Here is a 70489-nt window from a genome sequence, read left to right as displayed (position 1 = left end):
TTCAAACTAAAATCAGAAGAGATCGAGATGGACACTTTATTCTCATAACAGGAACAATTCATCAGGATGAAGTCTCAATCCTGAATATCTACGCCCCTAATATAAAAGCACCCACTTATGTAAAAGAAATATTACTAAAACTCAAGGCAGACATCAAACCACACAAACTAGTAGCAGGAGACTTCAACACACCTCTTCACCAATGGACAGGTCAATCAGATAGAAACCTAATAGATAATTAAGAGAATTGTTGGAGGTAATGAAGCAAATGGACCTAACAGACATCTATAGAACACTCCACCCAAATAGGAAAGAATATACCTTCTTCTCTGCAGCTCATGGAACCTTCTCAAAAATTGACCACACACTCGGAAACAAAGGAAACCTCCACAGATACAAAAAAATATCAGTGTCCACCTGTGTCTTTTCAGATAACCACAGATTAACGTTAGAAGGCAACAACAATGCTACCCCCAGAAAGCTGACAAACTCATGGAAACTGAACAGTCAACTACTGAACCACACCTGGGTCAAGGAAGAAATTAAGAAAGAAATTAAAGTCTTCCTTGAATTTAATGAAAATAAAGAGACAACATACTCAAACCTATGGGACACGTTGAAAGCAGTGCTCAGAGGAAAGTTCATAGCACTAAGTGCCCACTTAAAGAAAACGGAGAAAGCATACATTGGGGACTTAACAGCACACCTGAATGCTCTAGAAAAAAAAAGAAGCAGACACATCCAGGAGGAGTAGAAGACTGGAAATAATCAAACTGAGGGCAGAAATCAACAAAATAGAAACACAGAAAACAGTCCAAAGAATCAATGAAACAAAAAGTTGGTTCTTGGAGAAAATCAACAAGATCGACAAACCCCTATCCAAACTAATTAAACAACAGAGAGAGAACACGCAAATAAATAAGATCAGAAATGAAAAGGGGGACATAACCACAGACACAGAGGAAATTCAGAGAATCATTAGATCTTACTACAAAAGCCTGTATGCCACAAAACTGGAAAAATGCAAAAGAAATGGACATTTTTTTAGATAAGTACCATATACCAAAGCTAAACCAAGACCAGGTGAACGATATAAATAGACCTGTTAGTCGCAAAGAACTAGAAACTGTTATCAAAAATCTCCCTTCCAAAAAAAGCCCAGGACCAGATGGTTTCAATGCAGAATTCTACCAGAACTTCCAAGAAGAGCTAATACCTATACTCCTTAATGTACTTCACAATATAGAAACAGAAGAGTCATTGCCAATTTCCTTTTATCAAGCTACAGTTACCCTGATACCAAAACCACACAAAGACCCAACCAAGAAAGAGAATTACAGGCCTATCTCACTCATGAATATCGACGCAAAAATTCTCAAGAAAATACTGGCAAATCGAATCCAAGAACACATTAGAAAAATTATCCATTATGATCAAGTAGGCTTCATCCCAGAGATGCAGGGCTGGTTCAACATATGCAAATCTATCAATGTAATCCACCATATAAATAAACTGAAAGAAAAAAATATGATCATTTCATTAGATGCTGAAAAAGCATTTGACAAAATTCAATACCCCTTTATGATAAAGGTCTTGGAGAGATTAGGGGTACAAGGGTCATACCTAAATATAATAAAAGCTATTTACAGCAAGCCGACAGCTAACATTAAATTAAATGGAGAAAAACTCAAAGCCATCCCACTAAAATCAGGAACACGACAAGGATGTCCACTCTCTCCATACCTCTTCAATATAGTGCTTGAAGTTCTAGCAATAGCAATAAGACAACATAAGGGGATCAAGGGGATTTGTATTGGAAAGGAAGAAGTTAAGCTTTCATTATTTGCAGATGATATGATAGTATACATAAGTGACCCCAAAAACTCTACCAAAGAACTCCTACAGCTGATAAACACCTTTAGTAATGTGGCAGGATACAAGATCAACTCCAAAAAATCAGTTGCCTTCCTATACACTAAGGATAAGGAAGCAGAGAGGGAAATCAGAGAAGCATCACCTTTCATGATAGCCACAAATAGCATAAAATATCTTGGGGTAACTCTGACCAAGGAAGTGAAAGATCTATTTGACAAGAACTTTAAGTCTTTGAAGAAAGAAATTGAAGAGGACACCAGAAAATGGAAGGATCTCCCTTGCTCTTGGATTGGGAGGATCAACATAGTAAAAATGGCAATTCTACCAAAAGCAATCTATAGATTCAATGCAATCCCCATCAAAATCCCATCAAAATTCTTCACAGATCTGGAAAAGAAAATAATCAACTTTATGTGGAAAAACAAAAAACCCAGGATAGCCAAAACAATCTTATACAATAAAGGAACTTCTGGAGGCATTACCATCCTTGACTTCAAACTCTATTACAGAGCTACAATATTGAAAACAGCTTGGTATTGGTATAAAAACAGAGAAGTCGACCAATGGAATCGAATAGAAGACCCTGACTTTAACCCACAAACCAATGAACTCTTGATTTTTGATAAAGGAGCTAAAAGTATACAATGGAAAAAAGAGAGCATCTTCAACAAATGATGCTGGCAAAACTGGATGTCAATCTGTAGAAGAATGAAAATAGATCCATATCTATAACCATACACAAAACTCAAGTCCAAATGGATTAAAGACCTCAATATTAGTCCGAACACACTGAACCTGATAGAAGAGAAAGTGGGAAGTACTCTATAACACATGGGCACAGGAGACCACTTCCTACATATAACCACAGCAGCACAGACATTAAGGGCATCATTGAATAAATGGGACCTCCTGAGACTGAGAAGCTTCTGTAAAGCAAAGGACACTGTCACTAAGACAAAAAGGCAACCCACTGACTGGGAGAAGATCTTTACCAACCCCGCAACTGACAAAGGTCTGATACCCAAAATATATAAAGAACTCAAGAAACTAGACCATAAAAGGCTAATTAACCCAATTATAAAACGGGGCACTGAGCTGAACAGAGAATTCTCAACAGAAGAAGTTCAAATGGCCAAAAGACACTTAAGATCATGCTAAACTTCCTTAGCGATCAGGGAAATGCAAATCAAGACAACTTTAAGATACCATCTTACACCTGTCAGAATGGCTAAAATTAAAAACACCAATGATAGCCTTTGCTGGAGAGGTTGTGGAGAAAGGGGTACACTCATCCATTGCTGGTGGGAATGCAAACTTGTGCAACTACTCTGGAAATCAGTGTGGCGGTTTCTCAGGAAATTCGGGATCAACCTACCCCTGGACCCAGCAATACCACTCTTGGGAATATACCCAAGAGATGCCTTATCATACAACAAAAGTATATGCTCAACTATGTTCATAGCAGCATTGTTTGTAATAGCCAGAACCTGGAAACAACCTAGATGCCCTTCAATGGAAGAATGGATGAAGAAAGTATGGAATATATACGTATTAGAGTACTACTCAGCGGTAAAAAACAAGGACTTCTTGAATTTTGCATGCAAATGGACGGAAATAGAAAACACTATCCTGAGTGAGGTATGCCAGACCCAAAAAGAGGAACATGGGATGTACTCACTCATATTTGGTTTCTAGTCATAAATAAAGGACATTGAGCCTATAATTTGTGATCCTAGAGAAGCTAAATAAGAAGGTGAACCCAAAGAAAAACATATAGGCATCCTCCTGAATATTAACCTTCATCAGGCAATGAAAGGAGACAGAGACAGAGACCTACATTGGAGCACTGGACTGAAATCTCAAGGTCCAAATCAAGAGCAGAAGGAGAGAGAGCACGAGCAAGGAACTCAGGACCGCGAGGGGTGCACCCACACACTGAGACAATGGGGATGTTCTATTGGGAACTCACCAAGGCCAGCTGGCCTGGGTCTGAAAAAGCCTGGGATAAAACCGGACTCGCTGAACATAGTGGACAATGAGGACTACTGAGAACTCAAGAACAATGGCAATGGGATTTTGATCCTACTGCATGTACTGGCTTTGTGGGAGCCTAGGCAGTTTGGATGCTCACCTTACTAGACCTGGATGGAGGTGGGTGGTCCTTGGACTTCCCACAGGGCAGGGAACCCTGATTGCTCTTTGGGCTGATGAGGGAGGGGGACTTGATCAGGGGAGGGGGAGGGAAATGGGAGGCGGTGGCGGGAAGGAGGCAGAAATCTTTAATAAATAAATAAATATAAAAGAAAAAAAAGAAATCAGATCATCTAATAAAGAAGTGTCCCATTCTTCAAAAAAAAAAAAAGCCTTGGTCCCATCTGCTTGCCCCTTTTTTTTCCCGAAAAAAAGGGGGAAATTGAATGGAATTATAGGTAGTATAATTATAGATAATAAGTATAGTTTACTCCACTAACAATGATAATAGTGAGCAATAGAGTGAAAACTTGTGACCTATTATTTATAGATAATTTACATTGGCATAGATTCTTGTATATTGATACAAATTCAAATTATATTTGTTATATTGAATATGCTATTTCTGTTTACAATATTTGTATACCTATGCAGTTATTTTGTCAGATTGTATGCATGCATGTTTCTACCTCTGTTTAAGAGATTTTGTATATTGATGCTATTTTAGGATATATTTATCATATTGCATTATACATTTTTACCTCTGATTAAGATACTTATACATTGTTTACATTTGAAGGTCATTGTTCTCCTTTAATGCAGTTGTTTAAAGATTGTTTAATATTCTGATATGAAGTCTTAATCTTTAAGTTATATAGGTATTAAGTATTATAGGTCAGTAGTCATTCATGTTTGTTATATTGTTAGTCAGACTAATTAGGTTCTTTAGAGACATAGAAATTGTATTTCGCATAGATAGGTAATCTTCAACCACTTCAAGATACGTAGAATATGGTATTTAAATAACTTAGGGTTTTGTTGACTATGTTGATGTGAGACACGATTGCTCCTGGCAGCACCTATCTATTCCTGAGAGAAGGTTGAGCACCAAAGACACTCCACTTGGAGCTTGTTTTCCTCTTGGCACATCTGGCCTTTGGGCAAGGAACTGCCCTTGCCTTGACCACTGACAAAATGCATGGTGTCTGGACTGGACAAGTAGGATACAAACAAACAAAGAAACGACTGCCAAACCTTGCCAAGACATGGTAAGATGGTTTTTTAAAAATTTCCCTGCCTCTAAAAATGGTCTGTCAGTTACTCTAGGCCTTAGCTAAAATTGGTTACTTCAACATTGCAAATGAGACTTAGGGTGATTGCTTGGGTAGCCAGTTTTCTCTGTTATCTACTACGTATTTTAGAAGCTGCTTGGTCGCACTTTCTGCCTACTCAAGTAATATTATCTCCCATCTCAGGCCTTTGACAGGGCTGAAGATTAGATAGTCATAGTTACTTTCCTCTTAAGGTTTAGCCAAGCCATTTCTAATACAAGACCTAGACTCCTTAAGATAAAATAATTATTAAAACATTTAGCATATGCTCCTTGCTTAATATTGTTTATGCTGGTTGTAATTCTAATTTTTATACTTGATTTCTGTTCTTATTGTATATAGCTTTGTATTGGTTTAAAACTCTCTTATTTAGACAAAAGGGGAGATGATGGGGAACATCCTTGAACCAATGCCCTTTGAGAGGCTGCACCAGGTGGGGCATGGCTTTGGATACTAAAAAGCTGCTGTCCTGCCTGTTTGCCCCTCTTCTTCCTGCACACCACACCTGGATGTTAGACCCCATTCCTATTTCCTCATTGTTATCTGTAGTTTCCCTTTTAATAAAGAAAAACCTTAGTATATCCTCTCCAGAGCTAGTGTGGGATTATTTGATTCACATTTCCCCCATTTGATGCATTCTGCTTCAAGAAATAGAAATTATCCATTGTATATAACACATATCTGATCCCATAAAAGTCTGACAGGCCCTCCAGCACAAGGCAATGAGGAAATTGATCAGTTATTAATAGGAAATATGCTAGAAGCCTCAGACTTTTATAAGAAATACAATGTTAATAGCAAAGGTTTGAAGAAAGATTTTCCCATCACTTGGCAACAAGCCAAGAAAATTATAAGGAAATGTCCTACTTGTTCGTTATATAACAAAATTCTATTACCTGCAGGAAGTAACCCAAATGGTACTCAAAGAAATGAAATTTGGCAAATCAATGTGTTTTATTTTGCAGAGTTTGGAAAAGTAAAGTATGTACACCATACTATAGAAACATATTCAGGAACTCAATGGGCAACTGCTTTAAATTCTGAAAGGTGGATTTTGTAATTACACATTTATTTATAGGGATACCTATACAAATTAAGATTGACAATGCTCTAGCATATATCTCTAGTAAAATGAAATAGTTTTTTCATATTACAACATAAAGCATATTACAGGCATACCACTGAATTCTACAGGACAAGCAGTCATAGAGAAATGTAATCATACTTTAAAAGAAATGCTTAATAAATAGAAAGGGCTAATAATAGATTATACAGTGGTTTATTAACTTTAAGTTTTTAAAATGTTAATGAAAGAGGAACAACAGTTGTGGAAAGACACTAGATAGCAGAAAAAACTGCTGAATTAAATCAGCCTATATACTTTAAGAATGTGTGGACCTCAGAATGGAAACCAGGATATGTGTTACAGGAGGAAGACGTTTGGCTTTTGTTTCCAGAGGAGAGAAAAGCTATGGATACCATCAAATTTGATAAAGATTAGATTCAAACAAGAGAAACTTCTTGAATAAGAGAGGTGATTGTTCATAAAACAGCTTGGTCATTCAGTCCAAACTAACTTATAATGACCAACAAATGTCTTTCATTTGATCAGGTATGAATGATAACTTACCTTACTGGCATGAAAGGAAAAAACGGTTTTCTTAAACCACATCTTAATTTCATATTAGAATGTTAGACTGCATATTGTCATGTGGCCCACACCATGTTGGAAATCACCTTTTAAGTTTCCATCCTAAATAAAAAAGATATTTTTGTTGCTTGTCATTAAACATGCAGTTAAGAGATTTAAAGTGTTTTAAGTAAATTCAAAGGGTTACTACTACAGTTGAAGCTGATTTTCTAAATATCTAAAAGGTAGAATGATTGGGAGCTGAGAAAAAATATTTGAGCAGGTTAATGTTAGCCCATACCTTTAATCACAGTAAAGATAGACAAATCTCTCTAATAAGTTGGTTGTTTTCTAAATTCTAGCATTACAGTAAAAAAGGTGGTGGTGGTGGTGCACATCATTAATCCCATCATCTAGAGACAAAGTTCAGATATAGCTCCTAATTGGTATGTTTTCATACTAGAGAAATCACATACCATATTTACAGACTATTATAAAACCCTCTCCGGGGTTACTAGAAAGATGTGCTATAATTCAGAATGAATTTCCTTTGTGATCTAAAAATAAATACACTTTAACCTTAACTATATATATATAGTTATATATATATTCATATATATATATATGAATTGAAAGGGGAATCATGGGTATATCTATACACACATACCAAGGTACATTTAATTTCAAGATTAAAAAATAAGCAAATAAAAATAAAACTTTTAATTAAAAGAAAATACTTTTTTTGTTGCCAAAATTTTTTCCTTAACAAAGATAGCCTGCCAAAAAGGGAACTCCCCAAAGTTAGGGTTGGGACAGGGCTTTTTGTCTTTCCAGGAGAATAAAAGCATCTAACTAAGGAATGTGAAGACTTCTGAAGAAGTACAAATCATCCAGAAAAAAATGTCACAAGAAAAAGAGTAAATTGGTCTAATGGTATAGCATACCTCCAACAGGGTAGAATTTCATAAATCTTCCCAAATGCTTGTTTTTGTTGCTTTCTACAAACATAAAGACAAATGGTCTTTTTGTGGTCCCAACTCAATTAGTAATCAAAGCTGGCTTTGGAGTTGGAGCATGGCTCTTTCTTTCTCTAAACTCATACATACTTGTTAAAGGAAAATCCAAAATCTCTGTTCCAGAGCCACCTGGTCTGGGACAGAAGAAAATTAAAATTAAGAGACTCTTCTATTGTCACTAATCTCATGACTCTTTAAAATTTTTCTTAAGGTACAAATATTCTCTCAAAATCTCTAAGATTATTATGTATATATAAATTTTCTGTCATGATATTAATGGTTATATAAAGTACTAATTCTAGAAATAAGCATCATCCAGCTTTCTGTATATGTTTTCAGGTTTGAGTCTGAAGCAGGCAACTAGAAACTAAGTTTGTATACCCCAGGTGTATTTAATAGATTGCGGATGTACCAATGCTGCAGAACCTTGGGTTATTGTCCAGCCAGCCAGCTGTCTCTTGTCATTCCTACACTTTTGGAAGTTGCTTTCTGTTTACTCAAGTAATATTTTATCATTCTCATGTCTCTGATAGGGTTGAAGACTAGATAGTTATAGTTTTACAGTTTTCTTTGCTACCAAATCCAAAAAAGAAACTTACAAAAGTATGTAAAGTTTATAAATGTTGTTTATCTAAGAAAATGTTTTAAGGTTTAAAAAGATATTTCTAGGTTGGTAATACAAATTATGATAGGAAGTGATTTAGGTACAAAACTTTGGATTCACCAAGATAGGACAAACAATAGAGTACTTTCTCCAAAGTTGCCAAATACAAATGGACTGGACACTATGAGTGTAATTTATGCTAATAATTGTTTTTATTGTACATAGTTTTGCTATGTAAGAGTTAAAAACCTTTCCTTTTTATTTAGACAAAAAGAGGGAAATGTTGCAGGATATTCAATCACACTGTGAACTCCGAGACTATGTTAATTAAATATAATCAGTCTTGGGTCAGGAAGTGGAGCCAGCAACCAGCTGACAGAGAGTAGTGATAGAGAGTTCGAGGGAGTCCTGAAGATGGAGAGAGAGGTGTGCAGAAGTAGTAGGGTGAGACTTTGAGTGTGGCGGTCTTTTCTGTTTGGGGCGGTGGAAGGCCACTCTTGCTGGGTCTCCAGCCACAGAGGAAGGTCAGCTGGTTGCCTCTCAGCCTCTCTGTCTCTCTGAGCTAGCAAGTTTTCACTCCAGCATCTGAATCCGGAGTCTTTATTGGTAAATAGAATGATAGGGATTTAGTTACAAACTGTCTTTGGCTGCAGTGGCAAGAGGTGGCTCCAGCTGATCCAAATCTTCTGTGGGGCTTCTGTCTGTGGGTGAGCTGTGGGGCAGTGATGGCGGAGCTGCAGTCAGTAGCTGAAACAGCAGCAGAGTCAGGTGCACCCCTCTTTTCATCTGTCCTCAGGGTCCAGAAAAGCCTCGGGTAGACTTAGGAACTTAGGCAGAAAAGATGACTGACAATACCCGGGGAGGCTTCTGATAAGGGGCTCCATATACCAAACCTCCTGATATCCACCACTTCCAGACAGGGGGAACTGACCTTTACTGTCCTATAAATTTCCAAGCCCCCTGCATTTAGTCTCTACTCCCTCAGAGAGACTGTGGCCCTTTTGTTCTCCTGACTAAAGAACAGCTCTGCTTCTGGAGAGGCCTGTCTTTTTTCTACTATTTCTGTCTCTTCAGTCAACCCCAACCTGACAGTTTTAGATAGGTGTGATGGAGCACACCTTTAATCCCAGCACTCAGGAGTCAGAGGCAGGTGGATTTCTATAAATTCCAACATTCAGAACTAGGGCTGAGGATGTAGTTCACTGTAGAGGGTGTGCTTGGAATGTATGAAGCTCCAGGTTTCACCCCTAACTCCATCAAACAAATATCACAATAAAATGCAGTGTTACTCAGGAATTCAAAGCCTAGGGTACAAAAACATCCACAAATAACATTATTTATAATATCCAAAAAGCAAAAACAGGGGTTAAAGAGATGGCTCAGTGGTTAAGAGCACTGGCTATCTTCCAGAGGACCTGCGTTCAATTTCCAGAATCTATATGGCAGCTCACAACCATCCTAACTGGTTTCAGAGGATCCAACTCCCCCTTTCTGGCCTCCTTGAGCACCAGGCATACACAAGATGAAGACATACATGTAGGCAAAACATCCATACACACAACATAAAAAAATAATAGTAAATTTTAAAACCCTGTATGGCCATACACAGATAAGCAACATGAAGTACAGGCTCCAACAGATTACTCAACCAGGAAAATAAAGGAAACATCCACTCGTGCAAGCCATACAGAAGAGGCCACATGTTTTATAATCCCATTTATATAAACACACAAGAATATAAACTTAGAACAGAAAGGGGGTGGGCGGGAAATGGAGGATATTGATGTCTAGAAACTGAGTGCTAATGAGAGCTGACTGCTATCCGAGACTCTAGGATGCTCTAGAGTCCAGTAGTGATGACAGTACAGTCTTGTGGATACAGAGCTACCGAAGCACGCATTTGAAAAGAATTTTACACCGGGTGGTGATGGCACACGCCTTTAATCCCAGAACTTGGGAGGCAGAGGCAGGCGGATCTCTTGAGATCGAGAGCTTAGTCTACAGAGTGAGTTCTAGGACAGCCAGAGTTACACAGAGAAACCCATGCTTGGGGAAGGGGGAATTTTATCATTGGCTTCTCAGTCAGCCCTCATTGTCAGCCACATTTAGAGAGTCTGGTCTGATCACAAGCTCGTTCAGTCCCAGTCCAGCTGGCCTTGTTGAGCTCCCATTAGATCAGTCCCACTGTCTCCGTGGGTGGACGCACCCCTCGCGGTCCTGAAGCCAATGATAATGGCACTGGGTTTTGATTCTACTGCATATACTGGCTTTTTGGGAGCCTAGTCTGTTTGGATGCACACTTTCCTAGACCCGGATGGAAGGGGGAGGGTCTTGGACTTCCCACAGGGCAGGGCACCCTGACTTCTCTTAGGACTGAAAAGGGAGGGGGGAAATGGGAGGAGGTGGAAATTTTTAATAAATAAATGAAATTAAAAAAAAGATTTTACAATACGTTTTTCGAGGTAGGGTTTCTCTGTGTAGCTTTGTAGCCTATCTTGGAACTTGCTCTGTAGATCTCGAACTCACAGAGATCCGCCTGCCTCTGCCTCGCATGTGCTGGGATTAAAGGCGTATGCTACTACCGCCCGCCTCTTCAATTATATCTCTAAGACAATTTTATAACTTCTCTTCAGTTCTACTCCTTCAAATGTTTCCTGTGTGATTTCAGTGCCTGGATCACAATCTGATCAAACGGCTCCGCTCAGAAACCTACGAATTCTAACCATCCAGTCATGACAAATCTATCACATAAACTGTCTCCATTCTCTTTACTGCTCATCTTTCTGACTCCCCGCTTAAGGTGCTGCCTCTTTCACCCCGTTCACAATTTTCAGCCACTAGCGAGGACCTCCACCTGCGGGTGAAGCTGAAACCCTTCACATGACTTCACCAGGGCTTCTCAAGACTGCGCTGCACCAGCAGGCACTCTGCCTGCACCTGGAGCTTCTCCACCTGCGCGTCCCATGAGGGGATGTCATTTTGTTTTTTCTTTTTTAAGGTCTATCTATTTACGTACTTTATGTGCATGAGTGTTTTGTCTGCATGTGCATTTGCATACCAGAAGAGGGTATTGGACCCCATGGGACCACAGTTACAGATGGTTGCGAGCCACCATGCGGATGCTGGGAATTGAACTCAAGACCTCGTAACCGTTGAGCCATCCCTCCAGAGCCCCGCCACCGCACTTTAAACACGACAGTCACTACCCTCAACCCAAGGCTCCAAGCACTTAGTAGAATTCACGCAGCGCGCGCTGCCACCGTGCAGCCAGCAAGACGCCACCTCCGGTTGGCCGCGCCTCACGCTGTCCGGAAACGCTCGCAGCCGCACAGGAACACCGGAAAAGGACCCTCGCTCGCTCTTCAAACTCCACACCACAAACACACATACATATATACTCTTGCGCACGCGCAGATTCTGCGCCTGCGCACTCGTCCTTCTCCGCTCACAAGCCTCAGCGCGCAGGCGCAGTCCGACGGCTCTCGGTTGAGAAGGTGCGGCCGCTGCGCGGGAGGTAGGAGGAGCCGGGCATCGGGCTGGTGACCCGGCGGGGGTGTGGGGCCTGTCAGTTCCCGCGGATTCCCCTCTCGTGCGAGCCCGGTCGGCGTCTGTCTCTTCCGTCGGCGCCCCCGGCCACGGAGTGGCAGGAGCTGTGCTCGGTAGACAGGGGCAGCGCCCCGGAGGGAGGTGGGGACAGTGCTGTGGCCACCGGACAGCCCAGCGCTCCGAACGGACTGTCTGGCTTTAGGACCTCCAGGGCGTTTTCCCAGGAAGTCCTTCACTTGTGTCTCCAGTAGAGGTACGCGGGGAGGCTCCGCCCCGCCCCCCATCCATTCATTCCCTCGTCACCTGCAGGGAGGCTGGCAGTCAGGTAGGGCGCCCAGGAGGCGGAGTGCTCTGCCCTCTGGAAGCTGGCAACCTGGTGGGGTCCGTTATGTCGTTTAGTAGATATTGGTGGAGCACCTACCGGAGAAGAGGGACGTCTTATTACTCGGTTGTCAGCGGAGATGCGGGGCCTCAACACTGATGAAGTATGAAGTATACATACCTAGCATGATAAAATTCAGTTTGCTTTTGCCTGATGTCCCGGGCCCTTGTGCCTAAGCTCTCTCTCCCAGCAGACCTTTCCCATTGCTCTTCACTCCCACTGTATCAAACATTTGTAGTTTGTGAATTCAACAGATAGTTGGGTACCTGACAAGCCACAGAGATTATAAAGTAAATAAAATCTGTATCTAACTGAGGGGTTGAACTTCATTAACAGATAATTCAGTGAATAAAAACGTAGGATCGTAGGACCTGAACCGCACTGCCTAGAATCCCTGCCCTGCCGCTTCAAGACTGTTCCTCACATTGCTTGTGCCTGATTCCTCGATCTAAAGAAAAGATGATGGTAGATTGTATTACATAAGATCGCTGTAAGGATTAAATGAGTTAAAGATTTAAACAGCACTTGGTGTAGTGTCTGGTACACAAGCAATCAAGACGTGTTATGCACGGCAAGTGATTATAAGCCTTGACAGATGTCGCTGTGACAACCTTGTGTGACAGTACAGAATGAGGAGGGGGACAGGGCCCATTGAAGGAATAAGGGAAACCCCTAAGATTATTGCATTACTAGATTTGGAATGAATAGGTTTCTGCCATTGGGTTATTTAGGGTGGTGTGTGTGTGTGTATGTATGTACACACTCAAGCATGCATGTATGCGGTCGCGTGTGCAGCCAAGGTCAGATGAGAATGTTGGGTTTACCACTCTATCACTGTCGGCCTTATCCCCTCAAGACAGGATCTCTCAGTGAAACCTGGAGCTTGGAATTTTCCAGTGGGCTGGCTAACCATCAAGTTTTGGCAATCCTGTCTCCATATCCGCTACTCTCTGCCCAGCACTGGCCTTTTGACATAGGTCCTGGATAGTTAAACTTGGGTCCTGTGCTTGTGCAGGAAGCACACTTACCCACTGAACCATCTCCCCAAATCCAGATTATTCAGTCTTGATTTCTGAACCCCAGTGCACTGTGTGCCCCAGGAAACACTCACGCCCACTGGTCCAACCTTTGCATGCAGGCGATGTAGCGAGCCCCTGTGGACTAAGGACAGAAAAGAGTGGCCTTTGTGCTCTCCTGGGTATACAAGGACACACCCTTTATCTCTTTATTCCAGTCATTTCGCAACATTTGGTGACAGCCTCATCATCTGAGAAAACAATAGCTGGGGTCTGAGGCCACTGTAGGGAGATGAGCTCCCTGTAATTGGGGGACATTTATTTAGTGGTAGCTGGCCTTTATGTTTTTCTCCAAATTTCAATAAAAAACATACTCTCAAGATACACATTTTTTTTCCTGCCTGAAGCTTTTGTATTGGCAGGATTCTAGGTGTGCATTCATGTGTGTGTGTGTGTGTGTGTGTGATGTACTCTGTGCTGGTCATACTGTGGGACTTCTATCCAGGCTGTGCCTTGGAGATTTTCCCCATACCCTACATGCTCTTGTACCTTCCTAGAAGAAATGACATAAAATAGCAATAGCTGTCTAATTATACTTAGATGCTTTTGGTTTTCCACAGATACGAAATTAAATGCACCCATACCCTTTATCACCATGGAGATCGTGGAGAATCAGTTCCCATGTGTTCTGTCTCAGAGGCAGCAGTTGGACAGCAGCGTACTCTCTCCCTTGTGAACATTAACAGGGAATTTTTAAAACATGTTTAACTATGGGTTCAAATTGAAGAGCGATATTTAAGTCATTATGGAGAGGAAAGCAGTTGTGCAAAGTCTCCAAGTAAATCAGAGAGAAGAGGAGCCCTAGTGTGGTAAGACCGAAGCAGGCTTATTCATGAGTGTCTCCTCTGTGGACATGTTTCCAGATCGCTCTTCACTCCCCTAAAGACAAACCTGAAAACCTCAGAGCGGGTGGAACGATGGATGAGTCAGATGATGATTTCAAAGAACTCTGTGCCAGCTTTTTCCAAAGGGTGAGAAAAAATGCAACCAAAGAAGTGTCCGGAGAAAGGAAGAAGCCGAAGGCTGCCGGTAGCTCTCAGAAGAGAGGCACACTGAAAGAAACCAGTCAAGCTGCTGCCAGGAGCAAAAGCCTTCAAGGCCCTTCAGAGAAGAAACCTCGATCAGGCAGCCAGGCCTCTAGGACTAAAAAGCAAGGGGCACCCAAATCCCAAGAAGGGGACCCAGCTCTCCCTGTGCATGGAAAGGGCGGTGTCCTTGCTCCTGCCCCACAGCCTGTGTTGTGTGAGAAAGCACAGAGCATTCAGACAGGTAACCAGCAGGGCCACTGGGACCCACTGCCAGATCTGGTTGTGGAGAGCGAACCACGTAATGTGTGCTCCTGTAAACCGAGGCTCAGAAAACTTGCTGTAAAAGGCCAGGTGGCGTATACCTCTAATCCCAGCATTCAGGAGGCAGGGGCTGAGTGAGGCCAGCCTGGTCTACATACTGAGTTCTGGGACAGCCATGGCTATGTAAAGAGATCTTATCTCAAACAAAACAAAAAGTCAGAGAATAAATACTTTGTTTTTACAGATCATATAGTTTGTGCAGCAACTGCAGTTGGCTCTCTTTGTCTATGGGTTCACCCTCTGTCTCATGGTCAACATTTGAGGAAAAAAATAGGCTGTGCTTAATGTCTTTTTTCCTCTCTCTCTTTTTTTTTGTTTGTCTTTATTCCCTAGCAATAGAGTGTAACGACTATTTGTGCAGCATTACTGTGTAGTGGGTGTTATATTAATCTGTAGCTGAATTAAAGCATACTAGGTGTACACAGGTTAAATGCAGATAGTGTACTTTGTTTTTTTCTTTATGGTTTTTTTGTTTTTGTTTTTTGAGACAGGGTTTCTCTGTGTAACAGCCCTGGCACGCCTTAGAATTAGCTCTGTCGACCAGGCTGGCCTTGAACTCACAGAGATCCTTCTGTCTCTGTGACCTGAGTGCTGGAATTCCGTAGGGATTCCTAGACTGATCTCCCCTAGGCATAGAGGCCAGCTGTTCTTAATGGCTGCTGTAGTGTGAGACCAGCTATTGATGATGTGGACGTGGACGGGTGCGGTCTTGTGACAGTATAAAACAAGGCCAGCCCTGGGACCACAGTTTGTGTGTCCCTTTGTGAGTTTCCTGTATGTTTAGGAGCTCTGTGCTCCGTTTGCTGTAGATGTTTATGAAGCTGACAGTAGTCATGTCAGCCTAAAAATAATGGTGCTTTTTGTATTTTTGTGAATTAATTCTAAGGTAGGTGGGTTGGGATGGGTCAGCCAATTTGGTTAGCTGAGGAGGCTTTCAGAGGGTGCACTACAGCTTCAGGTTCCCTGCCCTGTCACCCTTGGCATCCTCAGCCTTGTGCTTGCTATAACTACCCTCTTCACACAGAAATGAAACCAGCCTCGCACGTGTGATGTGTTCTTCAGGCTTCTGATTTTTGTTTCTGATTCCCTCACCTTCTCTGTGTCCTCAAAAACATTTTTCTAGCGTGGGTGCAGAGTCTTTCAGCAGTGGTGGTAAAGTCTGAGCCACTGGAGACCACTGAAGGCCCGCGGAAAGCTGCCCAGTACTCTGGGCACTCGTACTCCCTTTGTGCAGCTGGTGAAAGCGCCACGTGATTTGCACCTACATACGTGCAAAATTGGCTCGTAGCTTCGGGGGTTCCTGAATCCCCGCGGAAGGCCATAGATGAATCTCAAGTTAAAGAATTGGCCTAGAAAGAGACAAACACTTGTCATTAGTATTTCTTTAATAAGAGCTTTATTGAGGTATTACTCAGATTCCATAATTTTACTCTTAAAGTGTACAGCTTAGTGTTTTTGTACATTCAGAGTGTGCAACCACCACTGCCGCCACCTAGCTTGAGAGTATTTGCATCCCCCGCTGAGCTCATCAGCAGTCACTGGACCCAGTCTCCCGCCACTGCTGGGTCTCTTGCCACAGTGCGCAGGCGAGTGAGCAGCTCCTACTCCCGTGAGTCAGGTGAAGCCTGAACTGGCTGGTAAAGGCGTTCGGATTTGAGTCTGACCTGAAGGACAAATGCTGTGCATATTTTCCTCCTGCCAGAGAGTGCCCCCAATGGCGGCTCCCAGCCCCTTCCGTCCTGCTTCACCACGACTGCCATGCCCAGTCCCTCCAAACCCAGAGCCTCGGAGCTGGTTCTCCAACGGATGAAGAAGTTCAAGAGAGCAGACCCTGAGCGCTTGCGGCATGCTTCAGAAGACTCCTCCCTAAAGACCACACTGGAAGAAAATGTCCCGAGGAGCCCTCAAGCGGAGACAGTGGCAGAAAACGGTATGGTGAGCATGTCCTGCTTCCTAAGACAAGACTGTAAAAAAGGGAGACAGAAGGAGCCTGTTGGCTTCATTTCTGTACACAGGTTTCCTGTCTGATGTTTATCTCACCCCTCACTGGAGCTAGCCAAAGAACGAATGTCCCTGTAAAAACTATTACTTTTAATTATGTGTATGTATGTGTCTGTGTGGGGGTATGTACACAGGAGTGCAGTATCTGTGGAGGTCAGAAGTGTAGGCGGGGTTTTCCTGTGCAGGCAGCTGCTCCCCAATAACCACTCAGAAACTTAATTGCAAATGCTCGGCCGATAGCTGAGGCTTGTTACTAGTTAACTCTTACATTTAAATTAACCCGTATTTCTTATCTATGCTTTGCCACATGACTTGGTTCCATTTCCCAGTATGGCACGCCCATCTTGCTTCTCTTTATGTCTGCTGGCGACTCCCCAGCTCCACCCTTCTTCCTCTCAGCATCCTCAGTTGGCTCTCCCGCCTAACCTTATCCTGTTCAGCTATTGACCAGTCAGCTTCTTTATTAAACCACTCTGAGTGACAAATCTCCACAGTGCACAAAAGGATTACTCTACAGCACAGAAGAAGAGTATGTTGGATCCCCTGGAGCTGGAGTTGCAGGCAGTTGTGAGCTGTCTGACATGGGTACTGGGCGGCAAACTCTGGTTCTGCAAGAGCACTACGCACCCATCACCGCTGAACTCTCTTCAGCTCCTAGTTTTTTACATGGTCTCACTCCCTCTTTTCCTTCCTCCCTTCTCATTCCCGTCCCCCTCCTTTTATTATGAAATTATTCTTTTACAGAAAGGTTTTTTTTTAATTCTTTTTTTTAACCACAGTAGGGGCTGAGGAAATGGCTGAGTGTGTAAAATGTAAACATAAGGACTTGAATTCAAATCCCCAGCATCTATGGCTGGGTGTGGTGGTGTACACTATTCCCTAACACTGGAGAGATAGACAGGATCCCTGGAAAGGTAGAGAGCAATAGAAGACACCTAACGTTGGCTCTGGCCTCCACATGTGCGTGTGACACACACACACACACACACACACACACACACACACACACACACGATCTAAACAAAGCTGGGTGTTGGTGATTCACGCCTTTAATCCCAGCACTCAGGAGGCAGGTGGATCTCTGAATTCCAGGACAGCCAGTACTTTCACATAGAAATCCTATCTCAAAAAACCAAAAAAAAAAAAAAAAAAGAAGAAGAAGAAAGAAAAAAAAATCAAAACCAAATAACAAAAACCTAAAGAAATGTTCCTTTATGCCAATACTCAACCTTCCTAGCATTGTGACCCTTTAATACAGTTCCTCATGTTGTGTTGACCTCAACCATAAAATTATTTTATTTCTATTTTATAATTAATTTTACTACTGTTACGAATTGTAATGTAAATATATGATCTGCAACCCCAAGGGGTCATGACCCCTAGGTTGAGAAAGGTAGCGAAAGGAAAGGTAGCCTTATGCACTCTACCTAGATTTAACAGTTGTAACATTTAGCCACAGACATACTTTTGTTTTTTCACATCAGTTTTTTGGTCTCTTGAGACAGGGTTCTCTGTATAAGTCCTGGCTGTCCTGGAACTCACTATGTAGACCAGGCTGGCCTCGAACTCACAGAGATCCGCCTGCCTCTGTCTCCCTAGTGCTAGGATTAAAGGCGTGCGCCACCACTGCCCAGGTCGTTTTTCTCATCTTAATTAGCTTCGTTCATGGTTCTGGAATTGGGCAGCAGCCTAGACCCAGAACGGTGGCAGGTGCTGCTGCCGTACGTATTTCTCTGTACTTACCAGTGATGTCGGTGGTGGCGTGACATCGTTGACGCGCCACTCTTAGATTTTCTCGCATAAGCACAATACTATCATTATACCTAAATTCATAACAGTTCTCTAGGTGTCCAAGCTATCTTTTGTAGCTTGTTTTTTTCCTGAACAAAGTTCACATGCTATGTATTGCTTTAGCTCCAATAGTTTTTTGGGGTGGGATTCAGACACGATTTTGCTATGTAGCTCTAGAATTCACTAAGTAAACCAAGCTGGCCTTGAACTCAGGGTTAATCCTTATACCTCTAACCCCATCTCCAGTATTAGTATTATAGGCTCAAGTGTCATACCCAGCTCTGAATAAAATCTTTTTAGTTTAGATTGTAGAATAGTTCCCAACTTTTTTTTACATTAACTTTTGAAAAGTCTAGACTAACTAATTGGCTCATAATTTGCCACATTTGGGTTTGCTTGATTATTTGTTTATGCCATCATTTCGTCTCTTCCCCGTTCCTTGTATTTTAGGTATACTGTGAGTGAGTCAGAGGTCTGACCAGCTCAGGGTTAAACAGCCTGGCCTCCACTTTTCAAAGGGGCTGTGAACTCTGTGTTCCTAGAGGCTCATACTGTCAGGTGATCCTCTAAGCAGCATGGCTCTCATCTCTGCTGAGTATGTACAGAAGGTTTAGGTAACTGTATAGAGTGCCTACCACATCAGCATGAGGGCCAGAGTCGGATCCTCAGCACCCACATCATAGCTGAGCACATATGGGCCCCCCTGAAATCCCAGGCCTTGAGAGACCGATACAGGACATCACTGGGGCCGACTGGACAGCTAGACTAGCTGAACTGATGAGCCCAGGTATAGGAAAAATCCTGCTGCACTAAGTTAAGAGTGATCAAGTGACCAATATCAACTGTGGCCCACACACATGTACACATACACACATAAACATACACCCATGTGCACATGCTTGTGTGTTCGCTCTAAAGTAAAGGAGCAGCTAGAAACACTACTGGAGGATCCATAGCTAACAACAATGGGGTCTCTGGGTGCTGTATTTGCTGTCTTGACTTTGAGAGCCCAAAGGATTCTCAGCCTGCAAAGATTGGACATCTTATTGAGTCTTCAGTCCTTTTGGCATGTGGTGGCAGGAAGTAATATACACCATCCCTCTGTTTAGGAAAAAGAGGAGCTGGGTGTGGGCTGTACTTCAGTGGTACAGTTTATCATATGTGAAGTCCTGGGCTTCATCTCCAATACCACAAAAGAAATAAGGCACCAAAATGAAGCTGTGCTGTGTTTGAACTTGTGGCAGGAGTGGTAGACTGAAGTAATGGTCATGACCTGGCAGAGCTCATCTGTGAGATACCGCATGTAAGCAGAGACTGCTGTTTCGTTCCTGGCCTCCCAGACTGAATAATCACACAAAAACTATGTTCGTTACAACACTCTTTGGCCAACAACTCAGGCATCTTTCTAGCTATCTCTTATATTTTAAATTAACCCATTCTATTAATCTGTGTATCGCCATGAGGCTATGATTTACCAGCAAAGGTTCTTGGTATCTTTCTCCTTTGGCAGCTACGTGATGCCAAAGCATGCATTTTAACAAGCTTCAGGTAATCTGCATGCACGCTGAAGTAGGAAAGAGCTGTTCCAAGAGTCCCCCGCCCAGTGCCCACTCTCCCTAGGCTGCACCTCTAAACAGGCGTGCAGAGTGGTGCTAGGTTTTAGTTTCTTGTATTTGCGTAGTGCCTATGATACTCGAGCTGTAGATAAGACAAAGGGATAAAGGTCACAGTGCCTGTCTGTTCTCATGGATCTGGATGCTTACCCACTCCACAGAGTCTAAGGCAAGGCTCCATGCCACAGACAGCGATGCTGCTATGGCCCTGGCCTTACAGCAGGAGTTCAGAAAGGAGGAAGCATCTTCACGTCATGACAGCTTGGAGGAGAAGGGGTTGTTCTTCTGCCAGATGTGTCAGAAAAACCTCTCTGCGATGAATGTGACCCGGAGGGAGCAGCATGTGAACAGGTAGGAGCAGCAGGGCTGTCCCAACTCCAGGACACTTGATAGCATCTTTGGGAGTGTTGACACCTTTCATGAGCACAGCACCTCAGTTTCGTTGATGTACCCCTCTTCCTAAGCACCCGCTGAGATACAAGCCCCATGCTGTCTTTCATCCACTTGAAGGGCACAAGTCCTTGGCTTCTGTGCGCGTGTCGCCTCCGTCTGTTCTGGGTTACTTCATCACCTCCAAAGGGAGCCTCCTCCCCCTTGGAAGTCACTGTGCTGCCCCCTCCCTCATTCTTCTAACAGCTGCTTCCTGTGCACTCGTGTGTGGAACCCACAGTGCCTGTCCTATGTCCATCCTGCACTTAGCCATGTTTGCAGAGCTCATCTCTGTGTCAGAGTGTCGCCCTCCAGCACCACTCTGTCTATGGCTGAACAGTGAGCCATGGTGTGGACAGAACACAGTTATTCCATCCATGCCAGACCCGTGGGTTTCCACCTCGTGGCTTTTACAGGAGCGCTGCTGTGAACACACGGTTCATGGATTTGTTTGAACACTTGTTTTCATTTCCTTGGGACTTTTACTTGAGAGTGAAATTGTTAGATTGTAGGATCTAAAACCTATTGCCATTGTTCTTGAGTTCTCAGTAGTCCTCATTGTCCGCTATGTTCAGCGAGTCCGGTTTTATCCCAGGCTTTTTCAGACCCAGGCCAGCTGGCCTTGGTGAGTTCCCAATAGAACATCCCCATTGTCTCAGTGTGTGGGAACATCCCCATTGTCTCAGTGTGTGGGTGCACCCCTCGCGGTCCTGAGTTCCTTGCTCGTGCTCTCCCTCCTTCTGCTCCTGATTTGGACCTTGAGATTTCAGTCCAGTGCTCCAATGTGGGTCTCTGTCTCTGTCTCCTTTCATCGCCTGATGAAGGTTAATATTCAGGAGGATGCCTATATGTTTTTCTTTGGGTTCACCTTCTTATTTAGCTTCTTTAGGATCACGAATTATAGGCTCAATGTCCTTTATTTATGACTAGAAACCAAATATGAGTGAGTACATCCCATGCTCCTCTTTTTGGGTCTGGCTTACTTCACTCAGGATAGTGTTTTCTATTTCCATCCATTTGCATGCAAAATTCAAGAAGTCCTTGTTTTTTACTGCTGAGTAGTACTCTAATATGTATATATTCCATACTTTCTTCATCCATTCTTCCATTGAAGGGCATCTAGGTTGCTTCCAGCTTGATCCTACTGCACGTACTGGCTTTGTGGGAGCCTAGGCAGTTTGGATGCTCACCTTACTAGACCTGGGTGGAGGTGGGTGGTCCTTGGACTTCCCACAGGGCAGGGAACCCTGATTGTTCTTTGGGCTGACGAGGGAGGGGACTTGATTGGGGGAGGGGAAGGGAAATGGGAGGCAGTGGCGGGGAAGAGACAGAAATCTTTAATAAATAAATAAATAAATAAAGAAAGAAAGAAAGAAAGAAAGCAAGAAAGAAAGAAATTGTTGGATTGTAAGGTAAGTCCTCAGCAGTTTCTTCAGGCACCTTTGCTCACACACATCTGAAGCTCATGTCTGAGGCTGACTTCCAGGAGACATGCAGCACCAGCTCTGGGGAACGATGATGTAGATGAAGCTGTAGTCCATGTTACTTGAGAGGTTGTTTTGTATTTACTGACTTCCTGCAGATGCCTTGATGAGGCAGAAAAGGCTCTGAGACCTGCTCCACCTCAGATCCCTGATTGTCCAATATGTGGTAAACCATTCCTCACCTCCAAGAGCCGAATGAGTCACTTGAAGCAGTGTGCAGTGAAGATGGAGGTGGGTCCCCAGCTCCTGCTCCAGGCTGTGAGGCTACAGACCGCTCAGCCCGAGGGGGGCAGCAGCCCTCCAGTACCCAGGTAAGACAGATGAAGGAGCCAAATAATGGTCTTTTCACTCCAGTTAGACTTTCCCTGAAAAGCTGCTTACAGTGTTAGGGAGAACCAGCTTTCTTTTGGAATCCGGAATGAAACAATTCAGGAAATTGAGCGTGGTCAAAAAAGGATTAAGGAGCACAAGGATTTTGCATGCATGTGGAATCACCCATGCAAAGAATTGCTACTGCTCTCTTGATCCTTTCTCCAGTGTTGCCAGCCCCATAATCCTACAGTGACCACTCCAGAGCTTATAAGAGTTTGGTATTTGCTTTACTTCCCTGTTTTGGTTGTACAGCATGTTTCTGTCTCAGTGTAGCTGCATTTTCATACTGTTAATCAGACTGTTAAGCCTCATCCAGAGTTGACTAGGCAGAACCTCAAGACTATCTGTTATTCTGTGAGAATCCAATAGAATGGTTTTTGTTTATATTCACCCCACTCTTTCCCCTAGAAATGTATTTTTTGAATTGCACGAATTGATGCTTATGTATTAAGATAGGAGACTCCCCTAGCAGCTGGGAAGCCGTCCTCAGCATGCAGATGCCAGGGATGCAAGCAGCAGAGGATCAGCTCTGTCCATGTTCTTGAGCCGAGTACATCTAAGTTGACCTCTGACTTTGCAAACTTTTGTGGGAAGCTCTTTATCCTAGTCACTACCATGCACATGGGTTACCAGCTGCTGGGCTGGGCCACAGCTGAGGTCACAGTGGACAGAGGGGTTCTCCAAGCCAGGGAGTCTACGTACATTTAGTATATCTATACTAGCACTGTAGGGCAGAAAGACTTGAGGCCTTAGAATCTAATCTATTGCTTGTATCACAGATTAAACATACATGCTTTTAAAAAAGCTCCAAATAGTGAAACTAGATGCACATGGGTCCTTCTAGAAGGCTGGTGAATAGAAAGTTATGAGAATTGAACATCCTCAGGGGACTTTGGACCTTCCCTAAGGGGGCTTTGAATGTTCCTGTGCTGAGATCAAGCCAAGGTATTTGGACTTTGGAATAGTCAGCATTTCATGGCTAGAGAACCATGCTGGTCCGAGTATCTTCTTGCCTTCCTCACTCCTTCCTTGATTTCCCCAAGCCCGAGCCCTGTACAGGTACAGACAGCATCAAGGCTGCTCTTCATGCCTACTTCTTGGCAGCTGGCTGGTGCCCTCTATCTTGCCTGTGGTTAGCTGAGTTAGGAATTGCTTACGTCTTCCAAGACCACACCTAAGAATCTCTGTCTTGCCCTGTGTCAGATGAGCTTTTGCAAAAGCCTGAGTTACGTCGCCAACAGCAGGGCAGGCTCTCCAGAGCTGCTCCCTAGCACACCTCCTCCTTGCCCAGTTGCTGGGGCTCACTCAGACAGTAGGTTTTTCTTTCCAGCCAAAGAAGCCTTCACACAAGCCTTCTGCAAGATAGAGAGGGGTCAGCTCTTAGGGCAGCTGCTTCGTGGCAGCAGTCTGGAGACCTTGTCGTTTGGCCTTGGATAAAGGTGCTGCTGTCGTTCTCCTGAAGGAGGGACAGGATCCGTCCTACCAGGACTGTCCTGGGAGCATCTGAAGTTTCAATGGGCAGAACTTGTTCGCTACAGAGAGCCTACTTGGATCTGTAGACCACAAGGGTTTAGCTACATCTAGGTGTTCGGGTACCACTGATGGTCAAGAAAGATCCCGGGCCCTCCAGTGTATGGAGTGTGCTAAATTTCTAGGTTAGGGCCGAATGAGCTCACAACAAATAAAATCAGCACAGTGAAAGCCCAAGCAATTGTTGGCTCATTGCAGTGGGACAGACACATCCATCTTTTGTTTCCTGTAAGATTGAAGAGGCCCAGAATCAGAGGCACTCCCTGACTTTTGTCTGTGGTTATCTTTTAACTTCAGCAACCATGTTGGAGGTTTGAAACGGAAAGGAGCCACTGTCAAGAAGGAGCCACAGAAGAGGCGGAAGGCCAATGTGCCCGAGGCTCCATCTGAAGATCTGCTGGTAGCCATGGCTCTGTCTCGTTCTGAGATGGAGCAGTGTCCAGTTGTGCCCCCACTCAGACTGGAAAATGCTTTTTCTCAGAAGATACGGCTAGGAGCAGGTACATGTGGCTGGGGAAGTGGCCTGGGGAGAGCTTGGTGCCCGGTTGCTCGGTGAGAGTTATGGCAGCTGCTGGGATGAACGGCCAGAGCCACTTCTGACCGAGCCGCTTCTGTTTCTCTCTAGAGAAGAAAAGTCGCAGGAAGAAGCCCCCAGTATGTCCCCCACAGTTGTTAACTCAGGACTTTGAGACCACAAGTAGACAGATTGAGGATCGCGTTGCCCAGCTCCTTTCAGAGGAAGTGGAATTAGCCTGTACCCCGCCACTTCCTGCCAGCAAGATTTTAAAGGAAGAATTGGGGCATGCAGGCTGGTGTCTGCAGCTGCCTGCAGGAAAGCAGAATTTTCTGTGGGAGTGCAGTGCCCTCACAGGAGCCTGGGCTGAGGAGTCTTTCTATACAGCAGGCCTGGTCCCTCCAGTGGTGACCCCACGGCCTCCCAAGGTGAGCCTGCTCCTCATAACATCATGGGTGGGCTTTAGAGAGAGGAAGATAGTCTAGAAATGCAGCCAGATACTGGGGCTGGATGAGGAGAGTCCAGTAGATAGAATGGGGAGGAAGCAGCAGAGCATTGGCTATGCCTCATGTCTCTCAGTAGCAGCTCGGGAGCGCTTCTGCCAAAAAAAAAAGGGACTTTGGTTCCCTACATTTAAAACATTGCTAGAAAGCTTGTTTAAAATGTGAAGTCCAGGTCCACCCATGTCCAGGTACTAACTCTGAGACAGAGCCTTGGAACCTAGGTCCTGAACACACTTGAGACGGTTCTGCTGAAGGTGGTCCTGCATTGGTCCAGCCTTGGCCATATAAAGGACATGAAGTGGGCTGCCAGTTTCTGCCGACCCTTCTTCTGTACCCTTGGAGGCACCAGGTAGACCTGAGCCATGACAAAAGCTGCCAACACTGCAGGTTCCTGGCTGTGACTGGCTGTGACTGGCTGTGACTGGTCTCCCTTGAGGGCCCTGTCCTATCTGCAACTTTAGATACAGCTGCGCATGTGTCGGGTGGCTGCAGCAGAACGTGTCGGTGACAATAACCAGTCACTTTCAACTTCCTCCAGGAACGTGAGGTGTCACTGGAGCTGCCTAAGCAGCCCCCTGCTTCCCACAGCAGCCCTCCCATAAGCCCCAGCCCCAAGAGCCAGCTGCTGTCCTCCAGTCAGAGGGAGCACCAAGCTCTTCAGGATCTTGTGGACTTGGCAGAGGAGGGGATGAGCACCAGCCCGTGGTCCAGCAGTCTGGGAGCACCCACAGGTGAGACGCTGGGTGGGGTGCTGGGCGGCACTGGCGTGTGGGCTGCTGCGAGGTTCTGCTCGTCTCAGCTCAGTGTCTGCCCTCGGACGTGGGTGGGATGCAGAGCAGTTGTGAGTCTCACCATCTTTCCTAAACTCCAGCCAAAGACGGAGCTGCTTGGGCCAGTCTTGTCTGTTTTACAATCCTTCTACTTCTCTGTCAGGGAGATGGGTAGAAATAATTGGGGGAGGGTTACTTTAAGTGAAGATGTCCTCAAATAATGTGTCCAGCCAAGCCTCGGACTGACACTGCCTGCTTGGGAGGTGACATCCCTTTAATCTGTAAATCTGTCTCTCAGGGTTGGACTTGGAACCCAACAGTCTTCCACTGACTGGGTTTGTCCTGCCATCTAAGAAGACCCTTCAGAGGAGTGACCACGCCTCCGTAAGTATGAAGACTTCTATGTTGCAAGTTAACCTGTCGGTTCAGCCCTGGCTCTGTGGTCTAGTTCCCAAATAACATACCTTGACAACCCTTGGTGGGGCTGAGTCCCAGGCCTCCTCTGCTTGGACACTGTGGGTGTCCTCAGCAGCCAGTTCTCAGAGCCAGCTTTGTTGAGGAGTCCAGAGATCATTGGCTCCCTAAGTGACTGCCTCATTCAGGCATCTGTTCTGTATGTTTGGTTTTTAGTGATTTCCTTCATTCATTAAAAACTCACTGTGCCTCTTCTGTATGAATTATGAGGTGGACTCCAACTAACAACCCAGTATATTTTCGTTGGTAATGAATGGCATTGGAAGATGGGTATTTCATCAGGACCTTTTTTCTTTTCTAAATTTTTTTAATTTTATTTATTTATTTTTTTGAGACAGGGTTTCTTGTAGCTTTGGAGCCTGTCCTGGAACTCACTCTGTAGACCAGGCTGGCCTCAGACTCATAGAGACCCACCTACCTCTGCCTCCCGAGTGCTGTGCTTAGAGGTGTGCGTCACTGCCACGGTCCTAGGACCTTCTTATGCAGAGGACCACCTTAGTGATGTCCCTGCATGTAGCTAGGAAGTATTGGGTACCAGAACAGATTGGGCTCAGGGTCCTGGTTCTTTACGTCAGGCTACTCTGAGAACCAGGTATCTTGGTGTGTACATGCTTATGAGCTGTGAAGATGTCTATCACTGTTCCTTCTATCATAGGTCAGGGAACACACCGTAATAGAGAACCTGAGAAAGAAACTAGCATTTGCCATTCTGGTTAGATGAGGTCCTTAATGTAGCCTAGAGGTAGAGCCTCATACCTCATGTGCACATCCTGGATTTTCCCTGACACACCTCTCAGTGTGTGAGCTCACTTAACAAGCAGTGAGCGAGCTAACAACTCTTTTCCTCCTGTTCCAGCTCTGCTCCCTTGGGTTGCTGGTGTCTGACTTTGGGACAATGGTCAATAATCCACACCTGAGTGATGTCCAGTTCCAGATTGACAGCGGAGAGGTGTTTTATGCCCACAAGTTCGTTCTCTATGCCCGATGCCCACTTCTTATTCAACATGTAAGTACACAGGGTGCTGGCAGCCTGCTTCCTCTCCCTCCTTTTTTTTTTTTTCAGAAAGAAGGTTTTCCTCCTTCCTTTACTAGTATTTGCATCGTTGTGGAATCTCCCAGTCTCTCTCTCTCTGTTGGAACTTGGGACCCTTTGCCTTAGTCTCCCAAATGCTGAGATTATGAGCTTGAGCCCCCGCATGGGAATCCAGAAGACCACTCAGTCTTTGTCAGAAAGTTCTAGACACAGGAGTGTCCAACCTTTAGTACTGCAGTATGATATTATTGTCTGCAAATGCATCGGGCCATATTCATCTTTATCCTGGGACTCATGCAACCCACAGGCCCAAGTCAGACATGATAGAGTACATGATACATCTGTCAAGGGGAAACTAAAGTGTTCCTTAGACATCCATCCCCATATGATTTTGGAAACAAAGGTCCAGACTATAGAATCTGGTAAGAAAATACGTAAGACTGCCTCCCACCCCCAGGATCTCAGGCTGTCATTCCAGGCTATAATAAACCTCTGTGTTCCCCTGCCTGCAGGTAAACGCTGAAGGCTTCTGTGCTGTGGAGGACGGGGATCTGACCCAGCGCATCCTGCTGAATGATGTGAGCTCTGAGGCTGCCCTGGCATTTCTGAACTATCTCTACATGGCAGACACTGACATGCCTCCCAGCCTGGCCCATGAACTGCGTGCCCTGGCCCTCAGGTTGGGACTGTACTTTGCACACACTCCACAGCCTTTAGAGTTGGTGGCATGAATTGGGAGACTGATAGCTCGTGCATGGCAGGGCTGTCAAAAGGCCAGGGCTGAGCCTATAAAAATTTCATCATATCTTTTAATCCCAAGTTTGCCCCAGCCACAGTCCTGAGCAGTACATGATGGTTGGTTAGAGTGGACGCTTGCAGGGGAAATTATACTTGGCATGGTGGATGGCAGGCTCTGGCCTCAGCACCCTTAGACACACACATAGCATGCAGCTCCTTGATTGTCCCCCATAAGAGTTTCCCAGCATCAGGCAGGCATCCTTCCTTCTAACAGAGCTGAAAACCTCTGGGTAAAGCCTCACCCCTCCCAGGCTGTGTGAATCCCTGGGTGCCTTTCAGAAAAGGAACAACAGCTCAGCGATGGGGTCTGAGATGCGCTGACTGGTTTTTGGAGGCTTCTGATAGGCGGTCAGCTGGCCTGCCAACAGTTCTGTCTGCTGTGGTTGGGTCTTGAGTGACTCTCAGTGCTGCCTGATTTTGTAGCCATAGCAGCGCCTGTGATCGCCAGCTCAGCCTGACACTCCTCCACTTTGTCACCAGTGGAGTTAAGGCACCATAGGTGCTATTTAGAGCTATAACCAAGAGACCAAGTGTGTTCCTGCACAAGGGGAAAGGCCACGAGAGAAACATCCTGGTACCTCCTCATGAGAGCTGCTCCGGCTACCAGTCCAGGTGCCAGCAAGGCGCCTCTGTACAGAGCGGTGATAATACAGTGTCTCCTCTTGCAGGTTTGGTGTGAGTGACCTTGCTCACCTGTGTGAACAAGTGCCTGTCATGGCAGACTTGGAGGGAGAGCAACAGGAGGAGAAGGAAAACGAGAATTGTAAAAGCAGAGCCGAGAATTTCCAAGAACTCTTGAAGTCAGTGTGGGCAGATGAGGAGGAGGAAGCAGAGACTTTGGTGAAGCCTGAGCTTTGTGAAGAAGATGGAGAAAAAGTGAATGAGGCAGAAATGGAAGAAATTTATGAATTCGCAGCCACTCAGAGAAAGCTGCTCCAGGCGGGAAGCACAGCAGACACAGATGAGGACACAATCCGGCTTGGAGAGGACAGTCCAGGTTCTGAGCCTTCCCTGGCAGGTGCTCAGAGTAGCAGGCAGACAGGACAGATGGAGTCATCTGGGCCAATCAACTGGGAAAAGGAAAGAGATTCCCTTCTACCCCAGGACCAGTGCTCGGCCTGGGCAGGGAAAGCAGGGACCCAGGAGGCACTAAAGGAGGCAGCTGGCCAGCCTAGCTCCTGTAGCCCTTCTGAGAGCCAGCAGGTGAGGACTAAAGAGTGCTCACCTTTGCTCCCAACCAAGGCCCGTGATGACAAACAACCCTTTGCATCAACTCAGAGAGACCCATCTGAGCTGTCCAGAATGACCTCTGGTCACGAAGAGCCAAGTGGCAGTGCTAGGGAGAGGCAGGCAGAGGTGGCCCGTTCCCCCTGTTTCCTCCTGTCACAGTCTCCTGTAGGTGGAAGTCCCAGCCGGTCACGGCTTCACTCATATCCCACAAGCAATTTATCCCCGTCGGTGCCCCAGCCACGTAGTAGCATTTCCAAGGCGTCATCCCCAAGCTCACTGTCTCCAGTTACACCAGCTAAGCAGAGAAGGGACAGTACCATTCTCACATTACTAGGAGAACCGGGCCACCAGAAGGGTAAACGAGGTAGCTCCATGTTGGGACGCAGAAATAGGGGCATCCTGATTTCCCCGGCAAAGTCTCCTCCCATTGACTTGACCCAGTCAGCCCCTGATCCCTTGAGTCCCAGGACCCAGGATCCTCCGTGTCATGTGAAGAAAGAGGATGAGGTTATCCTTTTACTGGATTCAGACGAGGAGCTGGAACTAGGGCACACCAAGACAGAGTTAATTTCTAAGGAGTCCCCAGGAGGAAGGACAGTTCTAGACGTTAGCCCCAAGTCCTCTGAACTGTTTTCAGTCATTGATGTCGATGAAGATCAAGAACATTCCCAAAGCCCACCAAAGAGAGAAGCCGGGCTCCGCAGGGAAGAGGAGGGACTGCGGGAGAATCATTCTGCTCTGGGAAGCAGAGACATCCCCTGGCTGTTCTGCAGTCAGAAGAACAGCCTGGACGAGGGCAGCTCCACAGATACCTCCTGGCTGGTGCCTGCCACTCCAGGGGCCTGCAGGAGTCGTGATCGCTCATCACAGACCCAAATCCTAAGCCTTAAGACCAGGAGCCCACCAGATGAGACTGCTCAGCACACCCCCAGGCCTTCTGTAGACCGCAGGTCTGTGCAGGAAGCAGCGCAGAAGCTCTCCGTGATTGTGCCCTATAAGCTGCCTGTTACTCAGGGAACTCCTGAGAGTGGGCGGCAGGGCTGCAGAAGCCCTTCCCATCCACACTCCAGGTGCCACAAACCTTCTTTACAGCCATCATGTTCTGCCCCTGATCTTACCACGTGGCCCCAGAAACACTCATCACCGAGGCCATGCCTGCCAAACCAGGCCACAGCTGATGAAGTGGTGGAAGTTGGGGACAGTGACGATGAGCAGGAGGTGGCTTTCCATCAAGGAAACAGCAGCCCTGTGCTAGATGATGACCCCCCAGTTCCCATGGGTGACTACTGTTGGCATGATGAGCCTCTCTCACCCATTCCAATTGACCACTTGAATCTGGAGCGGACTGGCCCCCTGACCACAAGCAGTCCCAACCATCAGTCCCAGGAGGCGCTGCATGGTGATGACTGCCACTCCCCAGAACTGGGCAGTACCCCCGTTCGAGGAAGCTCTGGTGCCCTGAGAGAGTCTCGAGAGCAGTCTTCACAGGCTGCCTCTCCAGGGAGCAGCCAACTGAGTTTCATGAGCCCAGCTCTGTGGGACGACTGGAACGAGGAAGAGCAACACTCTCCAGAGGCCTCGTCGGTGGCCCAAATGCTGAGTGCCGGAGCTCTGAAGCCAGACAGTCCGGAGACACCAAGTGAGTAGCTGTGAGGCCTGAGAGATCTTGTCCTTTCCTCTTTACACTCATGGAGGCGTGGAAGTCTGGGGAGGAAAGCTGGGCTAGCAGTGCTCATCTGGGCAAGACCTCTCCTTTGATTCCCAGACTCTCCTCCAGAGTAGAAGTGGCTGCTCCCTAGGATAGACTTCACAGTCAGCAAGTCAGCATTTCCTAAGCCTGCCCGTATCTCCTGGGAGCTCACTTCCAGGACCAGCAGCCAGAGGCGATTGGGCGAGGTGTGGTTCCCTAAAAAGTTCAGTAATGGGATAAGGCTACAGCTCAGTGGTAGCGGGCAGGGGTCCCTGCTCGTGAGCAGGTTGAGTTCTATTGTTTGTCCCCGGCTGTCTTGGGAGCTGAAGCAATACTTTTACCTAAACTTCTCAGTTTTGCACCACCTATCATCTCCATTCATTTTTTTAAATTTTTTATTTTATGGTCTTTCAAGACAGGGTCTCTTGTAGTTTTAGTTGTCCTGGAACTCGTTCTGTAGACCAGGATGATCTCAAACTCACAGAGATCTATCTTCCTGTCTCTGCCTTCTGAGTGCTGGGATTAAAAACATGCAATACCACTGCCTCGTCCCCCAAAGCATTTTTTTTTCAATGTAGAAGATATTCTTTTTTTTTAATTTTTTACTGATATTTATTGAGCTCTACATTTTTCTCTGCTCTCCTCCCTGCCTCTCCCCTGCCCCCTTCAACCCTCCCCCAAGGTCCCCATGCTTCCAGTTTACTCAGGAGATCTTGTCTTTTTCTACTTTCTACTTCCCGTGTAGATTAGATCTATGTAAGTCTCTCTTAGTGTCCACATTGTTGTCTAAGTTCTCTGGGATTGTGGTTTGTAGGCTGGCTTTCTGTGCTTTATGTTTAAAAATCACCTATGAGTGAGTACATGTGATAATTGTCTTTCTGTGTCTGGGTTACCTCACTCAAAATAATGTTTTCTAGCTCCATCCATTTTCCTGCAAAATTCAAGATGTCGTTATTTTTTTTTCTGCTGTGTAGTACTCCATTGTGCAAATGTACCACATTTTCTTTATCCATTCTTCGATCGAGGGGCATTTAGGTTGTTTCCAGGTTCTGGCTATGACAAACAAAGGCACTATGAACATAGTTGAGCACATGTCCTTGTGGAATGATTGAGCATCCTTTGGATTATACCCAAAAGTGGTATTACTGGGTCTTGAGGAAAGTTGTTTTCTAATTTTCTGAGAAATCACCACACTGACATCCAAAGGGGTTGTACTAGCTTGCATTCCCACCAGCAATGTAGAAGTATTCCCTTTTCCCCACCTCTCCAGCATAAGTTGTCATCAGTGTTTTTGATCTTGGCCATTCTTACAGGTGTAATATGAAATCTTAGAGTTGTTTTGATTTGCGTTTTTCTGATGACTTAGGATGTTGAACATTTCTTAAGTGTCTTTCATCCATTTTAGATTCCTCTGTTGAGAGTTCTTTGTTTAGGTCTGCACTCCATTTTTTTTAATTGGATTATGTGATCTTTTGGTGTCCAATTTCTTGAGTTCTTTGTATATTTTGGAGATCAGACCTCTGTCTGATGTGGGGTTAGTGAAGATCTTTTCCCATTCTGTAGGCTGTCGTTTTGTCTTGTTTACTGTGTCCTTTGCTTTATAGAAGCTTTTCAGCTTCAGAAGGTCCCATTTATTAATTGTTTCTTTCAGTGTCTGTGCTGATCCCCCAAAGCATTTTTATCTTTTTTTTTGATTATTTAATTTTATTTTATGTTCATTGGCGTGAAGGTATCAGATCCCCTGGAACTGGAGTTACAGATAGTTGTGAGCTGCCGTGTGGGTGCTGGGAATTGAACCTGTGTCCGCTGGAGAAACAGCGAGTGGTCTTAGCTCCTGAGTTACCTCTCACCTACCCCACCCCCGAAGGCATTTTTAAGGGGATTAGTACAATGTATGGTCTTTTCATAACTGGCTTCTTAGCACAAGTTTTTCAAGATTCTGCTGCGCTTCATTTATCGCATCTGAATACCGTATCCATCCACCATTAGTGGACATTTGAGTTGTTAGAGTAATCCTGCTTTGTGCAGACATAATTTCATTTCTGGTAGTTAGGTCCAGGACTGCTGGATCACAGGGTAGCTGTGGTTAGCATTTTGAGGAACTGCCACACATTTTTCCCCAAGATGCTGCTTCATTGTATTTCCCTACCAAGACATGTGTGAGGTGGGTGCTCCAGCTCTCCCTGTGTCCATGCTTCCTTCCTAGAGGCTGCTAAGTGCAATTGTACTGATGGCTCATGATGCTGGGCATCTTTTAGGTATTTAGTGGATGTTTGTGTATCTTCTTTGGAGAGTCGCTTGCCCCAGTATTTGTTTATTTATAATTATGTTGTACTGTGTGTGTGTACGTGCATGCAGAGGTCAGGAGACGACCCGGTGTTAGTCCTCTCCTTTCAGTGTGGCATCCGGGATGAACTCAGGTCGTCAGGCTCGGGGTGGGCGCCACTGTCCACTCACTGAGCCATCGCAGCAGCCTGCATGGTCTTTTCCTTGTTGAACCAGGAGGTTCTGATGTCTAAGCGTGAGAGCTGTCGGTACTGCCGATCACCCGCTGCCGTCACTGCTCAGCAGGCTGCTCTTTCCCAGTGGTTAGAGCGTGTGCTGGGCTGTTGTTCCAAGAGGCCCAGAGCCTGCTCCCCAACATTAGTGTTGCGGACATGGCATGGTTCCTTACAATTGCTGTGTGCCCCTCCCAGTGGGAAGATACAGCTCCAAATGGTGATGGTGCCATTAATGCTGTCCTGGGGCACGGTGTCGATTGGGGTCTGTCATTTCCCATGTGACACTTTCAGGGCAAGAAGTGGTAGCAAATCCATGCCTGTCACGCTAATACCTGTGCTTCTCGTGTTTTATCCAGAAGGTGCTAATCGGAAAAAGAACTTGCCCCCCAAAGTGCCTATAACTCCAATGCCAAGGTATTCAATCATGGAGACCCCAGTGCTGAAGAAGGAGCTGGACAGGTTGGTAGTGTTCCTCCAGGCTTCCGCTTCCATGGTCTCCTGTGAGTAACAAGGCCCAGGAAGTAGAATGACGCAGCACCCCTTCAGGTCTGGGAGATGAGCTGGCCCTGAGCTCTGAGCTCTGCCCAGGGCATGGTTGCTTGAGTGGGTGAGTGCTGGGCCTTTCTTCTCTCCCACCAGATCTGAGCTCAAGAAACTAACACCTGAGGGTTATCCTAGGAAATAGGTCTCCATGGTCCATGCTGGTAGGCGTGGGTCCTAGCCATGCCATCCAAGTAAGGAGACTTCGTTTTCTAAAATAATGTGAAAAATACTGCTCTTCAGCGTGGTGCCTGGTGAAGTGGCTGCTTCCACCACTGCTGAGAACACTCTCGGTCTCTCCAGCGTGGATGTCCTTTAGAGCAAGCTCAGCTGGCATGAACACTCCTGGAAGTCAGGCTGTAAGGTTTCTGTCCAATGGAGCCATGCCTTGCTCTGCAGAAATGGCTGCACCATTGGACCCTGAAGTCCACCTGTTTCCATGCAGGTTTGGAGTCCGTGCTCTGCCCAAACGCCAGATGGTTCTAAAACTGAAGGAGATTTTCCAGTACACTCACCAGACACTGGAGTCAGACTCAGAGCATGAAATCCAGTCTTCCCAGCTACCTTGCAGCCTGGAGGTACCTGGTAGCCAGGCGTCTACCGCTGAGACCTACAAGCCTTCAAGGTCAGGAGGCTACACCCAGATCAAAGCCACTGCAGGTCTGGGGGCTCCAAGAGCCAAGGGTTCCACTAAGAGCAAGAACCCTCGGCATCGAGAGAAACAGCGCAGTGAAAGTGTTTCCCACCCGACCAGGTTGCCAGCTGGGGAGCCTCCTGTAGGCCCTGTTGGGGACGCCCTGCTCCCAGCCTCCCAGGAGTCCGTGGCCACCTCTGTGGATGGCAGTGACAACTCCTTCAGCTCTCAGAGGTAATGGTCATACATGTGTCCTCTGAACGGTGGGTGTGAAAGGGCATTGGGGACACTTAATGGACAGTGTCCAAAATCCCTTTAATTTCAGGGCCTCTGCAGGAAGCCCACACGGTTTAAAGGTTCACTCCTTGAGTCCCTACAGGCCTTTGAAACTCTGAAACTTCCTTTTATGCTAGAGCTTTCCGGCTAAGAGGGGATCCCAGCCAGGAATCCTGAAACCACAGACCTGTGGGACACCGTCAGGACTCCTGTCACATGCGAGGCTCAGCAGAGCCCTGAAATTCTTTCCCTCAAAGGGGCTCTGGGTCTTAGGGCCGTAGAGAGAGGGTGCCCAGATCATCATCTGTTCATTTCAGTTCCTCCTGTGGGTTTGGAGCTGCCTTGGAGTCTGCAGGTGAAGACAAGGACGACGAGGAGGGGGTCAGTGCATCACAGGTTGCTCTCCGGGCCGCAGACACAGAGGAGGCAGTGAGACGCTACATCTGCTCCACGCCTGCCCTGTACAGGAAGGTGCTGACATACCAGCCTCTCGAGCTGGCTGAACTCCAGGCTGAGCTGAAGCAGGAGGGCGTACCTGTGGCCATGGGCAAGCTGCTGGACATCCTTGATGCCCAGTGCATCACCTTCACAACTGCTGCAGCCCGAAAGGAGAAGCTCAAACAGAGGAGACGGCAGCCCCTGGGCAGGAAGAAAAAGGACCAGAAATGACAGGCTTCCACCTCAGTAGGTAGCTGCCAGAGGGCCTCGCGGGTGTGTCTCAGGACAGCAGCCCGTGTCTCTGGAAGTGACGTCCCCAGCGTACTCTCTGCTCTGTGTTGCCCCTGAATTTAGAGCCAGGTCCTCCCCCCGTCAGTCAGGCTCAAGCAGGATCCCCATCTTATGTGTTCCTTAGAGCAGTGGGTCATACCAGCTGACCAGGCAAGACCCACGCCTTCTTCTCTTGCCGTTCTGTGTCTACTACACCCAAGCACAGCTGTCCTGGTAACATATTCTGGGATGAGCATCAGGCCCAGCCTGCCTTCTCAGCATTCAGACCAACCCAGACACCCCAGGGCGGCCGGTACCACCACACCACAGGTGCTCTTCTGACCTGATGCCTGCCCAGACCCTTGTCAGTGTCACCAGCATTCTCTAAGCAGGACTATGAATAGGGCCCAGCACAACTGTGAAGACCCCCAAAGTAAGCATGTTGTTTGTGGGTTCCTCCCATGTGTGTTAAACCTCTGACCCAGAAGCAGTGTGGACCCTGGGGAGGCCAAAAAGCCAGACGTTTGGGTTCCCATAGCCTGTGAATGTCCTTGTCTGTTTTAAATACCGTGAAGTTGTTTTATATGAGTGCAATAAAAACAAGGCTTTATTTAAAATAAATACTAAGTAAATAAACCTAGATGTTCCTGTCTGTGAAATTTATGAGGACACGGTGACTTGAGCCCGACTGCCCTGCTGCCCCCAGCGCCTTTGCATACACTCTTACCCCGGGTGCCAGGCTGCTCATTGCCCGATTATCTCTGGTCCTAGGTAACAGGCACAGGACTCAGTTCTTGCTCGTCCATCCACTGGCCCTCTGTTCACACTGGCGGTGCCCTCACAGGCACTAAACTGCAGCTGCTCAGGGAAGCAGACCAGGGACACACGCAAGTGGCAGGCTGGTCCTGACAGACCTACTGGTCAGCTTTGCCTTGTCAACACAGTGCATGTACAGTGCTGATCTACAGCTATGCCGGACCACAGGGAAGGTCGACCAGCCAGCATCCTTTAGGAGCTGGGATGTGGCTCGGCGATGGAGCATCTGTCTGGCATGCCTAAGGCTCTGGGCTCAGTTCTCAGCCCTGCAACAAGGAGGTGAAGCACCCTTGGGCCCCTAGGCTGACATCAAGGACCTGGAAAAGGTCTCTGAGCTGACTTTAGAGGTTAGCAGTTTAGGGAGGTGAAAAATGAAACTTTGTGTTGTGAGATGTTTTACTCTGGGCTTTTTGAAGGGTCCACCACCCTGCTCCCAAATAGACCACACACAGAGGCTTATTCTTGGTTATAAATGTCTGGCCTTAGCTTGACTTGTTTTTTGACAGCTTTTCTTAAATTATACCAACTTGCCGGGCAGTGGTGGTGAACACCTTTAATCCCAGCACTCAGGAGGCAGAGACAGACAGGTAGGGCTAGCCTGGGCTACAGAGTGAGTTCCGGGGCAGGCTCCAAAGTTACAGAGAAACCCTGTCTCAAAAAACCAAAAAAAAAAAAAAGAGAAGAGGTCAGGTTGTCCATCTAGAGGGAAAGCAGGAGACAAGCCATTGGTTGCGTCAGCCTCACTCCGTTCCCAGGCTGGGTCCACTTGGCTCCTGGCAGCCCACGGTGCTGAGTAGCAGGCTCAGGCTGCACATGCATGTGCCGTGGGTAGCAGTCTTGAACCACTAAAGCTGTGTATTCGGCATCACCCACTTGTTCTAAAGCAACCAGTAAGCAGTCGCTGCTTCTGGAGGGAGGTTAAAATGAACCACTACGTGAAGGCGTGGCCACCATCCAGAACTAGAAGAGGTGAACAGGAACTTGGGGAAAAATCCCTCAACCTTCTCACAAAAACGCTGGCTCCAGCATCACAGCCCTGGGCCAGCCACTCAAAGAGGAAACCAAGACAGGGCTGCCTCACACAAAGCTGAAACCACATGGGCACAGGGACCACTTGTTGGATAAACTGCGGGGAGAGGTTCTGTCCCAGAAACCACCTGCCTTCATAGGATTAGCACAAAAAGAAAGCATTTAGCCCCGCAACAATGCTCGCTGAACACAAGTGAACCATGCAGCCACAGCAGCGTGACCGGACCTCCAGTCTGCTCACTTCCCATGCTCCAGCCCTTGCCATGTCCTAGGCTTGTCTACTTAAAAGCAGCCTGTGTTGAGCCACAGTCCAGCTTGGATAGATGACCACTGGCTCCAGTAAGGAATCTCACAGTGATGAGGCAGATGGAGCTCTGTGAGTTTGAGGCCAGCGTGGTCTACAGAGCTAGGGCTGTTACAGAGAGAAACCCTGCCTCGGGGGGAAAAAAAGAAAAGGAAGGAAGGAAGGAAGGAAGGAAGGAAGGAAGGAAGGAAGGAAGGAAGGAAATGAAAGCTCACAGGGAAAGCCGTTGTTCTGCAGGCAGGAAACCTCACACTCTCCAAGTTAAGACCAAAAATCTCAGAGTGAGGATGATCCTGGAGGAATGTATACAAGGGTGGGGGGCGAGGAGAAGGGGGGAGAGAGCACAGAATAGTCCTTGTGAGGAGGTGAGGAGATGAGGAGGGAGTTAGCACTGGGAGTGAGGGGTGTGGGGTGAGGAGGTGAGCGGAGAGGTTGCACTGGGATGCTCCCCATGATCCTCAGAGAGGAAGTTATCTCCTCTCCTGCCAAATCCCTAGAGCAGGCAGCTGAGCTCTTGGGCCTCTAAAGTCTGCTAGGCCCACAAGGCCCCTGTGTTTTCCAACATGCTGTAGGTACCCGGTTCAGGCATCTTAGCTGCCCCACCTTGCAGCCACCGATCCTAGGCTCTGCCTGGAGCCTCACCACTGTGTCCTCCAGTGTAGTGCTGTTCCTGTGTGCTCAGAAAGGAAGAAGATGAGCATTTCTCACCTACCACCAAAGTCCCTCCCCTCTCAGTGCAGATGGACACATAGCAATCCCAGGGGCCCTGCACGCAGGCTGCCTAACTCACCCCAGTGGCTTCACTCTGAGCCATGCCCTTACCCTACCTTTCCTGCCAGAGCAGGACACCTACTGAGGCAAAGTGACCTTCCTGCTGTGAATGGATGCATTCTGCTGTGTCAGGATCGACGTGACTGTCTTTGGGGTCCATTGACTCTAGACATAGACTAGAGCTAGGCCAGAAGGACCTTGGGCGGCAAGAAAGAGGTCTAGTAAAAGAGTCACACGATATCAAAGCCTGCAAGTGCACAGGCATCGGCGGCCCCACAAGCTGTCTCTCAGCAGTGTGACCTAAAGCCAGGTACGGACTTCCTCCTTGCTCACTTGGCTCCCCCACCACCCACCTAAAAGCTACCGCCTACTGACGGTGTCTGCTTTCTCTGGGTGGAGGGTGACGTGTCTTGGCACTACACCACCTCCTGAACACATGCTGTAGGAATGGATGCTCAGATCCAGAATGGAGACCCAGCATATTTTCCCCACACTTTAGACTTCTGGAGGCCGTGACAAAACCATCGAGGTGAGCCTGGGGCCGAGCTGCTCACTGATTTGTCAGCAAGGCTGTTGGCTTTTGAAACTAGACAGGAAGGAGGGTTGAGGTGGAGTCCCGCACAGGAAGAGCTGAGGAGCTGAGCTGCAGTGACAGTGGGTGAGCGCCTGCGGACTGCAGGATGTGGTGGGTCTGTCACTCCTGGCTCTGGTGTGATCAGTGTGGTAAACTCCCCTGATCCCTTCAGAGAAGGTTCCCTCAGCTCCGGACAGACCAAGGCCCCAGCCTCAGCCGGCCTGCCACTGATTACCCAGGCGTTCCACCACAACGGCCTCCTGCTCACCAGGGCAGCGCTGAGCCCAGGAGCATGCAGGTGGAACCCTCTGGGCACCCACTTTAGCACCCTGGAGCAGCAACAACGGCAGGGAGGTAAGCAGAGTCCAGAGCACGTTAGTGCGGGAGCAGGGGAGGAGCGGGGACAGAAGCTCTTAAGGCCTGAGCTATTCTGGGCATAGGAGAGACTCCAGAACGCTGACCCCCTGGGTGCCGGCAACTGCTGGGGCTGGATGCCTCAGTGTAGAAGAAGCTTACATGTGCCCTAGGATAATGGTCCAGGACAGGTTCTGGGAGAGAAAGCCCAGCTCCCCTTTCTTGGTGATGGCATGGGAGGAGGATTCATTGCAGGTTGCTACAGGAGAACAGCAATGCTCTTGGAACCCTGCCCCTCCCAGGCTGCAGATCCCAAGTAGGCGGCCCTCTTCTTGGCATTCAGTTCCCATCTGTAAGTGGAGAAACAACTTCAGCACCTGCCACAAAGGTTAAGAGAGGTGATACACACAGCTCCAAGGCCCAGTTCCCCTAAGTACCCCCTCCCCGAGGGCCATTCCTAGCCATGCCCTGGGGGACCGATAACCCTGGGGAGAGACGCTGCTGCACAGCCAGCCGAAACCCCATGGCCATAGGGAGTGTTAGCTCTGGTATCCACCCCATGGCCATAGGGAGTGTTAGCTCTGGTATCCACCCCATGGCCATAGGGAGTGTTAGCTCTGGTATCCACCCCATGGCCATAGGGAGTGTTAGCTCTGGTATCCACCCCATGGCCATAGGGAGTGTTAGCTCTGGTATCCACCCCATGGCCATAGGGAGTGTTAGCTATGATAGCCACCCCACGCAAAGCTCCTAGGCCCTGGGGCTCCACTCAGGCCTAACTCTAAAGGCTCACTTCGGCCACCCCTCAAAGGCTGTATCTACCCTCATGCTGGGACTCCAGGGCAGGGCAGTAAGTGCTCCTTAGGCTCTGCTTCTGCCTTCAGGATGCTCATAGTTGCCATGGTGCTAGGTCAGGCCTCGGAAGCGGGATGCGGGTGAGGGCTTGGTAATATGGAAAACCCGAGGTACTGTGGCCAGAGATCTGAGTATTCCCTGTGGCAGCCATCACAGTAAGTCCCACCCACTTTCTAGGCCAAGGTAGGCAGGGAAAAGCAGCCATTTGGAAGGAAATTTGCAGGTCCAGCCCTGGGAGAAAAGCATGAAACAGTACAGGCTCCACCAGCCGTAACACTCCGCCAGAACCAAGACGTGATAACACAGGCCTTCCCAAAGCATGGTCTCCTCATCCTGTTGGTCAATAGCAGCAGTAAGATATCATCTGTGGGCCTCTGGTTACAGTAAGCAGTGTCAAGCCCTGGTCCACGCCCTGGCAGCTCCCTACCAGAAAGTATGACAGGGGCCCTCGTATCCTGGCATGGCTCTGTTCAGCCTAACTACGCTTATATTTTTACACAGTTGCCAACTTCAATTTTAAGTCAAGATGTACTTTACACCAAGGAAAGTGAGCTCACTGGCTCTGTGTGCGTGTTCTTATGACCACTAATATCAACGGGTAGAAACGTTCCTGACCTCTCCTGTGCCCCCCTCAGGTAGAAGCAACCCCCCACCCCGAGAGTGATTATTTTAGTATCTATCATTTCAGATCAGTTGGGCCTGGTTTTAAGCTCTCTAGAAGTGGAATCCTAGAACATGTATTTTGTAGCAAGCCATTAGGTCATCTGTGTGGTAGATTGGGTCAGCAGTTTGCGTCTTTTCATGTTCCCCAAATTTCCCATGCTATGGTTGGTGGATACTGGTTGATTTTATTACTTTAGATAACTATAAATAAAGCTTTCAAGAACATTCTAGCACCAGTGCGTTGGTGAAAATAGATGCCTATGAGCCTAGATTCCTCTGGCAGGCACTTCCTCATTTCCTGACATCGTCGATAGTGTCAGCAAAGAAGGTGCAGACTTCTTGCTAAGTTCATCCCAAGTAGTTGATTTTTATGATATCTTAACATTTCAGTTTTGATTTGATTGTGGTTAGTATCACTACAACGTGCTGCTTGTGAGCACCAGCCCTGTGTCTGGATCCTTGCCAAGCTCATACATCACTTCTAACTGCTTGTTATAGACAGTTTTGAACTTTCTGTGTACACAATCATAACTGTGAATGGTGAGACATAGTTTTTAATCATTGTGATACTTTCTTCTGCATGTTTGTGTACAATATGCCATCTCAAATTTTAATTTAATAACATTATTATTATAATATAATATTCAATATTATTTTGTGTATGTGTATGCACACATGTGTATATTGTTGCATGCATGTGAAGGTCAGAACAATTTTCAGGAATTGGTTCTCTCTTTTGATCTAGGGATAGAGCTCTGGTTGTCATGTTTTTGTTTCTTTTGTTTTTGGTTTTTGTTTTTTGGAGACAGGGTTTCTCTGTAGCTTTAGAAACTGTCCTGGAACTTTCTCTATAGATCAGTCTGGCCTCAAACTCACAGAGATCTGCTTGTCTCTGCCTCCCGAGTGCTGGAATTAAAAGCATGGGCCACCACGGCCTGGCTGTGATCTTAAAATAGCATCTGCCTATGCTGTGTGAGTGTCAGCATTGTCTTGAATGCAACTTTTGTGTCAACTCTGGGCTGCAGTATTTGAAATTACCTGGCGTGAGTGAGAAGGAAACACGGAACACACAACAAACCTGAGGTCAGTGTGCAGAGAGAAGAGAGAGAGAGAGAGAGAGAGAGAGAGAGAGAGAGAGAGAGAGAGAGGAAGGAGGAGGGGGAGGAGGAGGAGGAGGAGGAGAAGGAAGAGGAAAGGAGAGAGAGAGGAGAGAGGGAGAGGGGAGAGAGAGAGGAGAGAGAGGGGAGAGAGGGGAGAGAGGAGAGAGAGGAGAGAAGGGAAGAGAGAAAGAGGAGAAGAGAGAAGAGAGGAGAGAGAGAGAGAGAGAGAGAGAGAGAGAGAGAGAGAGAGAGAGAGGAAGATGGTGCCTCCTATTTTAAGGGAACTGCACTTGGCTCTTCTGTAAGAGCAGCAACCACTGAACCATCTCTCCAGCCTCTGTATTCTGCACTTTAACTTTTTCAGTAAAAAATGTATTGTAGATCCGGGGCTCTTGCTCATTGGTAGAACCCTTGCCTGCCATGATCAAGACTCCAGCTTAACTCCCAGCCACACACAAAAAGAATCCATTTAATGGCACTCAAAATTATCCATTTTTATGTATTATACATTAAAATAAGGTGTTTAAAACCTTTATGACATTAAAAGATAAAAAGTATACTGTGAAGTGTACTTGTGTACAGGGTGGTGGCGCACACCTTTAATCCCAGCACTCAGAAGGCAGAGGCAGGCGGATCTCTGTGAGTTCAAGGCCAGCCTGGCCTACAGTTCTAGGGTTATTCAGAGAGACCCTTCTCAAAATAGAGTGCACTGTGTGCATTATTCTAGTTTGACACATTGTTGGCCTTACTTTACCCTTTCCAATGTAGAACCGAACCAAATTTATTTTTATAAATATGTTTTATAGTTGCATCTTTGAGTATCTGCTTTATTTATTTAAGATAAACTCCCTCCGTAGGGGCTGGGGAGACGGCTCAGTGAGAGTAAGAGCACTTGATGAGACATGAGTTCACATTCTCAACACCATGTAAAAAGCTGGGTGTGGCTGTGCATACATAGCCCCAGCGCTGTGCTGGGTGGAGAAAGGTGGCTGGCGTGTCATGTGTGTGATGCATGCCACATGTATGCCACCAGCCTACCAGATCCAGTGAGAAACCCTGTCTCAGAGGAATAAGGCGGAGAGAGGTAGACCAGAAATCCAACATCCTGCTTTGGCCTCCACACCTGCACAGGCATTACTCACACATGCTTGTGCATACATCACACACACATGGACACAGGCACTTGCATACACATATACAAAAAAATTAACTCCCATTGCATACACATATACAAAAAAAAATAACTCCCATAAGTAGAATTTCTTTTTCTTTTTTTTTTTAAAGATTTTATTATGTATACAATACAGTGTTCTGCCTCCATGTATGACTGCATGTCAGAAGAGGGCACCATATCTCATTGTTCTCATTGTAGATGGTTGTGAGCCACCATGTGGTTGCTGGGAATTGAACTCAGGACCTCTGGAAGAGCAGACAGTGTCCTTAACCTCTGAGCCATTTCTCCAGCCCCATAAGTAGAATTTCTACTGGCAAACTAAAATCTATAATTTGGGTTGGGGATGTGGTCACTGTGGTAGAGCTTTCCTGTTATGCACTAGGGGATGCAGCCCCATTGTTACAAAAAAATATTCCATCATTTCTAAACTAACATGTATGTCCATCACCAATATGTGGCTACTTCTTGGGCTGGAGAGATGGCTCAGCAGTTAAGAACACTTGCTGCTCTTGCTGAGGACTCAGGTTTGTTCCCAGCATCCACATGGGTACAGCTCCCATCCATTTATAACTCCAGTTCCAGGATACCTGACACCCTCTTCTGGCCTTCTCAGGTACTGCACACACATGGTGAATATGCATGCAGGAAAAATACTCATAACACGTAAAATAAACAGATCTTAAGAGAAAGGTTCCTAATACTGCCATGTTCTTGTCAGGACCACACTAAGGTTTCATATTTGCCAACTGGAAGAAATGAATAGCTCAGTGTTTTTCTTCTTGATTGACAGACTGTTTCTTAGTCACATATTTCTATAAATTATATCCATCTTTATTCTATTTAATTTTATTTATTTATTTTGGTTTTTTTGAGACAGGGTTTCTCTGTGTAGTCCTGGCTGCCCTGGAACTCACTTTGTAGACCAGGCTGGCCTTGAACTCAGAGACCTGCCTGCTTCTGCCTCCCAAGTGCTGGGATTAAAGGCATGTGTCACCACCACCCATCTATTTTTTAAAATATTTATTTTGAGGCTGGGGATGTGGCTAAGTGGTTAAGAGTGCTAACTGCTCTTCCAGAGGATCCTAGCACCTATATAACAGCTCAAAGCCACCTGTAACTCTAGTTCCAGGGGATCTGAACCCCTCTTCTGGTCTCCATGCATAGCAGACACACATGTGGTGCACAGACATATATGTAGACAAAAACCCCTACACATAAAAATAAATAAAAGTTAAATATATTTTTTTGTATTCATGTGTATATGTCTTTGTGAGTGTAGGCATCTTGTATGCAAGTATGTGCAGGTGCCCTCAGAGGCCAGCTGGAGTTACAGACAGGTGTGTGCAGGTGCCCTCAGAGGCCAGCTGGAGTTACAGACAGGTGTGTGCAGGTGCCCTCAGAGGCCAGCTGGAGTTACAGACAGGTGTGTTCAGATGCCCCCAGAGGCCAGCTGGAGTTACAGACAGGTGTGTGCAGGTGCCCTCAGTGGCCAGCTGGAGTTACAGACAGGTGTGTGCAGGTGCCCTCAGAGGCCAGCTGGAGTTACAGACAGGTGTGTGCAGGTGCCCTCAGAGGCCAGCTGGAGTTACAGACAGGTATGTGCAGGTGCCCTCAGAGGCCAGCTAGAGTTACAGACAGGTGTGAGCAGGTGCTCTCAGAGGTCAGTTGGCATTACAGACAGGTGTGTACAGGTGCCCTCAGTGGCCAGCTGGAGTTACAGACAGGTGTGTGCAGATGCCCTCAGTGGCCAGCTGGAGTTACAGACAGGTGTGTTCAGATGCCCCCAGAGGCCAGCTGGAGTTACAGACAGGTGTGTGCAGGTGCCCTCAGTGGCCAGCTGGAGTTACAGACAGGTGTGTGCAGGTGCCCTCAGAGGCCAGCTGGAGTTACAGACAGGTGTGTGCAGGTGCCCTCAGAGGCCAGCTGGAGTTACAGACAGGTGTGTTCAGATGCCCCCAGAGGCCAGCTGGAGTTACAGACAGGTGTGTGCAGGTGCCCTCAGTGGCCAGCTGGAGTTACAGACAGGTGTGTGCAGGTGCCCTCAGAGGCCAGCTGGAGTTACAGACAGGTGTGTGCAGGTGCCCTCAGAGGCCAGCTGGAGTTACAGACAGGTATGTGCAGGTGCCCTCAGAGGCCAGCTAGAGTTACAGACAGGTGTGAGCAGGTGCTCTCAGAGGTCAGTTGGCATTACAGACAGGTGTGTACAGGTGCCCTCAGTGGCCAGCTGGAGTTACAGACAGGTGTGTTCAGATGCCCTCAGTGGCCAGCTGGAGTTACAGACAGGTGTGTTCAGATGCCCCCAGAGGCCAGCTGGAGTTACAGACAGGTGTGTGCAGGTGCCCTCAGAGGCCAGCTGGAGTTACAGACAGGTGTGTGCAGGTGCCCTCAGAGGCCAGCTGGAGTTACAGACAGGTGTGTGCAGGTGCCCTCAGAGGCCAGCTGGAGTTACAGACAGGTGTGTTCAGATGCCCCCAGAGGCCAGCTGGAGTTACAGACAGGTGTGTGCAGGTGCCCTCAGTGGCCAGCTGGAGTTACAGACAGGTGTGTGCAGGTGCCCTCAGTGGCCAGCTGGAGTTACAGACAGGTGTGTGCAGGTGCCCTCAGAGGCCAGCTGGAGTTACAGACAGGTGTGTGCAGGTGCCCTCAGAGGCCAGCTGGAGTTACAGACAGGTGTGTGCAGGTGTCCTCAGAGGCTAGCTGGAGTTACAGACAGGTGTGAGCAGGTGCTCTCAGAGGTCAGTTGGCATTACAGACAGGTGTGTACAGGTGCCCTCAGAGGCCAGCTGGAGTTACAGACAGGTGTGTTCAGATGCCCCCAGAGGCCAGCTGGAGTTACAGACAGGTGTGTGCAGGTGCCCTCAGAGGCCAGCTGGAGTTACAGACATCTGTAAGCTGTCTGATGTGGATACTGGAAACTCTACTCCTCTGGAAGGGCAGCAAGCATTCTTAGGCACTGAGCCTACCCTTCAGCCCCTTTCTTCTAATTCTATCTAATTATTTCCTTTGTCTATAATGCTCTTATCAACACTATCTAATCCTAATTTGTGTCTCTGTGTGTGTTTGTGTAATGTGTGTGTGCAGGTGCACATGCCTGTGTATGCATTATGGAGAACAGAAGTGGACATCACGTGTCCTCCTGATCGTTTTCCTTTTGAGACCCTGAGCCTGTTTGGCTGCAATGGCTGGCCATTGAGTTCAGGGATCTGCTAGTCTCTGCTCGAGCACTGGGCCAGGGCACAGACCTCTATATCAGCTTTTACACGGCTGCTGGAAATCTGAACTCAGGTCGCCATGCTCGAGCGGCAAGCACTTTACCCACTGAGCCATCTTCCCAGCCCCATTGCCCTCCTACTTTTACGTAGCTGTCTCGCAGAGCTCAGAGATGCCTCCATGGCTAAAGCATCCTCCAGCCCACCACACAGACTGCCGACTCCTGTCACCCTTGCTGATGGTTACATGGGCGGCACCAGTCACCTTAGAAATCCTTTCTCCTGTCTCCTTTACTATCGTTATCCCTACTCCTCCTTTCTCACAAGGTGAGAACTTCGTCCAATTTGTTCACTTTCATATTCCCCAAATCTTCAACACACAACACACCCTTTATAAACATTTCCTGGTAACACCTGCCTGTACTTTCAATACTTGGAAGGACGAGGCAGGAGGACTACATGAGTTCCAGGCCAGTCTGAGCTACAAAGGAGGCACCAGGCCAGACATTTCATAAACAAACAAACAAACGTGCAGACAAATTTTCAGATTAGGGGCTGGGGAGATGAGGCAATGGGCAAGAACACTTGCTGAACAAGCACAGACCTGAGTTCAAATCATTAGAACACACGTAACAACTGGGCATGATCATGTATGTGTCTATAATCCCAGCACTGTGGTGGGCAGAGACAAGAGGCTCTCTGGGGCTTTCTGTCTGCCAGCAGAGGTCCAGGTCATGTCACTGGAGTGATGGAGAATGTGGTACAGCAGGACAACTGACATCTTCACTTGGCCTCTGTGTGTGTGTGTGTGTGTGTAATATCACACCTGAGAGCATATACTACACACACACACACACACACACACACACACACACTCACATACATACTTTAAAATTTCACTAATTGAACCAGGAGGTGGTGGTGCACAGACCTTTAATCCCAGCAGTTGGAAGGCAGAGGCAGGTGGATCTCTGTGAGTTTGAGGCCAGCATGGTTAAAAAGTGAGTTCCAGGACAGCCAGGGTTACACAGAGAAACCCTATCTCAAAAAAAAAATCACTGTTTGAATAAATGAATGAATAAAAAATCCTTTTTAGTTAACAGACATTCCTCTACTTTTTAAGGCAAGGTCTTGCTATGTAGCCCAGGCTCTCCTCAAGATTGCATTCCTGTGCCCCTGCCTCCAAAATGCCAGGACTAAAGTCAGTCACCACCACGCCCAGTGACCAAGGTTTTGAACCATGTGTATACCTGTTACAGAGGTAGTAACACATCACAGGTGCTGGGATCAGTGAGGCCTGGGATTCCATTCCAACTCAACTTCCACGCTTCCCAGCCACACATCCTTAGGACAGTCACCTAACCTCGTGTTCTGGTCTATGTTAGATGATGCAAACATGGAGCACAACACAGTGTGCCTTGGGAGGAGCACAGGAGGTGTGGGATGCAGTGTGACTTTGGGAGGAGCACAGGAGGTGTGGGATGCAGTGTGACTTTGGGTAACATCCTGCAACATTAGCTGAATGGTGATAGAAACTCGAAATCTGCCCAGAGCTGCTCCTGGCGCACACAGCACAGCGAGGCTGCTAGCCAGCACTGCTCCAGGGAAAGGTGACTGGTTGCCAAACTGTTGAAAATGAGTGACATTTCAGAAATAGCATGAATTATGAGGCTGGAGAGATGACTCAGGAGTTAAGGGCACTGGCTGCTCTTCCAGAGGCCAAGTTCAATTCCCAGCACCCCCATAGTGGCTCACAACCATCTGGAATCTGATGCCTTCTTCTGGCCCGCAGAACAGCACTCATACACATAAAATAAACAAGTCTTAAAAAAAGAGTACATACGATTCCTGCAGAGGAGCCAAGTCTGGTCCCAAATCCTCACCAGAGCCACCGATGGCAGTGCCAGCAGACCTGACAGCCTCTCTGGCCTCTGTGGGCACACACACGCATGCGCACAAACCCACAGACATGAACACACGTTCACATGAACAAAACATAAATTATTCCCAATGAAAATCTGCTTTAGTTTTTAATTCTTCTCTCATATATTACATCCCATCTGCAGCTCCCCCTCCCTCCCCTCTCCTCAGTTTCTCCCCTACACCTCTCTTCTCCCCCAGATCCTCTCTTCTCTCCCTCCCCTCAGAAGAGAGCAGGCCTCTCAGGACATCTACATCTGACAGACACAGATAGCAAGCTACATACAAGACAGGCACGTACCATCCCATCCAGGCCAGCTGAGGCAACCGGGAGGAGGAGAAGGGTCACACCGTTGGCAAAGGGGTCAGAGACAGCCCCTGCTCCTGCTGTTAGGCTCCTACAAGGATGCCAAGCGACACAGCCATGACATCTCTAGAGGATCCACTGAAAATGTAAAAGCGTGAAGGAAACTAACAGAACAGTGATGAGTCGACAAAAATGCCCAGTTCACTGAAATATGATGAAATACAAAAATTAATCATCTTTTACACCAATAATATTCACAATGACAACAAAACCTTTTTATTATTAATATTTTATTTTATATACTTTGTCTGAATGTGCACCCGGGTAACACTTTCATGCCTGATGCTTTCAGGGGCCAGAAGAGGGTGTTCCCCTAGGAACTGGAGTTACAGATGGCTGTGAGCCACTATGTGGGTGCTGGGAATTGAACCCTGGTCTTCTGGAAGAGCAGCCAATGATCTTAGCCACTGAGCCTTCTCTCCAGGCCAACAAAAACTATTTTACAAATGCTGAGATACAAGTAAGACGCTGTTATTTTCCAAACTGTAGATGAGAAAAAATACGGTTTACTAGGTAATCTATAAACACATCTAACCATGAGCACAAGTCCGAAATATCACAGCATCAATTGTTATCCCACTTTCATTTCCCCTTGGTTTGAACATTTCAAAAATAAAAGAGCAAAACCAGCAGGATTGCACAGGAGGGGAGAGTGGCTTCAGAATTCCCAGGTTAGCCCAGAGTGGCCCCATCCTACGCTAGCCTCAGCATTCCCAGGTTAGCCCAGAGTGGCCCCATCCTACGCTAGCCTCAGCATTCCCAGGTTAGCCCAGAGTGGCCCCATCCTACGCTAGCCTCAGCATTCCCAGGTTAGCCCAGAGTGGCCCCATCCTACGCTAGCCTCAGCAATCCCAGGTTAGCCCAGCTCACTGGATTTAACCTTGCTGCTTTTATTGACTATTCACCATGGCTGTGAGCAGAACGGTTGTTTTTCTTACTGCTACCTTCTTTTAGTATTTTCTGTGGGAAAATGTTCATGCTGAGTTAAACTGACACCAATCCCCAATGCAATTTCAAAACCAGGAATCTGTTGACAGCAACCTTCTCTTCAGCTAACCAGCCACTGAACTGGACAAGCCCAGGGCATCGAGAGCTCGCCAGATTCTTGGCAGCGATGACGACTGATCAACCTTAAACTGGGCTGCAGCCGGCAGTGGTGGATCATGACCTCTGCTGACCCCTCCCCCATTGTTTTTTCCTCTTCCAGAACTGTCAACTATAGGTGACAGGTCCATAGGGACTGTGGTGGCCCCTGTGCCCGATGAAGAGGAGCACAGATGGAATGGGTCATAGGAGAGCTTCCAAGAAGCAGTGCCTTTGGCGAAAGGTGTGAGCAGGTGGGACGTGCAGCGGCTTCGCCTCTTGCTGTCTCCAAGTCTCTATCCTCATCAGCAAAGGGTGCTTCCTGCAGCCCAGAGTCCCCGCGCTTCCAGGAAGGCGAGGAAAGCTAAGAGAAGCCACTGTGCTTCTGCTCTGAGAGCCATCTGCCTTCCTTCCCCTCTCTTCCCTTTCCTTTTTGAAAAATTAAAAGGCCACGTTTTAGAGCAGTTCAGGCTCACGGGAGAATGGAGAGCCCTCACAGCTGTGTCTGCCCTGACAGACTCCACCACCCACGTCCCCTAGCCCTGCTGCATTGGCTACAGCGAGGGACCTCGGGTTCTTAGCTGACACACGATCACCAGAAGCCCAGTTTACCCTTGCATACGTACAGCGACACCCAGCCACCATTACAACATCACACAGGGCAGTGTTGCCACCTCCGTATCCTCAACCCTGGCACCCCCCATCCTCACCACTGTCCTTCCATCTCCAGTCTTTGCTTTCCCAAGGTGCTAAGTAGATGGCCTCATGGACTGTTTCCTCCCCAGGCTGGCTACCTCCCTCCTTCGGGTTTCCTTGCTCTTAATAGCATCATCATTGCCAGGTCACAGATGAGGAAACCTAGGTGTGGAGAGATGACACAGCCTGCCCAGGGTCACTCAGTAAGTGCCAGAGCAGAGACCAAGTCCAGCACCCCAAGTCTTGTTCACTTGGCCCTGCATCTCCATGATCATTTTCACTGGCCAGGAAACAACTGAGGTCCACCAGGCAGCAGTCTGGGCTCTTCTCAGCTCCTGGCTGCAGTCACAGACTCCATGAGGAAGCAAGAGGTGAGGACAGATGGAGAGACATGTCGGGCCTACAATGCTGTCTCCCCAGCTGAGCAGGTGAAGGCCCTTGTGGATCTGCTGGCTAGGAATGGTGGTCAGCTACTACAGGCCCCTAGCAAAATGCCAGACTCCCCGCTAGGACCCCAAAGCAATGGTAAGTCTGCCATGGGGGTGGGGGAGAGGGGGTACCTGAACCCTCTTGCCTTGCCCTGCCATCTTACCTGCTTTTTCCTGCGCCCTGCAGACTCAAGGATACGGAGGCACTGTGAGGCCCTGCTGAGCAGGGTGGGGAATGACCCAGAGCTGGGCAGCCTCTCACACCGTCTGGCCAGCCTCCTGCTGGTTGAGGGCCTGACAGACCTGCAGCTGAGGGAGCACGACTTCACACAGGTGGAGGCCACGCGTGGGGTCTGGCACTCGTCCAGGGCCATCACCCTGGATAGGCTCTTCCTGCCTCTGTCCCGGGTGTCCATCCCACCTCGCATCTCTGTCACCGTCGGCGTGGCTGGCATCGGCAAGACTACGCTAGTGAGGCATTTTGTTCGTTGCTGGGCTAGGGGACAAGTGGGCAAGAACTTCTCACTGGTTCTACCCTTGACCTTTCGGGACCTGAACACCTATGAGAAGCTGTCTGCCGACAAACTCATCCACTCCGTCTTCCCAAATGCTGGGGAAGGTAACCTGGAGGTAACAGCCCCAGACAGAGTCCTCCTGGTCCTGGATGGCTTGGATGAGTGCAAGACGCCGCTGGAATTCTCCAACACCATGGCCTGCACAGACCCAAAGAAGGAGATCCAGGTGGACCACCTGATCACTAACATCATCCGAGGCAACCTCTTTCCAGAAATTTCTGTCTGGATCACCTCCCGTCCCAGTGCTGCTGGTCAGGTCCCTGGGGGCCTAGTGGACCGGATGACTGAGATCCGGGGCCTTACTGAGGAAGAGATCAAAGCATGTCTGGAGCAGATATTTCCTGAGGACCAGAACCTCTTAGGCCAGGTGCTGACTCAGATGAAGGCCAACAAGGCTCTGTATCTGATGTGCACCGTGCCAGCCTTTTGTAGGCTCGTGGGGCTGGCACTGGGTCACCTGTACCACAGCAACCTAGCTGTCCAAGACACAGAGTTGCTCCTGCCCCAGACCCTGTGTGAGCTCTACTCTTGGTACTTTAGGATGGCCTTTGGTGGGGAGGGGCAGGACAAGGGAAAGGTAAGTCCTAGGATTGAGCAGATGGCCCAGGGAGCCCGCAAAATGGTGGGGACACTGGGCCGCCTGGCCTTTCATGGGCTGGTCAAGAAGAAATACGTGTTTTATGAGCAAGACATGAAGGCGTTTGGCGTGGACCTCACTTTGCTGCAGAGCGCTCTGTGCAGCTGTCTCCTACAACGGGAAGAGACTCTGGCCTCCTCGGCAGCCTATTGCTTTACCCACCTGTCTCTGCAAGAATTTGTGGCGGCCACGTATTACTACAGCGCATCCAAGAGAGCCATCTTTGACCTCTTCACCGAGAGTGGCATGTCTTGGCCCAGGCTGGGTTTCCTCACGCACTTCAGGTGTGCGGCCCAGAGGGCTACACAAGCTCAGGATGGGAGACTGGATGTGTTTCTACGCTTCCTCTCTGGCCTCCTGTCTCCAAGGGTTAATACGCTGCTGGCTGGCTCCCTGCTGGCCCAAGGTGAGCATCAGAACTACCGGGCCCAGGCAGCTGAGGTCCTACAAGGTTTGCTACGCCTTGACACCGCAGTTTGTGCACGTGGCATCAATGTCTTGTACTGCCTGCATGAGATGCAGCATACAGAGCTGGCCCGCAGTGTGGAGGAGGCCATGCAGAGCGGGACCTTGGCTGGCCTGACCAGCCCCTCGCATCGCACCGCTCTGGCCTACCTCCTGCAGCTGTCTGATATCTGCTCCCGGGAAGCCAACTTATCCCTGTGCCTCAGCCAGAGTGTCCTTCAGAGCCTGCTGCCGCAGCTGCTCTATTGCCAGAGCCTCAGGCGAGTATGGGGTTCATGTTGGGAGTAAGGGCAAAGGAGAAAGACTCAAAATGGTTCCTTGTTTCATCACGTTCCCTAGTTGGGTGTGGGGCCATCATGGCGACTGATTTAGTTCTGGAAGTCAGAAGTCAGAGGTCAAGGGCATGGGCAGTACTCTCTCTGAAACCTTAGTAGCAGGGCTGTTCCTGCCTCTGGAGCTCCCGAGGGCCAGCAGTCTTTGATGCTCCCTGGCCTCCCCTGTCATATGACCATCTGCCCCTGAGCCTGTCTTCACGTGGCACTCACTTTTCCTACAAGGACATCATCATATTGGGTTATAGGCCCACCTGTGTCAGTGTGGCATCCTCCTATGTGCAATAAGCTCACATCCCTATAAGGCTACATTCTCGAGAGAGCAAGATTTGAATTTCAACACAGAAACATGGTACAACTCATGAGGCCCTCTGAGAACCAGGCATTGCAACTCATACCGTGATCCCAGGAATCAGGAGGCTGAAGAAGGAAGATTGCTGAGTTCCAGGACAACCTGGGCTATATAGCAAGATTTTTTTTAAGAATGATTTTTTATTTTTATTTTTTTAAAAAAGAAAACAAACTATCTTTTTTCATCATACATATCAATCCAAGTTCCCACTCCCTCCTCTCCTCCCATTCCCTCCACTTACCCTCCACTCCATCCCCACACCCACTCCTCAGAGAGGGTAAGACACATTGCTTTGGGGAAGGTCCAAGGCCCTCCCTACTATATCTAGGCTGAGCAAGGTATCCATCCAAAGAGAATAGGTTCCCAAAAAGCCAGTGGCCCCTCAGCCTGCTCCAGCCCATAACAAAATTATATATATGTATATATATATTTTATACATATATATATACACACACACACATATGTATACAAATGTACAACAATGACTGGCTTTGTGTGTGTATGTATATATGTATATATATATATGTATATATGTGTGTATATATATATATATATATATACACACACAAACACACACACACATATATACAGCTGCAGGAGGTAGGCCAGAGCAGTGTGATGCAAGGGGCTGTATACACACACACACACACACACACACACACACACACACACACACACACAAAGCCAGTCAGTGTTGACAGAAGCTACACCCTCAGCCATACTCTGAACTTAGCAAGCAAAGAGGAAAAGATGCCGGACGTGGGTCAATCAGGACCTGAGAGCGGTTTGGGCATCAGAAGGAAAGCTAGCCACAGTGTTCCACACAGTGGTGTCAGAGCTGTTGTGACAACACTCTGTAAGATACCACGGAGGAGGGACAGTGTAGCTCACAGGAACCGCCTCAGCTGCTCCCACAGGGAAGTCTGGAGTTCCGCGCTGAAACAGTGGGCCACAGTGGGGATGGGAGCCCCGCCTTGCTCATTGTCATGGTTTCTCCCGGACAGGCTGGACAACAACCAGTTCCAGGACCCTGTGATGGAGCTGTTGGGCAGTGTGCTGAGTGGGAAGGACTGTCGCATTCAAAACATCAGGTAACACAGACCACAGTGTACCCACCTGTCGCATGGGATGCGGTCTCTTCCCTCTCTACCCAGCTAACCAGGGCACCCCAAGAACACGTATCTTTTCAGTGCTCAGGTTGCTGTCTGCTCTTTTCTCCCCCTTCCAGAAGGTGTCTACGGCTCAGGCACCTGGTCTGTAAGACAAGGGAAACGATGGCCAAGGTGCACACTCTGTCCTGGACTTGGGGGTGTCCCCAGTGCTCGCTCACCTGCAGGCCTGGCTCAGCCATCACCTTCTCACTCTGATAATATTCTGAGCACAGGACTACATCTTAAACTAGAATATTTAAAAGTTTAATTTAAAATTTAACTTTCAATTTAAATATAACTTAATGTGAAAATTTAAAATTGTTTTTTATTGCTATGTATGGATGCTTTGCCTGCTGTACAGATGTGCCCGTGGCCTGCTCTTTGTGTCCGCAGATGTCAGAAGGCAGCGTCAGATCCCCTGGACTGGGAGTTAGGGACAGTTGTGAGCCACTATGTGGGTGCTGGGAATGAACCCAGGTCCTCTGTCAGAACAAGTGCTCTTGACATCTGAGCCTTCTCTCCAGCCTCAATTTTTGTTTTGGTTTTTGGATACGGGGTCTTGTGTAGTCACATTTGCTCAGACTCACTACATGGGTAAGGTGATCCTGAGCGCTGAGCCTCCCGAGAGCTGGGATTGCAGCAGTGTGCCCCATACCCAGTTTATGCCATGCCGGAGATGGCCCCCAGGGCACCGCACATGTGAGGCAAACACTTTACCTACTTGAGCCGCATCGTCAGCTCCAATCTAAGAAGTTTAAGTTTACAAGTTTGTCTCTGGCTGGGTGTAATGTCCATGCCTACAATCCCAGCACTCTAGAGGCGGATGCAGGAGGAGAGCCTGGCCTACACACGGTGAGATCCCAGCTCAGATTAAATGCGGTACGCTGAGATTAGAGAAGAGCCTGCGTGCTGACGTCACAGCTTCCGAAAGCTCTACACTTGAGGAAGGCGGCTTGTGGTGTGCGGGCTCCAGGAAGGCTGGCAGAGCGATGGGGTCATTCTGGAGAATAGGGGTAGGGATGAGGTGTAGGGGGACTCTGCCTGGCTGGGGAAGGATGAACCCCTTTGAAAGGAGATGATCTTGCAGCTTCTCATTGCCAGTTCTTTGTCGTGCACAGGCTGCTCTAGCCTTTCTAGCACATGGCAAAAGAATCAATTTAATTTTGCTGCAAATAGGGCTCAAAAATGATTCTGAAGAAAGCCAAACATCTCTCCTACAAGCTTTTCCTCTCTGGCCCTTACAGACACTTGTTTACAGTGTCCAAGTCATTCTGCTGAAAAACACACAAGGTTGCTTGTGAGATATTATTTATATGACATTGTATAAATTCTGTGGTGACAAAAGTGGGCTGCTCTTCTAACATTTTGAGGTGGAGGGCAGGGAAACAAGGTTTTCTGTAGTTCAGACTCAAGATGCCAACCTTCCGAGTTCTATAATAACAGGCGTCTACCACTGCACCTGGCTAGTATTCAATTTATTTATCTCTGTGTGTTTGTTTGTTTATGGGCAGAATATCACTATGCAGTCCCAGTTGGCCTAGAACTAATGTGTAAGCCAGGCTAGCCTCTGACCCTCAGAGATCTACTTGCCTCTGTTTCCCAAGTTTTGGGATTAAAGGCATGCATCACTACACCTGGCTCAAGTTTTTAAGCAACAGAACTCATCTGAAAAGCAGTGTGTAAACCAGAACCCCAGGGAATAAAATGGACAAAGGGGGAACCGTTAGTATTAGAAGAGCCTGCTCCCCTTGGTACCCTTCCTCTTCCTGTCAGCCCGGGTACCAGGATCCCACAGAGCTCTTGGAATACTCTTGATCCTGACATCACAGGGATTCTAATACACAGCTCTATCCTAGGGGGGTGATGCTTGCAGAACTAAAGAAGCCTCAAGCACCCCACTTCTGACAGCGACACAGGCAGCAACGCTGAGTGGACCCGCCAGCTGCGGAAACCACCTTCCCAGGCACATAAAGATGAGCCTTTTGTAAACTTAGTTAATTTTGTGGTAATTCTACCATTTGCTGTTTTGTACTAGAGAAAGGCTAGGATCAATGGTATGCTCAAACTAGTTCGGGCTAGTTTAGGAGCGCTGTGGGTTTTCAGGAATTTTACAAGTAGCGAGTACTTAAAACTGTGGTTTGGGGCATTTGCACCAAGAAACCAGCAACAATGTTTCGCTTCCCCTTGAGAGTCACATTATAGACCGGGTCTATATGAAAGAATCCAGTATAGAAATTACTGCATTTATTGTATTTGTGCTAGTGTGTATGTGTGTGTGCATGTGTGTAGATGCACACACCACAGCACGTATGCGGAGGTCAGAGGACCACTTGTATAACTCAGTTCTCCCGTTCTAACATTTGGGTTCTGGGGATCAAGTTGGGGTTGTCAGGCTTAGCCACAGGTACTTTCCCCCTCTGAACCACCTTGCCAGTCCCACGTGAAAGACTTCTTCAACCAACGCATTGCTCCACATTTGTCAAGCAGCTGTTGTGTGGCATGCTGGGAAAATTTCCTTGGAGCCCTTCATCAGGGCGAAGGTCATCAGGCCCACTCTGACTCCACGTTCCAGGTTCAGGGGTCTTCCTATCCCTGCCTTCTGCTCCCTGGTCACTGTATAGTCTCATGGGTGATGTTGGGAAAACAAAGACTAACCATGAGCCCAATATCACAGAAGAGGCAATGAGAGGCGCAGACTTGCGATAACCGCTTTCCCTTGTCTTGGCAGCCTGACTGAGAACCAGATTGGTAACAAAGGGGCCAAAGCTCTGGCCAGATCCCTCCTCGTCAACAGGAGTCTCACCACACTAGAGTAAGTCAGACACCCCGGGCCCCTGGATAAAGAGAATTTTAACTATCTCCCTGTCTGTGAAATGTCTTGAGCAAGAGTAAGTCAGACACCAGAGGCCCCTGGATAAAGAGAATTTTAACTATCTCCCTGTCTGTGAAATGTCTTGAGCAAGAGTAAGTCAGACACCACAGGCCCCTGGATAAAGAGAATTTTAACTATCTCCCTGTCTGTGAAATGTCTTGAGTGTTCCCTGACCTTACTCCAGCTCCCAGAGCCCCATCTACAGCATGTTGAGCTCTGAGCTCCTGCAGACTACACGTCCTTCTGACTGGTGGGAAGGACAGCTGGGCAGGCAATGTCACCACTACTTTTATCCCTTAAACTTCATTTCAGAAAACACTTGATTTTTGACCCTGACCTAGATTCATTGTTGTCATTTCCACAGTTAGCTCACTAGACCACATCCTGTTCCCTTGCCCTCACCAAGGCGGGCTGCTTTGGGGAACTCCTTTATTCATAATACGTACATACATACATACACATACATACACACACATACACACATACATACACATACACACACATACATACACGTACACATACACACACATACATACACATACATACACACACATACACACATACATGCACATATACACACATACACGTACATACATACACTCATATATTCACACACATACATACACACATGATTTCTGCCATATATCAAACATGAAATCCCTAACCCCAGTTCCTTCCCTTTAAGAATTGTAGACTTAAAATGTCAGTGCTATTTTGATTTTTCTTCCTACATCGGTCATCTTTTTTTTTTCCTCTTGCTTCTACCAGCCTCCGGAGCAATACCATTGGACCCCAGGGAGCTAAGGCCCTGGCAGATGCTCTGAAGATCAACCGAACTCTAACCTCTCTAAGGTATGTGGTTCCACACCTGACCTCAAGAGAGGGCCCAGAAAAATTAAACCTTGGCTACAGGAGAGACTGTGGAGTGGGAGAGGATTTAAAATGGGGGCTTTGGGATGCCAGCAAGCTTCAGGTTCCAGATGGCCCTAACTCTGTGTGCTTCTGTAAGCCCCAAGATTTCTCAGGACAATAAGCAGCCTGCCTTCCAGAAGATGGCAGTGCTTGGGTATGGCTTGCTGTGTCCCTTTTAGGAGCCTGTGGCTGTGTCCATCTAGTTGAGGGTATACTATCGTTCTTTTCTGATTTTCTAATTTTATTATTCAAATGAAATTTTCGTTGTTACTGTTTTGAAATAGGGTCTAGCTATGTAAGTCTCGATGAGTTCAAGGCCAGCCTGGCCTACAAAGTGAGCTCCAGGCCAGGGTGGCCTGGAACTCACAAAGATCCACCTGTCTCTGCCTCCTAAGTGCTGGGGTTAAAGATATGCACCACTACTGCCTAGGACCAGATGAAATTTAATGCTATAAAATTTATCATTTTGAAGTGTATAGTTCTTTGGCATTTATTTTTGAGATGGGGTTTCTCTGTGTATCCCTGGCTGTCCTGGAACTTGCTCTGTAGACCAGGCTGGCTTGAACTCAGAGATCCACCTGCCTCTGCCTCCCGAGTGCTGGAATGAAAGGTGTGCGCCACCACTGCCTAGTGTCATTGGCATTTTGTACACTCACAATGTTGTGCAGCCACCACCTCTGTCAAAATGTTTTCAAAATATTTTTGACTGTTAATATTTACTTATTCCTTTTCTATGGACATTTCTTAACTATACAATAAGAACTTTGGGCTCTGCGGCAGTGGTGCACACCTTTAATCCCAGCACTCAGTAGGCAGAGGCAGGTGGATCTCTGTGAGTTCGAGGCCAGCCTGGTCTACAAGAGCTAGTTCCAGGACAGGGTACAGAGCTACAGAGAAACCCTGTCTTGAAAAACCACACACACACACACACACACACACACACACACACACACACACACACGTCTGTCATCTCTACTAGAATGTTTTCAGGTTCATCCACTCTGTAGCATATTGTTTTCTTGCACTTCGTAGCTGACTCGTGTTCCACTGTATGGGTGGAGAAGTCTGCTTACACAGCCAGGCACAGACTGTCCATGCATTCATGCATTCAGCGTGCTTCTGCCTTTTAGCTACATGCTGCTAGCAACATTTGTGTAGAAGTATTCAAGTACCTGTCTTTAATTACTTGGGGAATACACCTAGGAATGGAATTGAATTTTAATTGATGTAGACACCTTGTTCCTAGTTGACAGGCGGCTACTTAGAAACTCAATACAGGAGGGCTAAGTCTTTCCTGGGTGATGAACCATAATTGTTTGCAAATCATTTCATGGAAGTCAGCTGCTTTCTGTCTTGGACCTCTGAGGCAGGTGTCCCCACTGCAGAGAGAGGCCGGGCCACTGCTGACACACTTCTTCTTACCTCTGTAGCCTCCAGAGCAACGTGATCAAGGATGATGGTGTCATGTGCATGGCGGAGGCCCTCGTCTCCAACCAGACCATCTCCATACTACAGTGAGTGACAAAGTCTTGCTTCTCCTCTCTCCTCCTGAGCCTCTGCCCTGCCCCGGACAGAGAGAAAGGAGGCGGTCCTAAGGCTGACTGCTCCACCTGTTTCTTCAGAGAAAATAAAAACTCTTGCCAGCCCAGGAAATGATGCCCACAGCCACAGGAAAAGGACACTACTCTCCTCTCTGAGCACTGCCTGTAATCGGCCAGGGAGGCGGCAAAGACAGAGGTCCTGCCCTTCGTTCCATGCATGTCCCCAAGGTCAATGAGGATTTGTTGTCAAGCGTGAGGAGCTGGCAGCTGATCCTGAGCTTGCCAGACAGGGAGAGAGGCCACTGTGCCCCTGAACTGCTCTGCCCAGACGAAACTGCTCCTTCCTTTATGACGATCTGGTACAGCACAACTTGGAGATGTGCACCCAGGCTAATTTCCACAGTGACAGGGACAGGAACACTTCCTTGTTTGATGTTTGTCTTGGAAATGAAGGCCTCAAGACCCTTAGAAAGACCCCAGGAGGCCTGGTGTGGTGGCAAATGGCTTTAATCCCATAAGGAGGCAGAGGCAGGCAGATCTCTGGGAGTTTGGGGCCTGCCTGAGCTACATAAAGAGACCCTGTCTCAAAACCCAAACCAAACACATTCCTGGGCTGTGAAGCCAGAGGCGGCTGACTGAGCTTGCAAGCAGACAGAGTATGGATTTGCAACCTATAGTTTCCTAAGAAAACACTCTACAAAGAGGGAGATGACTTTCTCCTTTTTTAAAAAAAGGGTGTCTGGACACGTCCAGTATAGGTACATTTTTTATGTTTTATTTCTGTGTGTCTGCACATACACGCATGCATGCTATGGCACAAGTATGGAGGTGAGAAGGCAGCTTGCAGGAGTCATTTTTCTCTTCCCATCATGTGGGGCCTAGGAATTGAATTCTGGTCTCCAGGCTTGGTGGCAAGCACCTTTACCTGCTGAGCCATCCTTAGGCCCCCCGTGTCTTTCCTTTATATGGAGGGTGTTTTACACAGGTGAGGTCCTTCCCCATCTGTCCCCTATACCTCTTCCCAGGGACGTTTCTGCAGGTGGAAGGCGGCGTGTTGGTCCAGATATGTACTTTGCTAGCTGCAGACTTGAGTGCAGAAGTCTCGCGTACAGGAGGCTGCTGAGCCCATCAGCCCCCACTCCTGGCTGCCCTTTCCCTTAACTCTTCCAGCTAGATCCTTTGTGAGACCCCTTTCCACTGCCCTGTGAACGGAGATGGCACCCTCTCTGTCCCTGACCTCTCACCCAAAACTCAGACTGGTGTTGACCTGTGAGTGACTGTGGCTGACTTTGCTGATGGACCCCTCTCGTCTCCCACAGGCTACAGAAGAACCTAATTGGGCCCAAGGGAGCCCAGCAGATGGCAGATGCCCTGAAGCAGAACAAGAGTCTAAAGGAACTCATGTGAGAAAGGCCAAAGGGGCAAACTGGTGTTCTCTGTGCCAAGCAGAAGGCCGGCGCACACTGCGTATTGTGAACAGGGGAGTAGATGACAGGATAGAGGGAGGATGGAGGGATGAGAAGATGCATGTGTGGATGGAGGAATGAGAAGATGCATGTGTGGATGGATGGTCTTTGGATGAACAGAAGGATGAGTGGATGGATTGATGACGAAATGGTTGGAAAGAGGGATATAAAGGAGATTTAGATAAACTGATGTGTGGGCAAATGCAGGTTAGCTGGTTTGGAAGCACGAAACACTGGACAAGGAGAATCGAAACCCAGACTCCCAGAACTCGGTGAGCCCTAAGCAGCATGGGCATGTTTACATTATTGTCTCCCTGCTCTCAGGAGGAGACATCATTGCTCGGCCATCTTCACATAAAGTCCCACAAACACCTTAGATCTTTCCAAAGAGCTAAGGAAGATAAGGGTCACCTTCGGAGACTGCGGCCGGATGAACTGCATTGGACACTCCTGAGACAGAGGGAGTCTCCCCTGAGCTCTGACCCCTAGACCCAGGCCATCACCATTGTCTCTTGCAGGTTTTCCAGCAATACCATTGGAGATGGAGGTGCGATGGCCCTGGCTGAGGCCCTGAAGGTGAACCAGGGCCTGGAGAACCTGGAGTAAGTCTGCCTGAGAATCCCATTTCCGTGAGAGCCAACCCACCCTAGCAACCCCAGCCCCGGCACTGTGCCGTTCCTGCCCCTCCACCCACCTTATGTCCTGTTCCACCCGCCACCCCCACTTCTCAGCACTTTTCAGAATGACAAGGTCCACGTGCCTTGTCATAAGCAAGCCCCCGGGGCTGCAGGAAAGTCTTGGTAGGTTGTGCAGGGGCGGGCTGGATGCCGTCGCCACTTTAGGATGGTTTTGCTGCACGCCTTTCTCTGGAGCAGGGTAACATTCACAGCCTTGAGGACGTACGCAGCTCCCATGTCAGCTTAAGCTTCAGGGCTTATGCTAAACCACACTGGCTTTACCCAGCAGGAGCTAGAAAGTGGGGTGACTGGCGAGGAAAGAGGGATGAGAAGAGCAATCCCCAGGTCCCCAACTCCCTGTTGAGCCCATCGGGTATGGCTCCAGGTCCTGGGACAGCCACATCAACACTGTCTTGTCTTTTATTGCAGTCTACAGAGCAATGCCATCAGTAACACCGGAGTGGCCGTGCTGATGCGAGCCCTTCATGTTAACAAGACACTCTCTAGTCTCAAGTAAGTCCTGCCCCCAATCCCTAGCCCAGATGTTGCTCCTTTGACCAGTGGGGATGCAGGGCCTCTGGGTCTTGGAAAGAAAGGCTGGGACAGAGAAAACTGCTGTAGAAAACACTGTAGTTGGTATGGGCTTGGTTCTAGAACGTATCACCCTGCCCCTTTTCCTGCCTTGTGAGTGTGGCCCCCAGTGGATACGCCCCTCTCTGGAGAGCCCTTCAGGTGCCATTTGCCCATCATAACGCAGATCTTGTCCCTTTCCTCCTGTGCATTCCTGCACTACTGTGGTCCCGAGTGGGCACGATTAGAGCCCTAGCTGGCAGCAACAGGTTCCTTCATATTTCAGCCCAGATGGCCCAGGAGGCCCAGGGCCTGTCTGTGGTTTCCTGGGGTTTGGAAAGCCTAGACATCTGAGCTTACTCGGGCAGAAGCCTCACTTGCCTGACTGGATGTTGAGAGTCTCATCTCTCCTCAGCCTACGAGAAAACTCCATCAGTCCAGAGGGAGCCAGGGCCCTCGCTCAAGCCCTCCGTATGAACAGCACTCTGAGGCACTTGGAGTACGTAATAATTGGGTCTGGGAGGGTGGAGGTCAAAGGGAGACTGTGCTTCCTCACCTACTTAGACACCGGGGTAATGGGTTAGACCCTCGGCATCCTCACAGTTCACAAGGCTGGACTAGGACTTCATTTGGGAAGGGGCAGCCTGGAGACCTGGTATCACTGGTAACCCTGGCACAAGAACTCTGTAGCCTTACACCTAGAGATGGGTAAGCACATGGCAGAGGACTGAAAGAGTTGGCACGGGGCCATGCCAATAGGTAGCAAATCTTGTTCATAGTGCTGCATGTCCTGGCTGCACGACCTGTAGCCACTCACTGGGTTTAACATGGGTGTTCTCTAGTATGCCTGGCACACCAGAGTTCTCCATAAGCACAAGCCACACAAGCCTGACGCCAGTGCTGACAGTGTGCCCCTTGGGAGGGTGGGGAATGACGGGGACCCCCTAGTCACCAGGATGGTGGGACGGTTCACAGTGGCTTCTACTTGCTCCTGTTCCCTTTTTCCCAGTCTGACAGCCAACCTCCTCCATGACCAAGGTGCCCAGGCCATTGCAGTAGCTGTAGGAGAAAACCACTCCCTCACTCACCTGCAGTAAGTCTACTGTCCCCACCCTTCCCCAACCCCCACTCCCCCAGCTGCAGGGCTACCAAACCAACTGTGGCAGATGGAACCTGGCTTTGGGCCATGCCCGAGGCCTTCCTAGGCTACCTGCCTCCAGCAGGCATGCCCCAGCCTCGGTTTGGATTCCTGAGGTTATCCTCAGATAGACCTAGATTATGTCAAGGCTGTGACTTGGGGTGACCTATGCTTTATGGAGAATATTTGAGCTTGTTCCCATGGCTACCACTGATAAAACACTGGCCCTCTGGGGACTTTAGGAATCCCCATGCCATATCCTGCACAGACTCACCCAGTCACCAGACCCTCCTGGATGCCTTAAGGCCTCCACCTCCATTCTTGGGCCATATGGTCACATGTCTGTGTCTTTTAGTCTGCAGTGGAACTTCATCCAGGCTGGTGCAGCCAGGGCCCTGGGACAAGCATTGCAGCTGAACAGGACCCTGACAACCTTAGAGTAAGTGTGGCCTATGGGGATGAGGGGGAGTCTCCAGGCACAGGGCTGGTGTGAGGACCCTCAACAAGTCTCCTCTACCATGAGACCACAGACTTATTTCAGCCCTCACTCACTTGCAGTGTGTGTGTGTGTGTGTATGTGTGTGTGTGTGTGTAATAGCTTTACTAATATAATCCACACACCATAAAAACCGGCTGTCAACCATCACAACCACCAATTTTAGACACCCTCCCCCCGCCCCCCCCCCCGAGATGCTGTGTACTGTACTTTCCAGCCTCACTTCCATCCTTGCAAAACACAACCACTCTGGACATTTTGACATAAGTAAACTTATGTGGTCTTTAGTGATCTATATCGTGTATGTGTACATACATGCCAAGGGCTGATACAAGGGCCCCGACAATCTTTTATTTATTTATTTATTTATTAAAGATTTCTGCCTCCTCCCCGCCACCGCCTCCCATTTCCCTCCCCCTCCCCCGATCAAGTCTCCCTCCCTCGTCCGCCCAAAGAGCAATCAGGGTTCCTTGCCCAGTGGGAAGTCCAAGGACCACCCACCTCCATCCAGGTCTAGTAAGGTGAGCATCCAAACTGTCTAGGCTCCCACAAAGCCAGTACGTGCAATAGGATCAAAAACCCATTGCCATTGTTCTTGAGTTCTCAGTAGTCCTCATTGTCCGCTATGTTCAGCAAAACAACCTATTCTTATTTACTTATAGTTTCATTTTTTGAGATGAGACAGGGTTTCTCTGTGTAGCCCTAGCTGTCCTGGAACTTGCTTTGTAGACCAGGCTAGCTTCGACCTTACAGAGATGCCTATAGGCTATTCTTATGGAGGCATTTTCTCAATTGATGCTCACTATTCTCAGAGGACTCTGGCTTGTGTCCGCTTGACAAAAACTACCCCACACGGCAGAACTGTGTCTGCTGTTTGGCATCTTTAACACATGGGACACACTTAGATGTTCACTAGAGTAATGAACGCGAATGTTTCCTTATGCACGGCGATGTCCATTTGTCCTAAACTCATTTATTGTCCCAGAACTTGCTCTTCTCCTCCAAACGGAAGTAGGAGAAAACACCCAGAAATCCTAGCCAGCGCGAATGGTGCAGAAATGAGGACTTGGGGCCAATCTTCCCACTGGTTTTCGAAGCATACCTTTCGGTCTCAAGCCTTGTTGACAGTACTTCCCATGTCCCCTTTCTTGTCTGCCTTTGGCACTTTGTTCAGATTCACACAGACTCCCAGATTCCTCTGGGCATTAATATGGCACAATGGTTTTCCAGAAGGTGACTGGGCGTGGGTGTGCTGAGTGTAAAGGGCCTAAACTCACAGGCCTTGGCCAGAGTGTTGGCCTGAGCCCTTTGGGTACCAATAGGTTCCACTGTGTTCAGCCTACAGGAGAATGCCATAGGGGATGATGGAGCTTCTGCAGTGGCCGGGGCCCTGAAGGTGAACACGACCCTCACTGCTCTCTAGTAAGTCCCCTGGGTGTAGGGAGCTCAGCAGATCACCACCCCCCAGCACCTCATGTCACACAGCCACCTCGGTTTATCCGTCTGGGAAGGTTGTTTGGGTTTTCATATTAAAAAGTGACTGGGCACTCAAGCACCCAGGAAGGACTGAAGGCACAAACAGCATTCGCCTCAGGCCTCCTGGAAGACCACCTCTCCCCCATCCTGTGTCTAGGTCTTGTTCCTAGGTGTTAGACTATAGCGGGGAGACGCAGTGCACTTGGAAGAATCATAGGAAAACAATCCTTAGTGCTATTTCTCAACTTTTATCCCTAGCTAAGGGGTATGGAGTATGGAGGGAAGCCTGGCCCAGGGCAGAGGGCCGGAGCACAGGGGGCTGATTACCCACATTGACCGCACTCCCTCTTATAGCCTGCAGGTGGCCTCCATTGGCACCCAAGGGGCTCAGGCACTTGGAGAGGCCCTGGGTGTGAACAGAACCTTGGAGATTCTCGAGTGAGTATTCCGGTTTCTGTTGACAGACTTTCGCTGAAAGAAATCAAACTACAGATTCAAAAGGAATAAGCATGAAGACAAACATCTATTCACATAATTGTCATGACTGTTTCCGGTCATATGCTCCATCTCCCCTGCTCCCACTTTGTCTTTCCCTGAAGTCATGATGGCACTATGCTCTGGGTTGGGCCTGCCCCAGATAAACACGACCAAAGGCTCTATTTAATAGGACCCCCCATACACACACCATAGAAACCAGCAGCCACCTCCTGGGTGGCTGGGGCTCAAGCTCTGAGGCTCCCAGCCTACCCATGTCTTCCCTACTCCCCAGGATCCCTGTAACCACAGTGTACTGTAGACCTCTGGATGGAGGTTACCTCTCTCATCTCAGCCCAGGTTTTCCTTCTCTGGGGTAGAAAGAAAGAACAGGCTTAAGTGCTTAGGAAGTGCTTAGGAAGAAGCCGCTCCCAACTCCTGTGACTGGAGTGTCCAGACAAGCCCACAGCCATCTGGAGGGACAGCAGTGTCACCACTCAGCCTGTCCCTGCACCTTAGGCTTCTTGCTTGCCCTGACAGCTTACGAGGAAATGACATCGGGGTAGTTGGTGCCAAGGCGTTGGCAAATGCTTTGAAGTTAAACTCCAGTCTCCGGAGACTCAAGTAAGTGATCGTGTGGCCCTCGCGCAACCCAGAGTAGCCAACTTCTGCCAGCACTTCTGGGAGGAAACACACTTTCCTCTGGTTGCTTCCTCCTGGATGTTAAATGACCATACTGTCCTGACCATCACTGTCCACGTCCACTAAGTCAGCCTTGTTCATTCTCCTTTACTGAAAATCCGCATTCATGGCCTTGGGCAGAAAACCTGGCTGCAGCTGCTATGGCGCCTGTGGACAATCAGCCCAGAATTATTATTCCATCCATCTCAAGGCAGTGTTGCCTCCTTACATGTCTTCTGTCCTGATGGCTCACTAGGGTGTCTCCATCTCTTCTCTGCCTAGTCTCCAGGAGAACTCACTGGGGATGGATGGGGCCATATACGTTGCTGCTGCGTTGTCTGAGAACCGTGGTCTGCGTCATATTAAGTGAGTACACTCAGTGGCACCCACCTTCCCAGCTACTTCTGCTGAGCCTCGGAACTGCTCCCAGAGCAGGTTCTGCCTTTCTTTAGCCCACTTCTGGAAGCCAGATGATACGAAGACACTCTAGCAACTCCACAGGGAAACTAGGTCTACTAGGGAACATGCCAGAGCGGTGTGTGTAAGAGGGACCTTATACACACCAGAAGGCCAAGGGCTGAATTTATTAGAGCAATGATCCCTGTACTAAAGACAACCTGCAGGTGCTCAATTCTGCCCTAACTCTTCTGCTCTAGTCTCCAGGGAAATCCCATTGGGGAATCTGGTGCCAGGATGATCTCAGAGGCTACCAAGACATGCACGGTGGAAATGTAAGGAAAGCAGGTTCCTGGGGGACCACAGAGATTCAGCTGGAAGCTTCAGATCAGAGTGACCTCAATTTCTGCACAGTTTCCTGGAATCTGAATGCCGCTCAGCCAGTTCTAAAGCTGGTCTCCTGGACAGGGAAGGAAGGGCGCTTCAGCAGAGGCCACGCGCATCTTTCCTTCCCAGGGTCAGGCAGAGGGAAGATGGACACTGACCGCAGAGGGAAGGGAAGGAGCTGTTGCTAAGGGGCGCTCAGGGATAAAATCTCAAAGCTTCACAAAGCAGGACGCTGGTGCAGACGTATTCATATCCTGGGTCTTCAGAGCCCCAGCTTAAACAACAACAACAACAAAACCAAACGTGTTTCTGCCCTCGTGTGCTCCCGTGGCTGACATTGCCGTCTTGAAGGTTGCAGCCTTCCAGTCCATTAAGCACATTAGCTTGGCGAAGGTGAGAATATGTCCATTATTTTTCTTAAGAAAAGAAAAAAGTTTTGGGGTGTGACCCTTATATACATATGGAGAAAATATGAGAAATTTGTGGAGATAAATCAAAGGTTAACTCTAAGGTTCTGGAGTCAGAGATAAGTCTCCAAAGGCTCTGAATTCTCCTCTAAGATCTCTCAGACATCTAGAATGGTCTGCCATATTTGGAGTCCAGCATACTGGTATTCCATTGCAAATTCAGTGTTGATACCTTGATGTCATTATCCTGTATTTAGGCATCCAAAACCTCTACAGTGGCTATCGCTTCCCCTTGGAGACAAATAAGTGTGCATGTGGCAAATTTCCTCCATTGTCTGAGTGAAACAGACAATGAACTTCACAGGTCTCAACCAAGCCACTAAGGTAAATGCTTATAAAGACCATAAGGTGAGTACAGGCAGTGGTGGCGCACACCTAGACTCCCAGCACCGGGAGGCAGAGGCAGGCAGATCTCTGTAAGTTCGAGACCAGTCTGGTCTACAGAGCTAGTTCCAGGACAGGCTCCAAAACCACAGAGAAACCCTGTCTTGGAAAAAGACAAAAAACAAAAACAAGTATCAAAAGATAGACATGGAGGCACACACGTGTAATTCCAGTACTTGAGAGGCTGGGAAAGGGTCATGAATTTGAGGACACCTTTAATTACATAGTGAGATTCTCAAAACCAACCCAAATATATAAAAATGAGTATTCGGGTAAGTTACCCTGGAGGCTGACAGGAGAGGGGTTCCCTGGTTTTACAAGAACAGAGGCACCTGAGCAAGTGGCACAGCAAACGCCACTGTGACAAGGATGACGAGACTCAAGACAGGATGGCACGCGCTCCTGTGATCCCAGCACCTGGCAGAGGCAGGAGGATCAGGAGCTCAAGGCTGTCTTTGGTACACGGTGAGTTCAAGATCAGTTTCTGCTGCATGAGATCCTGTCTCGAGAAAACAGAAGAAAATAAAGTGACTGTGACTGTCTATAACCTCACAGTCCTGGGACAAATGAGCATCATGCTGCCTGAAGACGCAGCAGCAACAGAACGTTTCTGCCCACATTGTAGAGGTGCAACCACACAAACTCCAAATGGAAGGACTGTCTACCAAGCTGGCCTGACTTCCAAAGATGTTACAATGGTCTGGAGATGGTTTTAAATTAAACAAATGAAAGGGGCTTAGCAGTGAAGTACAAAGTCCTGGATTGGCTCTAGGCTGGAGCAAACACATAATCTTAAAGAATTCTACTTGGAAACTGAAGGTGCATTCATTTTGGTTTTGCAGTGTATTGTTTCTGGGTATAGAATGCTATTTTCTTTCTTTTGGTACTTTTACGATGTGAGAGGCTGTCCCAGCTCTCAGACTGGCGCTATATCCTCCCCCCTCAGTGGAGTAGGTCCTGAGATCCATCCCCCACACTGCCAACAACAACAACGTTGCTTTAGGCCTGTGGCTTACCTTGGAGCTCAGCAGACAGGAAGACTTCAGTCAGTCAGTAGACAAATGCTGGGAAAAGGGTAGCCTGTCGAAGCCTAGTGTGGAAGTCTGAAGTCCAAACACTGTGAGGACAGAGGGTGCCTTCCAATGATAACGAGAGCAAGACTCACTAGAACTAGATGGTCCACTTCCAAAAGTTCTGTCCAAACCCACTATCGAGACTTCACAGCTCTCTGGCTAGCGAAGAAAAGGGTTCACAAGGTCTAGCTGCATCACCAAAGCCAAAATGTGAGCCCGGAATCAAGACAGCACTAAGCAGAACAGCAGTTTGAGTTTCCTCCCATTGTTTTAACTGGACAATCTCCGCTGCTGTCTTCTGCAGCTTCTGCAACACGCCCTCTGCTGCTGAGGCACGCCCTCCGCTGTTGAGGCACTCCCACCGCTGCTGAGGCACGCCCTCCGCTGTTGAGGCACGCCCTCCGCTGTTGAGGCACGCCCTCCGCTGCTGAGGTACGCCCTCTGCTGTTGAGCACACCTTGCTACTCTTCTTTTTTTTTTACTTTTATTCTTTATTTTAAACGGATTTTTATTAGCTTTCTTTTTTTTAAATACCAATCCAAGTTTCCACTCCCTCCCCTCCTCCCATTCCCTCCACACACCCTCATACCCCACCCCCCTCCAATCCTAAGAGAGGGCAAAGTACCTTGCCCTGTGGAAGGTCCAAGGCCTTCCCCACTATATCTAGGCTGAGCAAGGTATACATCTAAAGAGAATAGGATCCCAAAAGCCAGTGCAAGCAGCAGAGAAAAATCACAGTGCCACTCAGTCTGCCCCAGCCATGCAACTGTCAACCACATTCAGAGGGACTAGCTTGGTCCTATGCTTGTTCCTTCCCAATCCAGCTGGAGTAGGTGAGCTCCCATTAGCTCAGGTAGACTGTTTCAGTGGATAAACCCCTCATGGTCTTGACCTCCTTGCTCATATTCTCATTCCTTCTACTTTTCAACTGGACCTTGGGAGCTTAGTCCAGT

At 47.9% G+C, this 70489-nt stretch overlaps 2 protein-coding genes across 5 annotated transcripts; both read left to right on the top strand.

Moving 5' to 3' along the window:
• Nucleotides 1–12233: 12233 nt before the first annotated feature.
• Nucleotides 12234–36310, top strand: Slx4 (SLX4 structure-specific endonuclease subunit). Of its 2 annotated transcripts, XM_075941774.1 has the most exons (16): nucleotides 12234–12298; nucleotides 13992–14700; nucleotides 16483–16710; nucleotides 20347–20536; nucleotides 22197–22409; nucleotides 24298–24500; nucleotides 24626–24942; nucleotides 25556–25748; nucleotides 26086–26171; nucleotides 27118–27267; nucleotides 27807–27973; nucleotides 28761–30961; nucleotides 33870–33972; nucleotides 34499–34678; nucleotides 34808–34921; nucleotides 35281–36310. In XM_075941774.1, exons 2-16 carry the CDS (start codon nucleotides 14349–14351, stop codon nucleotides 35630–35632), a joined length of 5049 nt encoding a protein of 1682 aa, XP_075797889.1. In that variant the 5' UTR covers nucleotides 12234–12298; nucleotides 13992–14348; the 3' UTR covers nucleotides 35633–36310. The 2 variants fall into 2 exon arrangements, with proteins under 2 accessions (XP_075797889.1, XP_075797888.1); XM_075941773.1 differs by having other exon boundaries at nucleotides 34499–34921; nucleotides 35281–36300.
• Nucleotides 36311–39241: 2931 nt separating this feature from the next.
• Nucleotides 39242–69272, top strand: Nlrc3 (NLR family CARD domain containing 3). Of its 3 annotated transcripts, XM_075941767.1 has the most exons (19): nucleotides 39245–39519; nucleotides 50015–50144; nucleotides 50732–51111; nucleotides 51202–52951; nucleotides 54380–54466; nucleotides 57255–57338; nucleotides 58167–58250; nucleotides 59741–59824; nucleotides 61171–61254; nucleotides 61836–61919; nucleotides 62424–62507; nucleotides 62980–63063; nucleotides 63574–63657; nucleotides 64058–64141; nucleotides 65537–65620; nucleotides 66029–66112; nucleotides 66689–66772; nucleotides 67112–67195; nucleotides 67486–67889. In XM_075941767.1, the coding sequence occupies exons 3-19, from the start codon at nucleotides 50943–50945 to the stop codon at nucleotides 67562–67564; spliced, it is 3177 nt and encodes a 1058-aa protein (XP_075797882.1). In that variant the 5' UTR covers nucleotides 39245–39519; nucleotides 50015–50144; nucleotides 50732–50942; the 3' UTR covers nucleotides 67565–67889. The 3 variants fall into 3 exon arrangements, with proteins under 3 accessions (XP_075797881.1, XP_075797882.1, XP_075797883.1); XM_075941766.1 differs by having other exon boundaries at nucleotides 39242–39519; nucleotides 50015–51111; nucleotides 67486–69272; XM_075941768.1 differs by lacking the exons at nucleotides 39245–39519; nucleotides 50015–50144 and having other exon boundaries at nucleotides 50724–50789; nucleotides 50875–51111; nucleotides 67486–67683.
• Nucleotides 69273–70489: the final 1217 nt, after the last annotated feature.

Source organism: Microtus pennsylvanicus, chromosome 11 (assembly GCF_037038515.1).
Source record: "Microtus pennsylvanicus isolate mMicPen1 chromosome 11, mMicPen1.hap1, whole genome shotgun sequence".
Classification (NCBI taxonomy): Eukaryota; Metazoa; Chordata; class Mammalia; order Rodentia; family Cricetidae; genus Microtus; species Microtus pennsylvanicus.
This window is presented reverse-complemented; position numbering and strand designations above follow the sequence as displayed.

What these genes read in the sequence shown, in the direction of transcription:
- Slx4 (XM_075941773.1), top strand. Translation starts at nt 14,349, where the DNA reads ATGGATGAGTCAGATGATGATTTCAAAGAACTCTGTGCCAGCTTTTTC. An exon ending in AGCACAGAGCATTCAGACAG is followed by an intron (nt 14,701 to 16,482) that starts GTAACCAGCAGG and finishes TCCTCCTGCCAG; the next exon opens with AGAGTGCCCCCAATGGCGGC. An exon ending in TGACCCCACGGCCTCCCAAG is followed by an intron (nt 24,943 to 25,555) that starts GTGAGCCTGCTC and finishes AACTTCCTCCAG; the next exon opens with GAACGTGAGGTGTCACTGGA.
- Nlrc3 (XM_075941766.1), top strand. Translation starts at nt 50,943, where the DNA reads ATGAGGAAGCAAGAGGTGAGGACAGATGGAGAGACATGTCGGGCCTAC. An exon ending in TGTCGCATTCAAAACATCAG is followed by an intron (nt 54,467 to 57,254) that starts GTAACACAGACC and finishes TTGTCTTGGCAG; the next exon opens with CCTGACTGAGAACCAGATTG. An exon ending in AAGACACTCTCTAGTCTCAA is followed by an intron (nt 62,508 to 62,979) that starts GTAAGTCCTGCC and finishes ATCTCTCCTCAG; the next exon opens with CCTACGAGAAAACTCCATCA.